At 33.9% G+C, this 72089-nt stretch overlaps 5 protein-coding genes and 4 long non-coding RNA genes across 9 annotated transcripts; 2 read left to right on the forward strand and 7 right to left on the reverse strand.

Moving 5' to 3' along the window:
- Nucleotides 1-6950: 6950 nt before the first annotated feature.
- Nucleotides 6951-8952, reverse strand: LOC125422283 (uncharacterized). Its single transcript, XR_007240733.2, has 2 exons — nt 8581-8952; nt 6951-8301 (listed from the first exon to the last, which is right to left on the reverse strand). It is a non-coding gene; the product is annotated as an uncharacterized LOC125422283 (long non-coding RNA).
- A 5168-nt stretch (nt 8953-14120) lies between these two features.
- Nucleotides 14121-15122, reverse strand: LOC107429162 (uncharacterized). The gene is made up of 3 exons (XR_009635559.1): nt 14820-15122; nt 14363-14733; nt 14121-14278 (listed from the first exon to the last, which is right to left on the reverse strand). It is a non-coding gene; the product is annotated as an uncharacterized LOC107429162 (long non-coding RNA).
- An 84-nt stretch (nt 15123-15206) lies between these two features.
- Nucleotides 15207-16372, reverse strand: LOC132800425 (uncharacterized). The gene is made up of 3 exons (XR_009635486.1): nt 16288-16372; nt 15745-16015; nt 15207-15533 (listed from the first exon to the last, which is right to left on the reverse strand). It is a non-coding gene; the product is annotated as an uncharacterized LOC132800425 (long non-coding RNA).
- Nucleotides 16373-17151: 779 nt separating this feature from the next.
- LOC132800461 (putative disease resistance protein RGA1) lies at nt 17152-18211 on the reverse strand. Its single transcript, XM_060814153.1, has 2 exons — nt 17420-18211; nt 17152-17282 (listed from the first exon to the last, which is right to left on the reverse strand). The coding sequence occupies exon 1, from the start codon at nt 18173-18175 to the stop codon at nt 17429-17431; it is 747 nt and encodes a 248-aa protein (XP_060670136.1). The 5' UTR covers nt 18176-18211; the 3' UTR covers nt 17152-17282; nt 17420-17428.
- On the reverse strand, nt 18156-21119 carry LOC107417430 (putative disease resistance RPP13-like protein 1). Its single transcript, XM_048473795.2, has 2 exons — nt 19284-21119; nt 18156-19178 (listed from the first exon to the last, which is right to left on the reverse strand). Exons 1-2 carry the CDS (start codon nt 21081-21083, stop codon nt 18234-18236), a joined length of 2745 nt encoding a protein of 914 aa, XP_048329752.2. The 5' UTR covers nt 21084-21119; the 3' UTR covers nt 18156-18233.
- A 4974-nt stretch (nt 21120-26093) lies between these two features.
- LOC107417744 (uncharacterized) lies at nt 26094-30098 on the reverse strand. The gene is made up of 6 exons (XR_001581429.4): nt 29868-30098; nt 29538-29745; nt 28092-28149; nt 27919-27972; nt 27585-27675; nt 26094-27022 (listed from the first exon to the last, which is right to left on the reverse strand). It is a non-coding gene; the product is annotated as an uncharacterized LOC107417744 (long non-coding RNA).
- Nucleotides 30099-46028: 15930 nt separating this feature from the next.
- On the forward strand, nt 46029-48224 carry LOC107429163 (uncharacterized). Its single transcript, XM_060814894.1, has 3 exons — nt 46029-46463; nt 46545-46612; nt 47975-48224. Exons 1-3 carry the CDS (start codon nt 46029-46031, stop codon nt 48222-48224), a joined length of 753 nt encoding a protein of 250 aa, XP_060670877.1.
- Nucleotides 48225-63949: 15725 nt separating this feature from the next.
- Nucleotides 63950-65782, reverse strand: LOC107429164 (putative disease resistance protein At3g14460). Its single transcript, XM_016039821.3, has 4 exons — nt 65348-65782; nt 65125-65245; nt 64748-64941; nt 63950-64582 (listed from the first exon to the last, which is right to left on the reverse strand). The coding sequence occupies exons 1-4, from the start codon at nt 65780-65782 to the stop codon at nt 63950-63952; spliced, it is 1383 nt and encodes a 460-aa protein (XP_015895307.3).
- Nucleotides 65783-66759: 977 nt separating this feature from the next.
- Nucleotides 66760-67467, forward strand: LOC107429166 (uncharacterized). The gene has a single exon (XM_048473797.2). The coding sequence runs from the start codon at nt 66760-66762 to the stop codon at nt 67465-67467; it is 708 nt and encodes a 235-aa protein (XP_048329754.2).
- The last annotated feature ends 4622 nt before the right edge of the window (nt 67468-72089 follow it).

Genomic DNA, 72089 nt, shown 5'->3' on the forward strand with positions numbered 1-72089 from the left:
CTCCATTTGCCTCACCGTTGGTCCCGTTGAGTTACCCATCACCAGATCTACCACTTCACCAAAAATCAGGACCAGTGGCCACCGGATGCACCGCTAGTGGTGGCGGATTCCGATAACCATGGCAGCTCATCGGAAAACCCAATTTCGGTGAGTTTCTGATCACCCCACCTATCCTTCCCCACTAATTCGACCTCCCTAAACCCAAATCCGAGGTCGTTTTCCTTCAATTTGTGATGGAGTGAGAGAATCGAGGACTTGAAATCCGAGAGCTTTCCGGCGAGATTCCGGCCACCTTGGGTTCGATCTCCAGGAAGTAAAACCAGATTCGTAATCCTCGTTTTACAAGCTTCGATTCGGTATATTACTCATAAATTTTGTTTAACGTTTGTGTTAAACCCCCCGGGTACCGGATATTATTTATCTGAATAAAATATTAATTTATTTGAGTTATGTAATATTGTTGTTCTAGGAGCATGTGTGCATCGTGGAATTGATCCCATGGAGGATCTTGGGTTAATTGCGTGCTTGAGGTGAGTGACCCACCTTCAAAATTATCTTGGGATGTTAAAATATATATATTTTGTGTTAATTGGTTATTTGAAAAATATGTTTAATGTGTTGAATATTTAGTAAATTTATATTTGGAATTTTAATTCCAAAATTGAATGGAATTAAATATTTGTACATTATAAAATATTTTGGTTTTAAGGAATTTGAGATTTTGGTAATTATTATCAAATTTCATTGTTGGAATATTTCATAATGGAATATTTCAAAAATATGTTTCTGTGTTCAATATTATGAGAATTTCTATCTAGAATTGTATTGTCAATTTATAATGTTTTTAATATATGTTTTGGTGCCAAAAGAATATATTTGGGAATTTAAAGAAATTGTGGTTTTGATTTATTTTAATCATTGCTATGGTTATTATTAAATTATTGTGCACAATTAGATGAATTAATTATATATGGAATTTATATGGTTTTCATATTACTGATTTAAATTGATTTTTGAGAATTTGAGAAAAATATGGATTTAAATTATTATGTTTTAAAAATATTAATGCATTGAAATATTAATGGCTTGACCTTATGCCATTGAAAAATTTGTATATTCAAATTGATGGATTTGAACTTGATGGATTTTAAAATGATGGATTTATGATGAGGATTAAAGAAAAATGTGGGAATGTGAGTTTGAGAAATGGTATAATTCCCACGGTGAATTTTGGAAAAAATTTGCGTATTTTAATAATAAATTTGGTTATCTGTTTTAGACTCACTCATACAGTACTGGTTTTCTGTACTGTATATGTGGATGAGCGCGGAAGTTATAATGTCTCCCGTGAGTTTCCATCGGACCGAAGGCAGGCAAGTTTTATATAGTGCACATAAGCCGCCCCTCTCCATGGCCGGGATGACGGTTTAAGCAGCGGCGCTGTCGGGGTGCCGAAGCGACCGTATGCAAGTTTCTCTCTTTAACCTCCCACCAGATGGTGCTCGAGACGCTGGGTATTATAGGGCATCACTGGTATATAATGTGGTGCGTTAAGTTATTTTCTTGATATGAATTTCAAACCAAGATGGTTTAAAATCGTATTTAAAATTAAATGTATTTAATTTTTGTTTTATTGCTTATTTGAAACTAATATTTTCTAAAATGTAATTATTCATATTTTATGTCACTTATTTTAAATTAATATTTTTAAAATGCATCTTGTCATAAAAATATTATATAGATTGGTTGAATATTTCAAAATGAATATTATAGTATTTTTCTACCACTTATTTTACATGATTGTTTGTAATTATTTAAATTATATTTTTGATACTGTTTATTTTGATTTATTAAATCAAATTTTATGAATTATATATTGAATTTTTCCTTTATGTTATATTTCTTTCATGCAAGTAATCGAAATTTATTTTATTATATTTCATTACATTTTATTCGTATTTGGATTATTTAATTATTCATTAAATTAATTATTCCTTGATTTTTGGGGCATAAAAGATTGGGTTTTGCGAAAATATTTTAAAAGGGGAACCTTTCCAATGGAGTGAATAGTGAGGGTTTTGAGAGAAAATATTTTTTTCAATTAATTATTATTTATTTACTTATTTATTCTTAATTAATCAAATGTGCTATAATTATCGTTACTATTATAATTGTACAGTAGATAGGATCACTCACTGAGATGATTAGCATCTCATATTTCTAAATTTCATTCTCCTAGGTATAAGGATTGGGAGACGTTGATCGTACGGGGCGAGTCCGACGTCTCAGTTCATTGCCGAAAGTCCAAGAAGCATTTCCTCCCTTTCTCCTCTTCATCTTGTATTGCTTCTTTATCTGACATTGTATTAATTTTATATTTATTTGTATAATATTATGTATACTGTATTGGATACATTTTATTAAATACTGCATTAATTCCCTGTTATTATTTTGGAGTGCTGTAAATTTGTGGAAACAAATTGTAGTAAGATGGGAGGAATAAGGTGGTGTTTATTGGAGTGTGTTTTCTGTGTAGGAAATTTTGTGGTAAGTCCAACCCTTAAGGGAGGTTATGCCGGATTTTTCATTGGAGGGTCTGGTAGGGTTTTCCTGGGAGGGCTTGTCTAGGGTTCCGGTGAAGAATTTTGGACGAATTCTGACATATAATATCTGATTAATAAAGGAAGAGCAAACAATAATAAAAATAAATATCATGTAATCAATGTACAGATCATCAATGACCGAATATATGCTATTCAATCCGATCATCATAGATACAACGAAGACGATTACAAAGAAATTTATTATGCATATTAACTATGCTCTGATACCAATTGTTAGATTTTATGGATCTAAATATACATAATAAATTCCATAAATCATAATCACTAACCTCCCATAGCAGTCATTGATGAATTAAATCTTTAATTCTGCAAAATAGAAAACAATGTAAAGTAGTACCTATGGACACACTACTCACAAACCACTCTCAGATCTCTGAAAACCCTAATATCAAAATACCATATGGCATGTGTTTGTTTGCTTGCCCTAGACCTTTTATAGTCTCTGCAAGTCACACTTACCCATTAATTTTAACACACACAAAATACTAATAATTTAATAATATAATAATATTAGAAAAAATATGGGTAAGTCAATGGGCTTATAAAGAGTGTTGGTCCTCCAATCCAATGGACCAACTGGAGTTTTATAGAGAGTGTGTGACCAAGAATCCTACTACAAAATATGAAAATAAGCCAGTCCCATTAATGGTATAAATAGGTCCTGTAAGTGAGTAATTGATTATGCTAAGTCGACAAATTATTCATTTATTTAACATAAGTTTCTTTTTAGCAGCTTCGAACTTGATCAGAAAGGTGGTGGTTTCCAAACTCGAGGATTTCTCTATTACTGGCTTAATGGTTTCGTCTTGGTAGAGTAGTTGAGGTCCATGCTTCTCGACTATATTCAGTGGTAGTTTGTTGACAATCACTTCTACAAGGTCCACTATTAGTTGCTTTGTGGTCTCGTCTTGGTAGAGTTGAGGTTCATGCTTCCCTACTACGTTCACGTTCAATGATTTTCTGTTGATATTCATTGCATGGCATTCAAATTAGAATTAAATCTAAATAAAAAACAATACTAAAGCTATTATAGGCACTAAAATATTTATCAAAAATATTGTTAATATATTATTGGTTGATATATCTATAGATGAGTGACTAAAAACTTTGTAATATTTAAATATTATCATATATCATTAGGTAAACAAATTTAATGAATATTTAGGTAAGACTAATACTACTATTATTTTTATTTGGGTTATAGAGAAACAAATGGAATGTATATATATTTAATTTAAAATTAAAAATATATGCTGGGTGTTACTTTGTTGGAGAAATTAAGTCCTGAAGAAAAAATGAAAAACATTGATAGAAAAAAAAAAAATCACTAACAGATGCGTAAGAACTCATTCATGTGGTGAGTTCGTCAATATGTATTACAAGGGAACTCTCTTTTCTTGTTTATTCATTTTTATTTTGAAGAAAGAGACATTTTAAATATATTAGTTATATAAATACAAAATTTCACCCAAAAAAAATTAACATCGAAAAAGAAAAGGCTATGGACATTGACATCCTTTTAATTTCTTTTTTACCAGACGACTATATACCTCCTCGATAAATTTTTTTTTCAGAAAGTCTTGATCAGATATTGATTAGGAAAGGTCAAAACCACAAAGATATTGAACTCAAAGAGAGGAGATGGAACAACGTGAGATTTTTGGACATGCACCTTTGGTGGAGGGTTGGCCGATGGTCTCGGGAATAGAGAGGAGATGGAACAACGTGAGATTTTTACCTTCAAAACTTTGTTAAGGCAGCTGAGGGATAACAAGCAAGAGGCCATGATAATTACTTTCTGATACTGTTTATTAAAATATCTCTCTAACTAATTAATCTCTCGTTCTTGGACATGCATACTCTATATATTATAGGTAGAGAGAGACTAAGTGACCTCATCACCCTATTGGGACACAGTTTTATTGTAATTATATAGTTTTCGAAGACATTTCAGGTTTAAAAAATTGGGAATTGAAAAAAACACGGTGTTTGTGGATTTTTCTTACCAAAGACAAGCAAGCAGTTCGGTGAAAATTATGCGAAACTCTTGAATCGTTGCGTGATTCTTGTTGTAAATGGAAGAATACAGCAGCCGGTTTTCCTTTTCCAACATTATAGGGCCTGTCTTAAATAAGTCATAATCATAATTAATGATTTGAATGATTTTAGGAAATAAGAGATATAGTTGAGAGTTTACATAATATTTTTTTATCTTTTTTCTTTAATGATATGGATTAATATGAGGAAAAAGAAATACAAAATGCAAAATTGAGTTTTAGCTTCCAATTTTGAGTGACTTGCAAGTAAAGCTAACATCTCTTAGAAACAACAAAAAAAATAAAATAAAATTTGCAATGTATGGAAATCAAGGGAAAATATGCTCAATGCATTTCATATCCATTTCACCATCAATCTCGAGATAAGCATGTGAAAATTTTTGCCAATGTAAGGAATTTTCACGCACCTTAATTTCTACCCCACCATAGTCTCTATACATTTTTTTTTTCCAACTTATTTCTTCCCTACCTTTCTATCATTCTATATTTTCCTTTTTTTTTTTTTTTTCATCCAAGCATTAAGGATATATATATATCCACAACAATTTATATATATATATATATATATATTCTGAACATTTAAAGTAATTTCCCCTCCTAACCATAGTGTCTCAAACCCATAACTTTTTAATCATAAGTGTGGATGACTTACCAACTAAACTAATATCACTTATTTCATAATAGAAAATGAAATATTGTTTGGGAGCCTTCATTAAGCTTAAATTATTATTTTGTTTTTCTTTCCATCCAAGCATTAAGGCTTATGCTACAAATTGCTGCTGCTGCTTCTGCTGCTCTCTCTCTCTCTGTGTGCAAGAATTTGATTTTATTGTCACAATTTTGTGACAAAAATTATTGTAAGAATTATGTGACCTAAAAAGAACTCTTTGTTCTAGTGATACCCTCTAGATGTGTAATAGCATAATGTACATATATATATATATATATATGCTTTGTAGCAAAGATCGAATGCATGATCATGCTTTATTACAGAGGAAAGACAAAAGCTTCCCCTGAACATTAACTGACTTTGAACAAGATCAATATCAAGCCAAAATGTGGATGAACCTGAACTGAAATTTAATTGGTCAAGTGCTGTATGATACAGTAGATTCGCTGCACATAACCACCACTGGCAAAAACAAAGAATAAAATGAAATAAAAAGAACATGTACAAATCTTTATAAAAGGGAAAAGAGGCCACAAATCCTCTATCACATGGCAAATTGGATCATTGCGTGATTTTTGTTGTAAAGGGAAGACACAGCAGCCCGCTTTCCTTTTCCATTATTATAGGTCTTGCTTTAAATAACTCATAATCATAGTTGATGATTTGAATGATTTTAGGAAATAAAGAGACATAGTTGAGAGTTTCTTATAACATTTAAGATTTGTCTTTTTTTTCTTTAATGATATGAATTAGTGTTAGGGAAAAAAAAAATACAAAAATACAAAATAGAGGTTAGCTTCCAATTTTGAGTGACTTGCAAGTTATGTCAAACAAAGATCTCTTAGGAAAAACAACAACCAAAAAAAAAAAATTAAAATAAATAAATAAATAAATAAAAAGAAAAAAAAAAAAAAAAAAAAAAAAGGGATTGCAATGTATGGAAATCAGGGGAAAATCTGCTCAATGCACTGCATATAAATTCACCATCAATATCAACAAAGAGGATGCCAAAATTCTTGGGCCAATAGTCCTCTTTTTTCTTCCTGCCACCATTGGTTTAGCAAAGGGCATCCATAGATTTTCAAATAAGAAAGAGAAGTAGACAGCCATTCTTCTGGCAAGCACTGCAACCCATCGCAGTAAGAAATGGACAACTCTTTAAGGGATGTAAGATGTCGAATTCCCTTGCTGCTTGACGATTTAAGGTTTGCAAGACAGTATAGGCAGAGTTTAACCAAAGAAGTTTGAAGCATACCTCCTCTGGTAATGAATCCAATACATCTTTCCATTTAATTGTGGACAATTTTACAGAACACTCTGTATTAGGCAATTATTCTTCAAGTTCACGAAAAGACAAATCCATCAGGTTCTTCAAATTTCCAATTGGATTAGGCAATCCAATAAGATAGTTTCAATGTGACAATACAAAAAACTCTATTAGCGGTTCATTGTGGATAAAGGTTAGCACTGCCATATGTGGTTTTACATTCTATATATGTCCTCTCCTGGCCCTGATGTTAACGGGATGAATTTGAGAAATTGTGGTTATTTTTCATGATTTTAGTTGCCAATTTTCTTTTCCAAACGATAGACACTTCAAACTCTTGGAACTGGAAATGTTTTAATATAACACTCCAAAGGTGAAAAATTTTGCTGTCAAGGTGCTGAAGAACTATCTTACATATTGTAAAGGAAACCACAAGCTTACAGCTAGAATTAAACTACATTATCTTCTGCCACAAGCAATGCATGAACATCAACATTGGGAAACAAAAGTAATAAAGAAAGGAAGTGAATTCAGTTTTTCTGAATACATGATTAAATTCCATTAGCTATGCTATACTATCGGAGATTGTATATGAATGTCTGCTACAACAGAAAGTTGAGATCTATCCCCAGCTAAAGCAGAAGCTTGGCACTGTTGAAATCAACTATGGTTATAAGACAAGCAGTCAGTTCAAACAATGAGGGAACTTTCGAACTGGAAGGGAAAACCCTGTGAAGATTTCATTCAAGCAGTGATAAACCATGAAGAAAGAATTTAAGTTGCATGCAATATATCAGTTTAAACAAGTTCTAAGATTTTCTATATAATTGTAAAGATTATAATTTGAAATTCTTGAGTTAGAAACAGGAAAACAACCAGAATTTATAAAAGGAAAAGAGGCCACAAAATTGCTATCACATGGCAAATTGAATCTCTAACAAAGATCATGTAACTTGCCAATTCTATGAGGATTTATGAAGCTAACTGAGAGGCATACCTTAAAAAAGCAAGAATTAAATTTCGATTTGTGGTACAATGTTGTGAAGTGCTTTAAACGTTCCTGTAAATTCCTGCAGAAAGGTAGTATAAAATATACATCTTTTCATTATTACTGTGTAATTTCTGGTTTTTATCACCTGAATGAATTGAGAAAAACCATCTTTTTGGAAACTTGATGCTGACTGCAATATACCATAGCTAAAAGTCAAATGGCAGTGGAAAGTAGGAAGGTAATCAAAACCCAGCTATCAATTCCCAAAAACAGTTGGTAAAAGTCATAGAGTCTGTGGTAGTAGGTAATAGATACCTGAGCACTAAAATGGCCAAGAAGAGCTAGAAATGAATCTCAAAACGAAAAAGATTTTCACTATTGAATCATCTATTGAGAATAACTATACTTTGCTTCCAACAATGGTACTGCAATTGTGAGAACTTGGAAATGAATCTTTATCACAAGGTAGTTAAATAGTGAGGAAAAAAGTTTATAATAGAACAACAGCATAATAACAAATCGCTTTTATATTTTTTTCTGATTTATCCACAACTGCAGGGCTGTGCCAGAGTGAGGACATGAGCTGCATTTAAATGGATATCGAATATTTACATCTAAGTATAGCTACTTTTACGAAGCAAAAACGAAGAGAATCTTACTGAGTTGTTTTTTCATTACTAAAATCGAACCACCTACAATGAAAAAGAAAGCATGTGTATATTAACACTTCCAAAAATAAATCTCAAATTGAAACTAATTTAAACCCCAAAAAATGTAAATTGAGCCATATGCATAATGCTAAAGGGAAACTTTTAGGTGGTTAGAAACACACATTTAAATGAGATTAGAGGTTAGCTGCATTTATGCTTTAAAAAACAACAAGTTGGGTCATAATGAGTGATGATGTTTGAATTCATCTGAAAATCAAAAGACACTGAAGGTATTATATCAAAGATTGTAGAAAATATTACCTGAACATTTTTACACAGGATAGACAGGTCTATCCCTGGCCAATTTGAATATGGATCACCTGGGTATACGTGAGGGATGTGAGCAATCTCGGACAAATCTTTCCCTAGGCAACTTGGGCTTACCAAAGGACAGGAACTGATGTCCAAAAGAGACAGCGAAGCCTCGAGACCTTCTTCTGGCGAGCAATCAAGTTCTGGGCAAAGTGAAATTTTCAAATGTTGAAGGCAGGAAAGATGTCAAAAAGCCTTGCCAATAAAGGATTTTAGTTTTGAAAAAAAAAAATAGCTCGAGAGAAATTAAAGTGGTAGGAAGTTGTCCTTCCTCAGGAAATGAAAGTGGTTTCGTCTATCTGCCACCTATTTTCCAAACGAAGCAATAAGCATCCCAAAAGTACCTTTCTATCTCTTTTTTCTGGTCTTAGTTGGACTCTTAAGACATTGCAAAAATGTCAACCACCGCACAGTACTAACCGTTTATTTTCCTCTTTTGCCCAAATGAACAACACTGAAAAAAAGTGAGGCAACCCATTTTTTTTTTTTTTTTTTTGTTTGTTATTTTTGGAGTTGAAAAAGTTAAAGAAATTAAACACAGTCAGGAATAATTGCAATGATCAAAGGGAGTAGAGTTGGTTACAGTTTATAAATAAGCAAATCCAATGCTCATCTGCTTAGATGGCAAATGACTTATGCTCTTGCACAAGACATGAGCACAAATGGGCGTCATTGTCCTATTGATTTTGTGTTGAAACCCTTGATGTAATAACTCTTCTTTTGAATTTTGAGACAGAAAATGAGAAGGTTTTTTACCCCCCCCCCCCCCCCCCCCACAAAAAAAAAAAAGAAGAAGCCAAATTAATGAATAAAATAAAATAACAAAAGACTTCAAAATAAAAATGCATACTTGGTCCGAAACCATGGTTGTTAAAATCCTAAATTTTGTTGCATACTGAGTCTGAAACCATGACAAAATACAGCAATCCTAAATTTTATTGCAGCTTCAGGGGGTTAGCTTCTGCATTAGCTGTTACCTAGGCGTTGATTCCTCATATAAATTCAACCTGAAAAATATCTATAGTAAAGAGGAAGAAACTTCTCTGCTGCAACAAACTACACAGGCCTTTGCAATGGCCAAGGTTATGTACATTCTTACATGCAAATAAAAAACAAATTTACAGATAGAACTGAATTGCACTGTCTTCTACTTACACTTAATCGTAGAACATTAACACTTAATTAAAAAAAAATAAAAAATGAAGAAAATGAAGAAAGGAAACAGTAAGTTTTGCAGTTTGTTAAATATATGCTTAGATTCTGTTAACTATTCAACGCAATCAGAGACTGGTAGAATGCAAAAAATTCTCCAATACTGAAGTATCAGCAATTAATAAAGTGCTACAACCTCAATTAAGATCACCCTCGGGTAAACAGAAGCTTGGCATTGTTGAAATCAAGTAGATGAGGGACAAGATTTCATTTCAAACAAGGAGTGAATTGGGAATTGAACCCTGCCAAAAGTTGGGGGGAAAAAAAAAAAAAAAAAAAAAACCTTTATGATATTAATATAAGATATATGAGTTCAAAGTATCAAACAAATTTAAAATTATCTATTTACCTCCAAATATTTCAAGTGAAAATTTAAGAGTTTATAACATAAAAGAGCAAGAGCAAAAACCAGAATTGTTAAAAGACAGGCCATGCTATGAGAGATTAAATAACGGCATATTGAAACTCCAATAAAGATCAAGTAAATAAAAAATTCCATGAGGATGCTTGTGGTAACCAACAGAGAAGTATATCTTACAAGTAGCTGCAGAAAATCACAGTTAGCAGTTCCATGCTAAAAGTATGTCTTCCACATCCTTCAAATACCTGCAGAAAAATCTGCAGTATTAGCAAGAGAATATAAAATCCACAATATTATCTCATTAATGTGTAATACATGGTTTTATTACGTGAATGAATTAAAAAAAAGTTAAGTCTTGGTATTAAACATCTTAAATACAATCGGTTATGTAGGGGATGTTGACTGCAATACACCAGAGCCACAGTCGAATAGCAGTGAAAAAGGGAGCTCAAACCCCAGCAATCATGAGCTGGGATTGCAATAAATGAAATTGCATATAGCTTCTTCAATGAGGATTCAAATCCCGAAATCACTTTGAAACAATTAGAGAGTCCGTGGTAGCATATAGTAGTTACCTGAAGCTGAAATGGTCAAGATGAGCTACAACTCTGTTTCAAAGTCAAAAAAATTGTTGTTGGATCAGCTACTGTGAGTGACACAACTTTGCTTCCAAAAATGTAACCGGACCAAGAAAACTTAGACATGAAATCTTATTCCAAAAATTAATTAAAACAGTGAGGAATTGAGTTGGTAATTTGAACTGTAAGGGTAATAACTGTGGATATATTACCACTGGGCGGTGCCAAAGGAATAAAATGGACTGCATTTAAATGGGTGTTGAACATTGCATCAAGTATAGCTATTTTTAAATTCTTAGCCAAAAAATTAAAAAGTTTAAATGCTTTTACTCAAGAAAAAGGGGAAGAAAATCTCACTCCATGGTTTATTGTGAGAAAACGTGAGCCACCTACATTGACAACGATAGCTTTATATAATTTAACACAATCAAAAATAAAACTCTCCAACTTCAAATATTTCAAACTAGAAAAATATAAAATTTGGACCTTTCTTACCACGTAATTAGATTCATTGGCAAGGAGGGACACATCTGCATGGTACTGTGACAAGCATTGCAGCTGATGGCAGGAAGAAGTATCATTTCTAACATGGAAATGGTATGCAGCATTTGGCCCTCTGTGACAAAGAAACATCATGAGTACTGCACGTACAAAATTTTGACTTCAACTCCTGCAACAAGAAATTTTTTGGATAGTTTATAGTGAGAACTAGGAACTTATATCTGACATTATTCCTGAAATTTAATTGTACAAATTGAGCATAGCAACAAATTAATACTTTTCAGAATAGGTGAGACATCAACCATGGATGAACAATATGAATAAAATTTTAACAAATAGTAACCAAAAAAAAAAAAAAATACTAAGAAGAAAAAAATTTCACAGTATTTAATACAAGAGAGAAAACATATTATCACATTAATGAGGATCGGTGTTAAATGGCCTTGCCGTTTAAGGATTTAAGGTTTGGAAGCATTGATAGATGAAGAGAAATGAGAGTGGTTCGCAGGCATTCTTCTACTTCTGGCAAGTTCTGTAATTGGTCGCATGATTCAATAGACAAGCTTTGAAGGGAGGTGAGGTGTCGAAAGGCACTGCCATTTAAGGATTTCGGGTTTGGAAGCTTATCTAGCCTGAGAGAAGTGTTGATCTCTTTATATATCCCTTCTATCTGTAAGTCTGTAAGGGAGGTGAGCCTTCTCAGATTCCACTCAGTCATGCTGTGCTCCCTGAATAGCTTTTCGCATCCACAATCTAGAGTGGTTTTAAATTGGAAGGCCATCCCTCTTCTGAAAAGGAGACCCGATGCTTGCAACACTATATTTTTATTGTTTTGACAGTTTTTGAATTTAAACAAGAGCTTCCCCTGCATATTAAATGACTTTGAAGAAGATCAATATTAAGCCAAATGTGTGGTTGAACCTGAACTGAATTTTAATTGGTCAAGTGCAGCATGATACAGTAGATCCACCTACATATAACCACCAATGGTAAAAAGAAAGAATAAAATCAAATAAAAAGAATATGTACAAATATGTATAAAAGGAAAAGAGGCCGCAAAACTCACAGGCTAAATCCATTTTTAGATAATTAGTTACCCACTAAAACAAAAGCCTCAATTTGAAAATATATATTTAGAACTGAAGCAGGGAAACATATTGTTATCACATGAGTGTAGTAAAAGACATTTTTAGCTGGATGCTGAACAAAGAATAGAGAAATGAGAAAAACCTTCTTCTGGCATGCATTGCAGCTGATAGCAGGAAGAAAGAGCTTTTGAAATTTGGAAATTGAAAGGCAATCCCTACTTAATCGAAATAGCTCCAGGTTTTGGTCCATTGCGGAAACGAGTACCATGACTACTGCTCAAACAAACATTTGAATTTGTTTATATATTCAAAAGAATATTTCTAACACTCATAGAAAAGGAAAAATAAATGCAAGCATTATATGACAAAGATTGAAGAAAGTAAATACCTAAATGGTATTTAGAGAATGCATGAATCATACGTCTTTTGTCTGGGTCTTAGTGGTGCTCTCAGACATTGGAAAGTATCAACCACTGTACAGTACTAACCGTTTATTTTCCTCTTTTGCCCACTTCATGGTTGGAAAATATTATTTATGCTAAGAACGAAATAAAATTAAAAACACTGAAAAAAGTGAGGGAACCATTCTTTTGTTTGTTATTTTTTGGCTGAAAATGTTAAAGAAATTAAAATAGTCAGGAATAATTGCAATGATCAAAGGGAGTAGAATTGGTCGCAGTTTATAAATAGCAAATCCACCACTCATTTTCTCAAATGGCAAATGACTAACGCTTTTGCACAAGACATGAACACAAATGGGTGTCATTTTCCTATTGATTTTGTGGTCAAAAGGCCATGTATATAAACCCCTAGATGTAAATGTAATAACTTTTCTGCAGAATTATGAAAAAGAAAATGAGAAGTTTTTTACGTCAAAAAAAAAAATGATAAATAAAATAAAAAACAGCACTTAATTGAAAATGCATACTAAATCTGAAACTATGGTTATTTATTTATGTATTTTTTGGTAATGCTGACACTGTGATTGTTAATATCATATATATATATATATATATTTATATATGACAAAATAGACAATCCTAGATTTTGCGGCAGCTTCATGGGGGTTAGCTTCTGCATCAACTGTTACCTAAGGCATTGAAACCTTATACAAATTCAACCTGAATAATAGCTTTAGAAAAGAGGAAGAAACTTCTCTGCTGCAACAACTACACAGGCCTTTGCAATGGCCAAGATTATGTGCTTTCTCACATATGAAGAAAACAAGTTTACAGATTAGAACTGAATTACATTATCTTCTACGTACACTTAATAGTAGAACATCAACATTAAAAAAAGAAACAGAGGAAGCTTTGCAATTTGTTGGATATATATTTTTAAATTCCATTAGCTATGCAATGCAGTTAGAGAGTGAGACTATGGTAGCGCAGAAGGTTCTCCAATACTGAGATATCAGTAACCAGTAAAGTGCTACAACTGCAATTGAGATCATCCCCAGTTAAGCAGAAGGCATTGTTGAAATCAAGTAGATGAGACAAGAGTTCAGTTTAACAAGGAAGGAATTGGGAAACGAAACCCTGCAAAGAGGTCATTAAAGTAATGAGAAAAAGTGAAAAAATGAACCTTTCTAATATTCAATATATGATATATAAGTTCAAAGAATCAAACAGATTAAAAATTATCTGTTTACTTTCAAATATTACAAGTGGAAATTCAGGAGTTTATAACATAAAGAGCAGGAACAGATACCAGAATTGTTAAAAGAACAGAGGCACTCCTACCAGGTTATCAGATGGCATATCGAAACTCCAACAAAGATCAAGTAAATAATGAATTCCAGAGGATGCTTGTTGTAACCAACAGAGAAGTCTATCTTATAAATAGCTGAAGCAATTTACAATTGGCAGTTCCATGCTAAAAGTATGCCTTTCATGTCCTTCAAATGCCTGCAGTAAAATCTGCAATCTTAGCAAGCAGATAAAAAATACAATATATCATTTCTTGAATGTATAAGGGATGGTTTTTATTACCTGAATGAATGAAGAAACTGCAGTCTTTGGAAACAGTGTAAGCCATTAGCCACTTTTAAATTCTTGGCCAAGACAAAATAAATTATCAATACATTTCCTTGAGGAAAAAAGGGAAAAGAATCTTAGTCCATGGTTTTTAACGAGAAAACGTGAGCCTACTACAATGAAAATGAGAGCTTGATAAATTATAACACAACCAAAAATAAAAATCTCCAACATCAAATATTTCAAACTAGAAAAATGTAAAACTTGAACCTTCTTTTTTTTTTTTTTTTTTGGGACTTAAAGAGTACGTTGAATGACAAGCAGGGATATCTACATGGTGGTGACCTCATATGAATTCTGAATTAAGCTGAGTATCCTGTAAATTCCTGCACAAAAATCCACTCTCTTAGATTGAAGCTGGTATAATACATAAATATCTTTTCATTAATGTTTAATATCTGGTTTTTGTTACCTGTATTAACTAAGAAAGTCCTTTTTTGGGAACTCAAACATCTGATACACAAGCGGTTTCAGGGGACTCTAACAGCAATAGACCAGTGTCACATGCTAAATAGCAATGAAAAGTAGAGAGCTCAAACGCCACCAATCATGCATGCTGGGATTGCCAGAAAAGAAGTTTCATAGTTTCTTAAATAAGGATTCAAATCCCAATTCCCAAAAGCACTTTGAAACAATCAATCAATATGTGGTAGCAGGCCTTAATCACCTGCAGATTGAAATGATGAATAAGAGCTAGAGCTGTATTTCAAAACAAAAGAGCACATCGTTATTTAATCAGTTACTAAACTTTATTGCAACTGATAGAAGTTTGAAATGAAACCTTATTACAGGTTAGTTTAGATTGGGAAGAAAAGAGTTTTCTGACATACCAACCGCAGAAAATGACATTCACTGCATTTTCTTTCTCTATCTTGGACTGTAGGGCCAATGAGCAAGAGCAACAATGAGATTTGATAAAAGAGAAGAGCAGGCATGGCAACAACAACCTCTAATGAAGATCAAGTGAATTATTAATTTGATGAGGAAATTCTAGTTACAATCCAAGTGTAGTATGAGAGAGGAAGATTGGTGCAACCTATAGAGAAGCAGTTATCGCAGGGGAAGCTGAGTTGTTACAATTGGCAGTACCCCATGTTGTCATATGCTTTATTCATTCTGTAAATTCCTGCAGAAAAATCAGCTGTCTTAGATTGAAACTGGTATAGAATACATGTAACATTTCAATAATTTTTAAAATGTTGTTTTTAATTCCTGAATGGATTTTAAAGGTCCATTTTTGGTTGGAAACTTATACATCTGAAATAAGTTACAGGACTGATCTGTATAAAAGAATATGTACAAATCTGTATAAAAGGAAAAGAGATCACAAAACTCACAGGCCCCAGGAGGAAATGACTCCATTTTTGGATAACTAGTTACCCACGATAACTCAAGTTATGGATATCGACAATCTGAAAGTAACATTTGCTCACTGGACTGTACGTTAAGAGTTGTCAAAGATGGAAGATAATCAGGTAAGCATTCTCAATAGTTTCAACAATGAAGAAAAGTGATTCAATTTAGTCCAGGTTCCCCAACTAATCAAAAGCTTGTCATTGTTGAAATCAGGCAGGTGACCAAACATGGAGTGAACTGGAAATTATAACCCTGTCAAGAATTTATTAAAGTAATAAGAAAACTATATATACTTCCGCAGATTGCTAATGAAAATTCTGAAATTTGCAACATAACAAGCATGAGCAACAATCATGATTTGATAAAAAGGAAAGAGGCACCGCAACAGGACCACCACATGGCTCGTTGAAACTCTTAACTAAGATCATTTAAATAATTAATTTCATGAGGAAACGATGCTAGCTGCAACCAAATGTAATATGGGAGAGGAAGATTGGTGCTACATAGAGAGAAGACTATCTTACAAATAGCTGGAAGATAAATACAATTGGCTCAGTAGTATGCTGCTGTCATATGCTTTAAACATTTTGTTAGTTCCTGCAGAAAAAATCCCGTCGAAGCTGGTGTCAAATACACAATTATCTTTCGTTAACGTGAAATATTTTGTTTGTATTATCTGTATGAACTAAGAAAGTCCATTTTTGAGAACTTTAACATCTGAAATACAATCATTTATGCAGAATAGGGAGCTTGAAACCCGGCAATTACGCACTCGGGGTACAAGAAATAAAGTTTCACAGTTTCTTGGATAAGGTTTCAATTCCTGATTCTCAAAAGCACTTTGAAACAGTCAACGAATGTGTGTTAGCAGGTATTCATCCATCTGAAGACTGAAAAAATAAAGAAGAGCAATAAATGTAATTTGCAAACAAAAATCCCACCATTAATGAATCAGCTACTGCGAATGAAAAGACATTGTTTCCAGAAATGAAACCTTATCACAAGTTAGTTTAAACAGGGAAGAAAACAGTCTTCTAACATACCAACAACAGCAGAATAAGACATGCACAGCATGTTCTTTCTGCCTATAACAGGGGATGTATTACAAGAAATGGACTGCATTTAAATGGGTATTCAACATTACACCAAGTATAACCACTTAAAAAAAAAAAAAAAAAAAAAAAAAAAAAGAGAACATTAATTAGTAGTCGTTAGATAAGAAAATGTGAGCAACCTATGATGACAAGGAAAAGCATGCATATAAAACAAAGCATTGAATTGAATACTTTTTGAAGTGAAGCAGAGAAACATGTTGTGATCTCATATAAATTGTAGTAAAGGACCCTTTTAGCTGGATATTGAACTAAGAAAAGAGAAAAAAGAGACGACCTTCTGCTGGGAAGCATTGCAGTGGATAGCAGGAAGAAAGAGCATTTAGAATGTGGTAAGGCAATCCCTCCCTCCTCCCTTGTGGAAATAGCTTCAGGTTTGGTCCATTGTGGGGAAACAAGTACCATGACTAGTGCACATATATTCAAACGCTAGAATTTGATTAGAAGTTGAAAAACAATAATTCTAATTAACTAGCATCCACAAAATTAAAAGAAAAATAAATAAAAGCATATTTATATGACTAAGATTGTGGAGAAGAAATACCTGAAAAGTTTACAGAGAAGGCATGGATCTTATGTCTTCGTCATCTATTTGTATGCTCAGGATGTGTTGGATCTTGGGCCAATCTTCCCCTGTTCCTCTCTGACACCGCGGCTTCATCGAAGGACACTGCCTGATATCCAAGTGAGAAAGAGATGCGGGCAGCCCTTCCTCTGGCAAGCACCGGAGCTGTTGGCACTTATGAATATCCAATTTTTGAAGGGAAACGAGGTGTTGAATGGCCTTGCCGTTTATGGATTCAAGGTTTGGAAGATTCCGTAGAGTAAGAGTAGTGAGAGTGGTGGGCAGCCCTTCCTCTGGCAAGCACTGGAACTGTTTGCAATCCGAAATGCACAATATTTGAAGGGAAGTGATGTGTCGAAAGGCCTTGCCATTTAAGGATTTCAATTTTGGAACATCACGTAGCCAAAGAGAAGTGAGAGAGGTGGGAAGCTGTCCTTCCTTCTCCGGAAATGTATCCACCACTTCACCTGTTGACCAGATTCGTAAGGTCATCAGAGAGGTAAGCATTCCCAGATTCCACTTCATGCTGTTGGTGTGGGCGAATAGCTTTTTACAAGATATAATATCAAGCGATTTTAAATTTGACGGCCATCCCTCTTCCGAAAGCGACACCAGTTTATTACATCGGGTTAAATGAATTTTCTGGATATTGGAGGGCAATCTTCCTTTCGGAAATGTCTTCGTTTTGGGAGATGCACGTATGATAAGCCAACCCAGCAACGGATATCGACACATTGAGAGTGCAATCAGGTGATCATTGTTGCATATGGTAAGATATGTCAACGATGGAAGATTATTCGGTAGGGCATGCTTTTTTTAGCTTCGGACAATCTTGCATAAAAAGCGACTTAACATTTGGGAAAACACCGCCTTCCACTTCCACCAATGACCACTCCCGCCACTCTGCCATATTTGAAAATCTTAATCGTTGTAAGGATTGGAATGGCTTAGTGATCACAGAAGAAGAAGAAGAAGAAGAGGAGGAACCACCACCATCACTATCACTGTAAAATTCACCGCCAATCCTCTCCACCATCTCAAATCCACGAATTACGAGGTCTTCCAAGGAAGTTAACTGTCCCAGCGGAGGCAACAAATAACAATTTTTACAATTAGACAACTCAACTCTTTTTATACAAGAAAATAATCGGTGTCCAACCCATGGTGAGAAACTTAAACCTCCATAATTTTCAATAGATAGGCACTCGAGATTTGAAGGAGGTTGGAGTCTGCCAAGAACCTCGCGTGCTTTAAGTGGATCATCAGTATAACCGCTCCATTTTAATCTCAGACTAGTGAGACATTTCTTATCCTTCACATTGGCCTGTGAAACATCTTCAACATTTATTACATTCTCTAGTCCTCTAATACTGAGATGACCGTGCAGATTTTGAAGCTTACCCAATTCTTTAATATTAGATCCACTGTCTTTGCCAATAACAAACTCATCTAATGTTTGCAGAGCTTTTAAGTTGGACATTTCCGGTGGCATCTCTCTTAAAGATGTCCCTAAAATGTTGAGACGACGCAAGTTGATGAGCTTTGTGATACTGCTTGGTAAATGAGTAAGCTTACGACAATAGGACAATTTTAGTGTATGCAACTCCTGCAAATTACATAATGATTCAGGTACCCTTTCAATAGAAGAAGAAGTCAAATCCAAGTACCTTAGATGTTTCAAATTGCCAATTGAATTTGGCAACCCAGTCAGAGCAGTGCAACCATTCAATAGTAGAGTCTGCAGATTGTACAGAGCACAAATTGTATCAGGTAATTCTTTAATTTGGGCCCCAGATATATTCAAATATCTTAAGAGCTTCAAATTTCCAATTAAATTGACTACCTTCATGATGAGATGACCTTCAGTCGAATAGTCATATGCATTTGCAGAAAGCACTCTTAGGCATTGCAATGATTGCAACTCTTGAGGATGCATCAAGTATTTTTCTCTAACTTCGTAACGTTCATCCAATAATAGAAGAGTGCGCAATACCTTATTTTTACCCAAATCCAAATTTTTCTTGATATTATGGGATTTACGTCCTTTATAGGAGAAATGACGAGTCTTACTTACAAGGAAACTTGAGCAATTGTCATCTAAACTTAAACAAGACTGTCCTGAGACAAATTTTGCTAAATCATTTACAAGATCATGCATAGTAAATCTGCCATATTGATTGGTAAGAATCAATGATCTTGAAATTAGATCCTTAAAATATTCCTCTCCAACTTCTTCTGGTGTTTTAGTTTCCTGTGGTTGTAGAAGATCTTGTGCCATCCACAATAAAATTAGCGTTTCCATTTCAAGTTCATAATCTTTAGGAAAAATGGAGCAGTAAGCAAAACATCTTTTTAGATGTGATGGCAAATAATAATAGCTCAACCACAGAGCTGGAAGAATATCACACTTGCCCAAATTCCATGTATCATTCTTTAGTATATTTTCCCAATATTTGGGATCTTGTTCTGTGCGCAAAAGCCCACCGAGTGATTTTATTGCTAAAGGAAGCCCTTTGCATTTTTGAACAATTTGTCTACCAATTTTTTCCAATTTTTGATAAACACTTGGCTGCACGTTACCGAGGGCATGTTTTTCAAATAGTCTCCAACAATCTTCATTTGGGATTTCTTTTAGTTGATATTGATTTGGAGCACCAGCCATCATTGAAGCAATATCTATAATGCGTGTTGTTGCAATAATTTTACTTCCAGATGCGGCTGATTCAAATGAACTCTTTAGATCATACCAACATTTATAATTCACATTCCAAACATCGTCGAGAACTAAGAGAAATTTTTTCCCTTCCAAAGAAAGCTTCAGTTCAAGTTGAAGTTGAAATGTTTCCTTGATGGTACAATTTTGGGAATCGGTGAACGTCTCATAAATTGCTTTTGTTAATGTGAAAACATCAGATTCTTCTGACACCGTAATCCAAGCTTTGATGTCAAAAGGTTTGGTCATGATCCTGTCATCAATAGTCCTGTAAACAGACTGAGCAAGCGTGGTCTTGCCGATCCCACCCATGCCGACAATGGAAATCACAGATATTCTGTCACTACCTCCACTTGCTTCATCAGATTCAGATAGCAACAACTTAATGATGTCTTCCTTATCAGCATCCCTCCCATAAATATCAGATTCTTCCACTAAAGTAGCTGCAGATAATCTTGTGAAAGGTCTGGTTTGAACACTACCTTCTTTCAAACCAAGATGTTTCTTTTGTTCCATAAGATCTTCTATCGTGTCAACGATCTCCACCATCCTGGCTTCCACATCCTTAACAGCGATTCTAGATGAGAAGAAGTTGCGTACCTTAACAAATGTGCTGCTTCCTGCACAGTGATCTTCAATCTCAGATCGCAAAGCTTCAGTGTTGATCTCGAACACCAAGTCCTCTGCGATATAGATTGCATCTTTGAGCTCCTCAAGCCAGTTACTCACATCTGAGTCCGTGAGTTGCTTCATCTCAGCATCATTCAGCACTCTGTTAGCAGACAATAGCACGATCTTCAACTTCTTGAGCAGCCCTTCATTGAGTTTGTTTCCACGAACGAAGTCAACCACCTTTTGAGACGCCATCCTATCAAACAGAACCTGAAGAGAAGCAGAGAGAAAAGCTCCACCCACCAGTTCGGCAGCCATGGTTAATTTGATTTTTCGAGCAGAGAAAGAAATATGGTGTGAAACAAATAGTTGATTTTGGTCTTTCAGAAAGGTGATAGAGAGCTTGAAAGAAATATGGTGGTTGGAGATCTCAGAATGCAAAACAGAGAGTTTTTTTTTGGTTGACTAAAAGCAGAGAGAGTTTTGGGTTACGTACTGCTGTAAAAACTTGTAATAAAATTGTCATATGTGAAAGCACATTGTTTTTATAAAAGCACTTTTGCTTTTTTAGTAATAGTCATCCAATTTTCTCAAGATGCATGGTTATTATTGTTTTTGTAAAATTGAATCAATTTTAAATTAATTAAAAAATTATGTTTTTAAAAAAAATACTGAAATGAGACCGAATGAAGTTGGTGAGTTTCAATAATATTTTTATTTTACATAATTAGTTTTTTTATTTATTTTTAGAAAAAAAAGAAATTAAAAATAATTTTTCAACAATTGAACTCTATTAGATTTTGCCAAGTCCATGACGTCCTGAGAACCCATCCTATCAAATATCACCTGAAAGCAGAGAGGAAAGCTCAACCAAACAGTTCGACAGCCATAGTTAGGTGTGGTAATAATCACACAGTAAAGGAAATTGAAAGATGAAATGGATTAGATTATTAAAATCTAACTGGATTTGCCTTCTCACTCATTGCCATCTTAAAGCTTTTATTTTATTTTATTAATTTTTTTAGTAAATCATCTTAAAAATTTTATTTTTATTTTATTTATAAACTTATCTGCAATAGTAGCAGGAGTTAATGAAGAACGCATGCTTGCTTTATGCCGTGGCCCCAATAAAGAATTATAAAATTTATTTGCAAAACCACTGGTCTGAAAGTAATATTGGTTTATGATGACTTACAAAATTAAAAAATGTGTTTTGTAAGTAAAAAAATTTAGTAAATACTTAATAAAGAGATGATTGATCAAGTAATTAGAAGTTAATTAGTAAAAAGATGGATGAGGTCGAAATGGTGAGCTTCAATAATGTTATGATTTTGTTTTTAAGTGATTCTAAAATTAAGAAATATAATATAATTAATTTTTAAAAAACAAGAAAATGAATAATAATTTTTTGAACAATTTTTGGCAATTTTTTTTTTCTTTTGCAAGTCTAATGAATAGTAATCCTTGTCATCCCTGTACAGTACTACTAGTATATTGTTGCTGTGTTGGTATAGTTTCAATTTTTACTACTCTCAAACGAAAAGATTAAGATGATATATTGAAAAGAGGGAGAAACGTCCTTTTATCTTTTATTTTTAGCTTAAATGGTGGTGAAATCTTGCTTAATCAATAATTGAAATAATCAAATATCCTTTTCCTTAATTTAACAAAGGATTCATGCATATGTGGTTATTGATGTAGCTGCAGTTTTTTAGTAGAATTGAAATATAGACTTGAAAAATTGATAAAGGAAACTCTAATAAGACTTGGACATCTACCAAGTAGATCTTTATTATATTCCTTTAATTATTTCTAGTATTGAAGTTCACATCTGCATTGTTACTGGGTTAATTAATTGGCCTCGTGGTCCATCTTTGTGTTATATTATATCTAATTAAGTATTTTATTTGTGTGGTAATATCTAGATTGGATCTAACTACTGCATCTTATCTTTAATGCCATCTGGAAAGTTTCTGTTTAATCTTTATATTTTGTTAAATTTTGGCCGGATTTAAGTATTTGAAAATTGAACTAGCCTGCACTACTGGAGCAGGAGTTGAAGAAGACGAATCAGGCCTGTAAAACCCTTGATAGTGGCACAAGGATGAAGACAAGAGGGCTCAACATGGGCTATGTAGTGCCCCAAGAAAGAAATACAAAATTTACAAACCACTTGTCTTTTTTTTTTTAATTAAAAAAAAAAATTCGTTACGATAATTTGTCAGATTAAAGATGTGTTACGTAATTATCAAAATTGGAAAAAAAAAAAATAGCATTTACATATTCAATGGAGAGCATCCGAATAATTGAAGGTTAGTGAAAAAAGATTGAAGGACGAGCACAAAAGATATGGTCAGTCTCAATATATACTTAAACGATTTTATTTTTCTAAAATTAAAAATAATATAATATAATTGATTTATTTTTAAAAAACAATTTATTCTTAGTGAATCTCCCAAGACAGTGGTTGTGTATTCTGTTTTTAAAGGTTAGCGAATGCCATATGCGCTTTTAGTGGCCAAGCATGTTCTCTTTCTTGTACCTGAAATTTCTGGTTCAATTTGCAGTCTGTGTTTGATGATTTTAATTTTCTTATTATATTGCTTAATCTCGTAACTACACTCAAAAACTTGAATAACTCCTGAAAATTGGAGATATTTTAATTTAAATATCAGAGGTGAACTTTTTTATTTCGAGGTCCTGAAGTACTTCCAGATTAACATGCAAGGGAACAGGGCCGGCTCAACCAATTTGGTGGCCTAAGGCAATAATAAAATGGTAAGTAATAAAAAAAAGAAAAAAAAAAGTAAGTATTCAAAATTTGTTTTGTTTGGTTTGTTTGTTTGTTTTTATTTTTTTTAAATTTTGACAGAAAAAAATTGCTAGTTAAAATGTTAGAATGACAGTTATTGTCACATTCCTAATTCATATAAAAAGGACAGTTATTGTCACATCCATTAATTCATATAAAAATTATAAAATAATAAAATATGGAAAAATAATTACAAGAATGAAAAATTTTATTGATAAAACGAAATTAGTATACATTTACAATAATTAAAATATAAAAGAAAATTAAAAAAATTAAAAGTTGACACTTTTTTTGAAAAATTAATTAGAGAAAATTATTTATTTAAATATTTGATTGATTCTAACTTAGAAGTTAAAGAATTATTAGTTTTCTGTATATTTCCAAAAAGATAACAACAAAACTACTATATTTAACATAACAAATAATTTTTAAATTTTTTTTAATGTAAAAAATACATATAATTAATAAGGAAAATTTTTTTAGGGTCCTCTTTTCATTGTGGGCGCTAGGCAGACGCCTCATTTGTCTCACCCTTAAGCCGGCACTGCAAGGGAAGAACATCAACATTGGAAAGAGAAAGAAATGAGAGAAAGGAAGTTTTGAAGTTATATATTATCTTACATTCATTAAATTAATTTTAAGGAATAACTTAATATAATTAATTCAATTACATGCATGTCATGTATATTATTCCCCATCAGCGCTAAGTTTTTCATCTGAGCCTCATTCACTTACGAACAATGTTCATTCACTTATGCTCTCTTTTACTTTTATTTATTTATTTTTGCTCTCTTTCACAATTCACAAAATGAAAATTAATGTAGCAGTTGGTACAAATATGCGGATATATTTTTATAATTCTTGGTCCCATATAATGTGACTTACTCTTGGTCCCACAGTTCCAATCAAATGGACATGGAAAAAAGAAAAATTTGGTTCCAAGTCTGACACTTTTGCTTCTGTCATAATTGAGGGAGCCTTTGCGTTCAAATGAACATGTACTCCCCCGGCCCTGAAGTTGGATGAATTTGAGAAATTGTGGTCGATTTTGATGATTTTATTTACTTGCTGATATGCTTTTTCATTCAATACACACTTCAAGCGCTTGAAATTGGAAATGTTTTAATAGAAAACTCAGAGGTGAAATTTTTGTTGTCAAGGTGCCGAAGAACTTTCTTACACATTGTAAAGGAAACCACAAGCTTACAACTATAATTAAACTACATTATCTTCTGCCACAAGCAATGCAAGAATACATTTTTAGCTTAATATGCAATATATCAGTTTAACACAAGTTCTAAGATTTTCTATATAGCTTCAAAGATCATAATTGAAAATTCTTGAGTTAGAAACATGAAGAACATGCGTAACAACCAAAATTGATAAAAGGAAAAGAGGCCACAAAACCGTTATCACATGGAAAATAATTAAATCTCTAACAAAGATCGAGAACCACACCTTACGAATAATAAAAGACAATATTTATCGCAATTGAATTTACAATGAATGTAAATTTTTAGCCTTCTAATTTTTAATTTAAAAAAAAAAAAAAGAACAAAAAAGAACAAAATTCCCCTCCCTTGCTTTAGGTTTCTAATTTTTCCCTCTTCTATCTTCATCTATCTACTTACTTTCTCTACCCATTGTTCTCTCTATTTTTCTCCACTTTACTTTTCTGCATTCTATATCTACTTTTCTCTACTCTACCTTCCTTTCTCCCTTGCACCATTTTCTCCATCTACATTTTATGTCCACTCTCTCCTTTAATTTCTATCTTATTTAGATTTCTCTCCACTTTATCTTATACCTTTTATCTTATACCTTCCACCCTTTTCTTCTCTAAACCTTCGCTATACTTCTACTTTAATTTCTATCTTATTTAAATTTCTCTCCACTTTATCTTATACCTTCCACCCTTTTCTTCTCTAAATCTTCGCTATACTTCTACCACTTCCTTCATAGACCTCTAATCTCTTATTATCTTTTAAACTTTCTATCTCCACTCTTTTCCTCTACATTTTTTCCACTATGTTCTTTTTCTAATTACTTTGCCTGTTTATTCTAGTTGCTTTCTCCATTTGGCTAATGCTTTCTTATGAAATACTACTTTATGTCCGTAATTACATCAATTAATTATCACTAAGTATTCTCATGTATTATTATTATTATGATTATCATTATTATTCTTATTATTATTATTTCATTCTATTACATCTCTATTTTTGACAATTATTAAGTGTAATCTAGCAAGTCATTTATCCAATAATTGTTTTTTAAAGGTAAATTTTCAGTTCCTATTCATATTTAAGTTTAAGAGTTAACATGAATAAAATATTTCTACTAGGTTTAAGTATTTCTAATGTTATTTTCTTAATACTTATTACGTGTAATAAAAGAATTTACCAGAAGTTTTAGTCATATTAAAATTAGAATATATTTTTAAATATATAAGTATTTTTCCTTCAAAAATAAAATAAATATATAACAGTTTCTTTTCTTAACTTTCTTAACATCTAGCTTACAGGCTTGCTAGTTTCTTCACTCTTCTTTACTTTTTCTTAACTTGTTTATTCATTAATTTTTGAAAAATTACTTAATGTTGTTTACTAGTTCCTTCTTTTTTAAATTCGTTATAAATTTTTATTACATGCATAGTTTTCTTAACTTGTCTTCATAATTTCCTATTTGTTTACTAGTTAGTTCCTTTAATGTTTTTATTTTTATTTTGTATATATTACAATAGTAGTTCCTTTTCTATATTTAATTTTTAAGAACATCAAAAATAAATTTCGATAGCATATGGAATAAATAATTTTTGAAAGCAAACTAGCAATAAAGTGCATAGAGAAATTAATAAGAGAAAAATAAACAAAAAGTGAGGGCGAAAAAAATGCAGCAAGAGAAAGTAAAAAAGAAACAGAATTGAAAACTATAAAGAAAGTAGGGGGTTCTTGACAAAGAAAATAGAGAGAAAAAAACTAGGGAAAATAAAAAAATAAAAAAAAAAGTATAAAGAAAAAGCACTGAGAACAAGTAAAGAGATAACAAAAAAGAGAAAGGAAGGAAAAAACCAAACAGAGAAATAAAGTCAAGCAAGAAAAGATGCAGACAAAGAGGAGAGGGAAAAGCAGAAACAAAATGCAGAGATACAAACAGAGTGAAATTGGAGGGAGAAGAAAATGGAATGGGAAAGAAAGCAAATGAGAGACAAGAAAAGAGACACACACAGCACACCACAACCCACACAATAGGGAAGAGAACCTTGGGCGATCCCCGAGCGTAATTTCGTACTTTCATACCTTTTTTTTTTTTTTTTTATTAAACAGAGTTATCAGTACAAACTTTCTTATTTACACAGCCCTGAACCATCTTTTCTACTTTGTATGCAGCCTTGAAGCATTCATAGACGTTTGCAATCTCATTAGGACATGGTTGTCAAAATGCGCTGTCAATAAATGATGTCAATCAAACGGACAAGTTAATTTCCTATAAAATAACAAATTTGCGGCATCTCAAGAATGCATATCGTTAAGGATAAGAAAAATGCATCTAACATGAAGATTTAAAAACTATATATGAAACTATGTAATATTTAAAATGAAGCTGACAAAATTCTTTCATTATTTTTCTACTTGTCAAAATGCGCTGTCAATAAATGATGTCAATCAAACGGACAAGTTAATTTCCTATAAAATAACAAATTTGCGGCATCTCAAGAATGCATATCGTTAAGGATAAGAAAAATGCATCTAACATGAAGATTTAAAAACTATATATGAAACTATGTAATATTTAAAATGAAGCTGACAAAATTCTTTCATTATTTTTCTACTTGTTTGCACAATGTTTCTTCACATTGAAACATAAATAAAATCCAAAAGAATATTTTCATAGGAAATTAAAACCCAATGTAATACGTGAAAATAATTTAAACTATAGGGGATGTTTAAGTAATGTACAGTAAATAAACTTTGGCACTTAAGCAAGGATTAAGAGTTAATATTCACCTTTGTAACAAGTTTCGAGAACAAATAGATACTCAGAAGCTGAATTTTTTAACATGACTTGATTATACAGCAACAAGGGATTTTGACCCCACTGAAATGAAAGTAATAGTAAGTTTAAGAGATCTGTCCCAAAAATTATACATCTGGGTATTGAAGCATCTCACTCAAAGGTCAGACAATGTGAACCTACTAAACATCTCAGCATATCAATAAAAAAGAAAAGGAGCCAAAAACCGAATAACATTTGAAGCAGAGAGAATACAAGAACTGCAAACTCTGCTATCATGATTTACATCCATGCGGTAAAGTTCAATTAGGAAGGAGATTTGCTTACCATATGATCAGCGCTTGCATGCATGCAGTCATCCTTAGTCTTCACCAATGAATCCTAAGGAACAACTTGAATAATGAAATAATGACAAAAGAGATAACAATGTACAAGGAAAAGCATAAAAAAAGAGAAAGGGAATGGTTTCGCTGATTATGATTTTCTGGTAAGAATGATACCTGAATATTAGTTAGGTTCTATAAGATCAGATGTACAGTAGCTGAAAGAGGGCATTCCCTGCAATACGCGTTCGCACTTATAAGCCATCATAAATTTATCACAGAAAAGAAAGCAAACTTCAAATGAGTAAGGTTTATGACTTTATAAGTACAAAAGACAGAATGCATCGAGCAACTTTTTCTTTTGTAACACAAAGATTACATAAATGATACTTGGATAACTTATATTAGATTTTTCTTTTAAACTTTTTCCCAAATTTGAATTGCAGCTAATATGGATGTAATTGGTTTGGGAATTGTTTTTCTACGGATCAGATTGCCATGGCAAGGTCCTGAGTCCAAAGATAACTGAAAGAAAGCTTTGTAAGTTCAAACTATCAAGGCTTATAAATGAAATTTAAAAAAATAAATTTGGAGATGCTAGTAATAAAATTTGTATACCATTATCCATAAGATACTTATAAAATATATGCACACATTTTAATTTTTCGAGATCATAAGACTTGAATTTGTTCCATCAAATCATCTATCCTATAAAAACAATTTATCCTTTTTGTGACTGTTATTTTTTTAGTCTAAAACTTTAACATTATTCTTGCAATTTTATAAAATTAGTTAGAAACCCAAGAAGTTCTAAAGAGATCAGAAACTTACAAAGGATATGCATCTCTCTAATTTCTAAGGTTTCTACCATGTCCATGGTTTGATCTTTAGCACAGGGAATCTCGTTCCTATCATCTCCGCAATCAGTTAAAGCAGGCTGAAAGTATCTTATTTCAACCAAAACCCATTTGATTTTGGATACCAATAATAAGCATAGGCAAGCTGTAAGCTTAATTCTAAAAGGTTTATGAATGAAAAAAAAAAAAAAAACATGTCTTTTTGGGCAGTCTAAAGAATGAATGCACAGATGACCAAGAGAACTACGGACAATCTTTAAAAAGAAGACAAAATGGAGCAAGAATGCAAGAATGCAAGATTGCATAAATGATACTTTGACAACTTACAATAGATTTTTCTTTTAACCCTTTTCCTAGCATTCAATTGTCGCTAATATGGATGTAACGGGTTTGGAATTTATTTTTTATTTTTTAGCATGCCAATGTTCTGAGTTCAAAGACAACTGAAAAGCAAGTTTCCCAAGTTCAAAACTTGCACAATTATTATAAAATCAAGCAACAGAAATTAAAATAACTAGGAAAGACACAAATAACCAAGAGCTAAGAGCTAATACGCCAAAGGGCTTAAGAGGAAAAAATAAAATAAAATACAAAAACATTAAAGATTTTTTTTTCCCCCTTGTTTAGTTGAACTACGTCGTTAAAAAAAATGAAAACAAAACCGTAGTTTGCTCTTGGCCCAAGAGATTCCAAACTCCAAACAAAACTTAATTCGGCAAGAAATTCTTTAAACAAAGAAAGCAGAGAAGTGGGGGGACAAACTTACGAGAGAAGGGGGCATCGGTTCCATTTCATCGTAGAATTCATGAATATTCAAAGATGTGGGTTCCCTTTGATCTTTCGCTGCCATTGACACAGGATTGCTCTGCTTCACACTGTACGGAAAGTCTCGAGGGTTTGGTTTCCCTTCGGTCTCTGAGTGGTGATTAGGGTCGGCTCTCTCTTTTTGGTTCTTTGATTAGCCTCATCTTTATCTGTTTGCCCATGAAATCAGAGTCAAAATTGCTCAGGTTAGGATGGAGAGGAGAGAAAAAAGAAAAAAAAAAAAAAAAAAAAGGTCAAAAATTACAAAACAAAGAAGTGGGGACGAACTTACAAGAAAGGGGCATAGGTGAGATCAGCTTCCAACCAAACCAGCTCCGGTGGTGGAGTCCAATTCCTATTTCCTCAGCCATCGCCATGTGAAAGGTTAGGGTCTACAACATTTTATGGTTACTTAGAAAATCGAACGAAGAGGAATCCATTTACAGAGTCGAACACAGCTCTCAACGGTCCAACTTTTCAAAATTTGAAAATATCGAATCGTCAGAATTTTTGCCCTTGCATTTAAATGTTAATACGTGCATTACTGCATTTAAAAATGTTTTATGAGATTATTTTTTTAAAAAATAATTATTATTTATAAAACAGAGAGAAAGAGTTTTTTTTTTTAAATATTTTAAAATGAGAAATGAATTTAAAAAAAGTTGGTGAGTCTCAACAATTTTGTCTTTTTTTTTTTTAATTTTTTTTATAACAGTGATTTTAGAATTAAGCAAATAAATATGGTACCCTAAACTTTATTTATTTTTAGAAACAAGAAACTTGAATTAAAAAAATATTATTTAAATAATTTAAACAATATTATTGTAATTCCCGACCAAACTAAAATTAAAAAAAAAAAAAAACCCAAGTTTTATATACATGAAATATTTTTTTTTTCTTTTTCTTTTTCATCCAATCATTTAAGACTATCTCCGCAACAATGCATAAATAATCGATAGTGCAATTGTTTGAAAACTTTCATTAAGCTTAGGCCTTGTTTTGATAATAGTGAAGTTAGCAATGATCTAATTTCCCCCCCAAAAAAAAAAAAATTGAATATTTATTTTAAAATTAAAAAAATATGAATTTATGATCATTTCCATCTATATGGAATGGAAAAATATATATATAAATTATTTTATCTATTAAGATATCATTTTCAGAATTAAAAAAAAAAATAGTTCTAGAATTTTTTTTAAAAATATAAATTTATTATTATTTTATTATACAATATTAAACTTAATAACTTATAAATCCTAACTTAATTACCTAATTACTTAGAAATCTTTTGTCTGTTCCTAGATGGACTCTCAGGGAAATGTCAACCAATGTACATTACTAACCGTTCATTTTCCACTTTTGCCCACTTCGTGGTTGAAATATATTATTTATAATAAAAATGTAAAATTGGGAAAACACTGAGAAAAGCGAGGAAAACCTTCTTTTGTTTGTTATTTTTTGGTTGAAAATCTTTTAACATTATCAGAAATAATGGCAATGATCAAAGGGAGTAGAGTTGGTTGCAGTTAATAAATAAGCAAATCCAATACTCTTTTTCTTAAATGGCAAATGACTTATGCTCTTACACAAGACATGAGCACACATGGGTGTCATTTTCCTGTTGATTTTGTGTTAAAAAGACCACATATACAACCCTAGATGTACCAACTCTTCCTTAGAATTTTGAGACACAAAATGAAAATTTTTTTTTAACCCCGAAAAAGAAAAAAAAGAAAAAAAAAAAAAAAAGAAAGGGGCCAAATTGATAAATAAAATAAAAAAAGACCTAAAAATGAGAACGCATACTAAGTATGAAACTATAGTTGTTAATATCATATATATACATATACATATATGACAAAATATAGACAATCCTAAATTTTGTTGCAACTTCATAGGATTAGCTTCTGCATTAGCTGTTACCTAAGGCATTGAAACCTTATACAAATTCAACCTGAATAATAGCTTTAGTAAAGTGGAAGAAACTACTTTGCTGCTAGAACTACACACGCCTTTGCAATGGCCAAGATTATGTACATTATTACATGTAAAGAAAAAACAAATTTACAGATAGAACTGAATTACACTTCGTCTAGTAACACTTAATGGTAGAACATCGACATTAAAAAAAGATAAAGAAAGGAAACTGAGGAAGCTTTGCAGTTTGTTGAATATACGCTTTAATTCCATTAGCTATTCAACGCGATTAGAGAATGAGACTGTGGTAGCAGCAGAAGATTCTCCAATACGGAAATATCAGCAAACACTACAACTGCAATTGAGATCAACCCCATTTAAACAGAAGTTTGGCGTTGCTGAAATCAAGTAGATGTGAGAAGAGATCAGATCAAACAAGGAGGCAACTCGAAATTGAAACCTTGCAAAAGTTCATTAAACTAATGAGAAAAAGTGAAAAAAAATGAGGAAGCTTGGTATAACCAACATAGAAGTATATCTTACAAGTAGTTGCAGAAAATCACAGTTAGCAGTTCCATGCTAAACGTATGCCTTCCACATCCTTCAGTGCCTGCAGAAAAATATGCAGCAATTAGCGAGTGAATATAAAATGAACAATATCGTTTTATTAATATGCAATACACGGTTTTATTACCTGAATAAATTAAAAAAGTCCAATCCTTGGTATTAAACATCTGAAATACAATCGGTTATACAGGGGATGCTGGCTGCAATACACCAAAGCCAGAGTGAATATCAGTGAAAAGTACGGAGCTCAAACCCCACCAATCATGAGCTAGGATTGCAGGAAATTAAATTACATAGCTTCTTGGATGAGGATTCGAATCCCAAAATCACTTTGAAACAATCATAGAGTTTGTGATAGCATGCTTTATATACCTGAACAGGGAAATGGTAAAGATGAGCAGCAACTGTGTTTCAAAACCAAGAAAACTTTTGTCATTATTGGTTCAGACTCTGACAAAACTTTTCTTCCAAAAATGTAACCGTACCAAGAGAACTTGGACATGAAACCTTATTCCAAATTAATTAAAATAGTGAGGAATTGATTTTTGTAATATACCTACAGCATAATAAGAAATTCACGGCATTTTGTTTTTCTATCTAGAACTATAAGGGCGATAACTGTGGACATATTACCACTGGGCTGTGCCAAATGGACCAGATGGACTGCATTTAAAAGGTTCTTGAATATTGAATCAATTTTAATTTCTTAGCCAAAAAATAATTAAAATAAAAGTAAAAATAATTAAAAAAAGTATAATGCTTTTAATTAAGAAAAAAGGGAAGAAAAATCTTACTCCATGTCTTTGAAGGGCAAACTATGAGCCACCCACCTACAATGACAATGAGAGCTTGTATATAATATATAACACAACCCATACTAAAACAGTCCAAATTCAAGTACTTTAAACTGGAAAAATTTAAATTTAAAAGAGTACATTGAATGACACAGGGACATCTTCATGTTGCTGATCTCATATGAATTCTGAATTGTATCATGACTGCTGCACATATATACGAACAAAATCTGAATAAGATTAGATGTTAGAAAAAAAATAAAAAGATCAGAATCTAATTTTTAGCGTCTGATCCCTGATAAAATTGAATACAAATTGAGGATACCAACAAATTGAAGGATATGGATAAAATTTTAAAACATGCTAAAAAAATAATAAAAAAAAAATTGCACAGTATTTGCTATGAATGAGAAAAACACTAACATGTATTTATAGAATGAGGTAGTGGTATTATATTCATTTGAAAAATGAAAAAAACAAAAAAACCGCACCTGAAAATATCCAAGAGAAAAGAGATATTTGTGTAGAACACGCATCATATGTCATAAACCATTATCATCGTCAAAACCCATAGCTATCAAAGCCGATACATATGCGAGGGATGTGAGCAATCTTAGGCCAATCTTCCATCCCTCTCCGGCATCGTTGTTGCAGCGAAGAACATAATTGGATTTCTAACTCCAAAAGAGATGCGGGCAGTGTTTCTTCTGGCAATCTCTGTAGCTGGGGGCACTCAAAAAGCGACAATTTTTTAAGGGAGGGTAGGCGTTGAATGGCCTTTCCGTTTAAGGATTTCAGGTTTCTAAGCACTAATAGATGAAGAGAAGTGAGAGTGGTTGGTGTAATTGTAACAGAGATGAACAAAGTAGATAAGAGAATGCAGTAATTAGAAAGCTTGCTTTGTTATTGATGCTACTATTAAATATATACACAATGGACGTAACTGTTGTGACTACTAGATGTGGTCAACCTATAACTACCAGATATATATATATATAACTACATGACATAATACACATCGTTACATGAGATAGCTATGTTATCCTATCATGCCCCCTCAAGATTTGGGGCCTGATGAGAACACAAATCTTGTCACATAAAGTATGAAAGTGCTTCCGGCCAAGTGGTTTAGTCAAGACATCCGCAAGTTAATCATGAGTTGAGACATGTAAGACCCGGATGGATCCATCAGCCACTTTTTCCCTTACGAAATGAAAGTCAATTCGAACATGTTTCATTTTAGAGTGGAGTTTACAAACATAAGTTGCACTTAGATTATCACAATAGATGACTGGAGAAGAAGCAGGCAGAACACGAAGCTCGTGAAGAAGAGTCTGTAACCAACAAACCTCAGAGGTGGTGTGAGCAATGGCTCGATACTCAGCTTCGGTAGATGATCTGGAAACTGATTACTGTTTCCTAGAAGACCATGATATGGGATTATGGCCAAGAAAAACAATGTAGCCAGTGGTAGAGGTACTGTCATCGTAGTTGCCAGCCTAATCGGCATCAGAAAAAGCATGCAAGATCAATGGAGTGTCAACCTATATGAGAGAGTGCCATTGAGGTATCAAAGCAGCCATTTCACCGCCATCCAGTGCAATTCAGTGGGACGTTGCATGAATTGTGAAAGCTTGTTGATAGTGAAGGCGATGTCCGTCCTGGTGAAGGTAAGATATTGAATGCTGCCAACAACTTGTCTATGTTAAAGTGTGGCAATTTTGCCACTTGATGGTGCATGTCATCGGCTAGCATGCACACCTTGGTATCAAATCCTTTCCTTTTATGAGTTTATATTTTTTTGTATGTTTTTAATTGATTCAAGGTATATTTTGATAATGTTTTGTGCCTAAGTTATGTATGCAAAATTATAGGCAAAATTATGCACAAAAGAGTATGAATGTTATGCTTGAAATGCCTATGGTGCTGGATTCATAATTTCCAGCAACATAGTTCCACTATTTATCTTATATCTCAAGTTGAAAATGGATTTTTGGGCTGAAATTTTGAGGGATGTCTACAGACATATATAGAAGACTATGGTTTAAATTTCAGGTCAAAATCACATGGAAAAGTCCATTTTCTATTCCAAACAGATTGCTGTATCTGATGGGCCCAGTATGCAGAGTATGGGCCAGTTTTGGAGCTGTTTGGCTCATGATCCGGTTCCAGAACTTTCCTAGCTCTTGGAACAATATTTATTGATGACCAAGGATGCTTCAAACCAAGTTTCATAAGCAGAGACAAAGGGGAACTAAGTAGGTGAAGCTAGTTTGGTTGTTTACCCAAACTAGTTAAACAATAGGAACTTAGTTCAAACCATGTGCCACTTTTTACTATATTTGGAATAGACATGTTGCAGCTGGTTTTTGACTTTTTTGTGTATGAAAAGTTAGGTGTTGACCATTTTACTTTTTAAATTTCAAATACTTTACTCATTTTGTAAGCTCACATGCTTGGCATGTGTGAACTAGTTGTAATTTCAAGCTTATATTGTAAAATGAATGAAATGGCTACTTATCCAAGCCTCATTTTCAAAACCCAACGTGTTCCTCTTCTTCTTATCTCTTCTTCAACACCTTAGAACACTTTAGGAACCCTAAAAACTAGAAAACACCATAACCAAAACCTAAAAACACAACTCACACACAACCATTCCCAAGAGCATCACCAAAAGCTTGCTTGTTGCTAACACTTCAAGCTAGCTTGCTCTTGGTCATAACCTTCTCACCCCAACAAAGTGGTATCAGAGCAAGGCATATTTTTTGTGAGATTTGTGAGGTTTTTGGGCTGGTTCATTCCTTGAGAGTGAAGAGATACTTGAAATCACAAATATATTTTCATATTCCTTCATACTAGAAAGCAACATTCACATGGCTTCTTCAAGTTTTTCAACTCCTTCTCCTCCTATCTTCAATGGGGAGAACTACAAAATTTGGAGTATCAAGATGCAAGCCTACTTGAAGGCTTATGATCTTTGGTCACCATAAATCCCCAAGAACCCGAGCCTTTGAGACAAGGGGCAACGGTAAACCAAATCAAGCACCATGAGGAAGAATTGGCTAAAGGTTTCAAGGCTCTCACCGCCATTCATTCTTGTATTAGTGATACCATTTTCTCAAGGATAATGGCATGTGAGAGTGCCAAAGAAGCTTGGGACAAACTTCAAGATGAGTTCCAAGGGAGTGCAAGGACAAGGCAAATGTAAATCCTTAACCTAAGGAGGGAGTTTGAGACTATCAAGATGAAAGACAAAGAAATGGTTAAGGAGTTCACCACAAGGCTTCTTAATGTGGTGAATCAAATTAGGGTGCTAGGTGAAAGATTAAGTGACCAAAGGATTGTGGAGAAGGTGTTGGTCTCCTTGTCCGAGAGGTTTGAAGCTAAGATATCTTCATTGGAGGAGTCAAGGAACCTAAATGAAATTTCCTTGACCGAGTTGGTGAATGCCTTGCAAGCTACGGAGCAAAGGAGGAGGATTAGACATGAAGAATCAATGGAGGCTGCATTTATGTCTAAACAACATCAAAAGACACAAAATCAAAAGAAGAACAAGCTTAAGGTCATAAAGGAGAAAGGTGAAACTAGCAAACCCGAGAGGAAGTCCTATGAACCTTGTCACCATTGTAAGAAGAAAGGTCATCATCCAAGAAGGTGTTGGTGGAGGCCGGATGCATTTTGCCATAAATGCCAACAAAAGGGTCATGTGGAGAGAGTATGCAAGGCAAACAAGAAAGATAAGCAACAAGTAAATGTTGCTAAAGATAATGCAAGTGATAGTGAATCCGAAAAGTTGTTTGTTGCTACTTGTTTTAGTAGCATCAAGAATGATGAAGGATGGATCATTGATAGTGGAGCAACACACCATATGTCTCACAAGCATGAGTGGTTCACAAACTTGGATAGGAGCAGCCACAACAAAGTTAAAATTGGAAATGGAGCCTTGATGGAAGTGAAAGGCAAAGGAGATGTGGTGATACACACCACCAAAGGTATCAAAACTATCCATGATGTTCTCTATGTACCTTCTTTATGTGAGAACTTACTTAGTGTAGGTCAAATGCTTGAGAACAAATATGCATTACACTTCTCAAACATGACATGCACTATAGTTGATCCACATGGAAATGAATTAATGTGTGTTGGAATGAAGAACAAGAATTTTAGGTTGAATATGGATGAAAATGGTGCATCGGTTGCATTGAACACCAAAGTTGAGAACACCTCTCAACTTTGGCATAAAAGACTAAGCCATGCTAGCTTTAAGTCATTGGTAGGCACACATGAACTTGTTAGAGACATGCCATTGGTGGAGAAGCAAGAACATGTGTGTGAAGTGTGTCAAAAAGGAAAGCATACTAGGCTAGCATTTCAATCTTGTTCTTGGAGATCAAAGGAGAAGTTAGGACTTATACATTCGGATATTTGTGGTCCTATGAGTGTTCCATCCTTAAATGGCAGCAAGTATTTCATAACTTTCATTGATGATTACTCAAGAATGTGTTGGGTGTATTTCCTTGAAAGAAAATCACAAGCTTTGGAGAAGTTTGTAGAATTTATGAAGTTAGTGCAAAATCAATCCGGTTGCACTATAAAGGTGTTAAGGACTGACAATGGTGGGGAATACACAAGTGAGGCTTTCAAACAACTTTGTAAGGATCATGGTATAGTTCATCAATTCACTACACCATACACACCACAACAAAATGATGTATGTGAAAGGAAGAATCGTACCATCATGGAGATGGCTAGATGTTTGTTGTTTGAAAGTGGCTTGCCAAAGAAGTTTTGGGCCGAAGGAGTTAATACATCCATCTACATCCAAAATAGGCTTTACTCAAAGTCTTTGAGGAGTAAAACCCCATTTGAGCTTTGGTTTGGATATAAGCCTTCTTTTGATCATCTAAGGGTATTTGGAAGCATTTGTTACATCCTAGTACCACAAGAGAAGAGAGGAAAGCTTGATGAAAGGTCACAAGTTGGTGTTTTGGTTGGCTATAGTGATGTGACCAAGGGATATAGAGTGTATAACTTGGAAACCAAGAAACTTGTGATAAGTAGAGATGTGAAAGTTGATGAAGAAGCTAAATGGGTTTGTAGTAAGGAGGAGTTGGCTAGTATGGATGAAGACAATCGGCTTGAAGCTCATGATAACGATGAGGAACAAGGAAATGATGAAGGTGCTGCCCATGATGATGAATATGATGAGAATGAGCTAGAAATCTCCATAGGGGCTGATTTGGAGATTGGTGATGGTGTGAGAGGCACAAGACCTCTTAATGAGATTTATGAAAGGTGTAATGTGGCATTGAGTGATCCAATCAATGTCCATGAGGCTATGGCAAGAAAAGAGTGGAGACAAGCCATGCAAGATGAAATCGATGTGATAAACAAGAATGACACTTGGAGCTTGGTAACAAAACCGAAGGGAAAGAATGCTATTGGGGTGAAGTGGATCTTTAGGACCAAGTACAATCCGGATGGGTCCATAAATAAGCATAAGGCAAGGCTTGTTGTCAAAGGATATGCACAACAAGCCGGTGTGGATTATGGAGAGACTTTTGCACCGGTTGCAAGGATGGAAACCATAAGACTTCTTCTTGCAATTTCGGCACAAAAGTCTTGGAAAGTATATCACCTTGATGTGAAGTCAGCCTTCTTGAATGGAATATTGAAGGAGGAGGTCTATGTTGTGCAACTCGAAGGTTTTGTGAAGAAAGAAAGTGAAGAAAAGGTATACAAGCTACACAAGGCCTTGTATGGCCTTAAACAAGCTCCTAGGGCATGGTATGCCAAGATAGATGGTTTTTTGACAAAGCATGGATTTAGGAGGAGTCCTAATGAGCCTACATTGTATATTATGACTCATAGTTGCATGGTGTTGGTGTCTCTTTATGTTGATGACCTTCTAGTGACCGGTGGTAATGAGAAAGAAGTGAGCAATTTCAAAAGTGAGCTAGAATTGAACTTTGAGATGTCTAGCCTTGGAGAGATGAAATACTTTCTTGGAATTGAAGTTGTCCAATCATCCAAGGGCATCTTCATATCTCAAGAAAGCTATGTGAAGGAGCTGCTCAAGAAGTTTGACATGGAAGATTGTAATAGCGTTGCCACACCTATGAATGAAGGCACCAAGTTGGTGAAGGATGATGATTCTCCAAAGGTAAATCCTTCCATCTATAGAAGTTTAATTGGTAGCCTTTTATATGTATGCTCTACTAGACCGGATATCATGTTTAGTGTGGCTGTTTTGTCAAGATTTATGCATAGTCCATCACAAAATCATCTTAGTTGTGCAAAAAGAATCCTAAGGTATTTGAAAGGTACTAGTGATTTTGGTATATGGTACAAGGATGGCATGAATGAAGCTTTGCTTGGTTATAGTGATAGTGATTGGGCTGGTTCTTTGGATGATAGCAAGAGCACATCGGGCTACATTTACACTCTTAGAAATGGTCCTTTCTCATGGAATTCCAAGAAGCAACAAACCGTTGCACAAAGCACCGCGGAAGCCGAGTATATTGCTTGCTCAAGTTGTGCTAATCAAGGTCTTTGGCTTAGGAAATTATTGGAGGACTTGAGCTTGAAGCAAGAGGAAGCCACGGTAATATTGTGTGACAATACTTCAGCAATAGAAATTGCACAAAATCCAGTCCAACATGGGAGGACCAAGCATATACCGGTCAAGTATCATTCCTTAAGGGAATTTGAAGCAAATGGTGAAGTGAAGTTGGAGTATGTGACTTCCGAGGAGAACTTGGCGGATATCTTCACCAAGCCATTGGGAAAGAAGAGATTTGAGATATTGAGAGGACTTCTCAATGTCTCATACAAAATTGCCAAGGAGGAGTGTTAAAGTGTGGCAATTTTGCCACTTGATGGTGCATGTCATCGGCTAGCATGCACACCTTGGTATCAAATCCTTTCCTTTTATGAGTTTATATTTTTTTGTATGTTTTTAATTGATTTAAGGTATATTTTGATAATGTTTTGTGCCTAAGTTATGTATGTAAAATTATAGGCAAAATTATGCACAAAAGAGTAGGAATGTTATGCTTGAAATGCCTATGGTGCTGGATTCATAATTTCCAGCAACATAGTTCCACTATTTATCTTATATCTCAAGTTGCAAATGGATTTTTGGGCTGAAATTTTGAGGGATGTCTACAGACATATATAGAAGACTATGGTTTAAATTTCAGGTCCAAATCACATGGGAAAGTCCATTTTCTATTCCAAACAGATTGCTGTATCTGATGGGCCCAGTATGCAGAGTATGGGCCAGTTTTGGAGCTGTTTGGCCCATGATCCGGTTCCAGAACTTTCCTAGCTCTTGGAACAATATTTATTGATGACCAAGGATGCTTCAAACCAAGTTTCATAAGCAGATACAAAGGGGAACTAAGTAGGTGAAGCTAGTTTGGTTGTTTACCCAAACTAGTTAAACAATAGGAACTTAGTTCAAACCATGTGCCACTTTTTACTATATTTGGAATAGACATGTTGCAGCTGGTTTTTGACTTTTTTGTGTATGAAAAGTTAGGTGTTGACCATTTTACTTTTTAAATTTCAAATACTTTACTCATTTTGTAAGCTCACATGCTTGGCATGTGTGAACTAGTTGTAATTCCAAGCTTATATTGTAAAATGAATGAAATGGCTACTTATCCAAGCCTCATTTTCAAAACCCAACGTGTTCCTCTTCTTCTTATCTCTTCTTCAACACCTTAGAACACTTTAGGAACCCTAAAAACCAGAAAACACCATAACCAAAACCTAAAAACACAACTCACACACAACCATTCCCAAGAGCATCACCAAAAGCTTGCTTGTTGCTAACACTTCAAGCTAGCTTGCTCTTGGTCATAACCTTCTCACCCCAACAGTCTATACACTGTAGCAGAAGAGAATGGGTTGCCATCTTGGGCACCTAGAAAGGGAAAGAGGGACATCAGAGTGGCTACCGCATGGGAGTTGTCCATGTGAGTTCGCTGTAACAACTTAGAGAGGTATTTCTGTTGAGTTAGAAATAGACCTTTGTCGGTGTGCAGAACTTCGATGCCCAGAAAATAGTGTAGGTGCCCCAAGTCTTTCATGGAAAACCGATTAGATAGAGAAGTCACAAACTGGTCGAGGATATTATTGTCATTACCCATGAAAACCAGATCATCCACATAAACCAAGAGATAAAGTATAGTCTTTCCTTTTGCCGGAATGAATAGAGAGGAGATTGAGTGAGAGTTGATGAAACCATATTGAAGAAGAAAATTACGTAATTCATGAAACCAAGCCCGTGGGGCTTGTTTCAGGCCATATAATGCTTTGTTCAATCGACATACATACGAAGGAGTTGTAGCACTGACAAATCCTGGAGGTTGAGACATAAATACTTGCTTAGTGAGAGTGCCATGCAGGAAGGCATTGTTGACATCCATTTGTTGGATCGGCCAATTTTGAGTTAATGCAAGGCAAAGCACCGTTTGTATGGTAGTCGGTTTGTTTTACAACTTGGCTAAAAGTGTTCGAATAATCGATGTCTGGTTGCTAGTGAAATCCTTTTGCAACCAAACAGGCTTTATATCGTTCCACAGTTCCATCAGAGCGACGTTTGATGCGAAATATCCATTTACATCCTACCATATTTTGGCCAACAGATGGAGGGATGAGGTCCCAGGTTCTATTAGCAAGTAAGGCGTTGTATTCGGCATTCATTTCTTCACGCCACTCTGGAGAATTGAGAGCTTGATTTACTGTCTGAGGTTTAGTGGAGGAAAGGGTGAGCTTGGCTGGATAAAAATCAGAGAGCTTTTTTGGTTTGAATATATTATTGAGAGTGTAGGTCCGCATGGCATGGGTACGACGTGGATAAGAAAGGATGGGTGATATAGAAGAATGAGGATTACGTGTAGGTGAAAAACTTACCCGTGGGTCCTTGTCGTGTGAACCATGTGAATGGGTCAGTGAGCTGACATTTGGTGAGGATGATCGTGGGGAGTGGAGATGAACTCGAGAGAGAGATGGAGTTTGTGTAGATGAGGAGGAAGAGTATGGTTAACGTGACTTGACTTGGATAGATAAGAGTGGGTAGAGTCCAAGTTGTATATGGAGTTATCAACAGCATCAGTAGATGACGAGGAAAGAGATGAAGTTATGGTTGTAAAAGGAAAAATGTTTTCTATAAAGGCAACATGCCATGAGGAATAAAAAGTGTGGGATATGGGCTCATAACATAGAAAGCCACTTTGAGACCGTAAAGGTCCAAGATTAACACATGGTTTAGATTGAGACTCCAGTTTGTGGGTTGTGTATGGCTTGAGCCATGGATAACATAGACACCCAAAGATTTTGAGGGATTTATAATTAGGAATTATTTTAAACAAAATTTCATATGGAGATTTATTTTCCAGTGTAGGTGTAATCAGTCGATTTATGAGATATGTGGCTGTAAAGAAGGCATACGTCCAAAATTGAGGTGGAAGACTAGCATGGGAAAGTAAAGAAAGACCTGTCTCACGAACCTGCCTGTGACGTCTCTCAGCAAAGCCATTATGCTGACGCGTTATGGGGTGGCGAAAAAATTAGAAATGCCATGGTTTTGGAAGAATGATTTTAAGGTAGTAAATTCACCACCATTATCCGAATAAAAAGAAATAATGGGAAGCTGAAAATATTTTTCAACAATATTTTTAAAATTAACAAATGTTGAAAAAGCATCAGATTTATTTTTAAGAGGATAAAACCAGATATATTTAGAATAGTGGTCCACAAAAATAACATAATAATTGATCCATCTAGAGATATAATTGAGGTAGGCCTCCAAACATCAGAGTAGATAAGCTAAATAGGTTAAGTTGTAGAGAAAGAAGAATTACCAAAAGGTAATTTGTGAGATTTATTACAATGACATGGATTACAATTGAAATTTAAATTGGATCAAATTGGAAGAGAAAAATGTGAGACAAGTTGATGGAGAACTCTATTGGAGGGATGACCAAGTCTGTGATGCCAATCATTTAAACTGGTTCTGACACTGGAATAGACAACAGGAGAAACAGATTGAGACTCCGGCCATTCATACGTTCCACCATTAAGGGGGCCTTTGAGAAGTACCACACTCATCTGTATATCCTTGACAAGAAAACAATGAGGTAAAAATTCAATGGAAGCATTATTTGTTTGGCAGAATTTTGAAACAGATAGGAGGTTTCTTTTCATGGCAGGAACACATAATACATTGTTTAAACGAAAAAAATTAGAGGAGGTAGTTAGAGTGGTAATACCAGTATGAGTGATGGGTATTTTACTACCATTTCCTATAGCAATCTTGTCAGGCCCATCATATGTTGTATGAAGAGAGAGATTTCGAATATCAAAGGTTACATGGTGGGAGGCGCCAGAGTCAATGAGCCAAGAAGAGTCGCTGGGTTCTGATAGGGCAGGTCCAAGAATGGAGTTGGTATGATAGGCTTAAGGCTGTGGGTTCTTAGGAAAAGATGCTTGATGTTGTCACTACAGAAAAAATGGGAATTAGCAACTATGCTGTCAGTGACGAAAAAGTAATGGTCACTGAATGAATAAAACAACGACCGATATTTAGTCGCAGAAACGATAGTAAGAGAAACGTGTAGAATTTTGGTTGACCTGTTATGGTGACCAGAAATTTGGTCACAAATATAAATTTTCACTGACCAAAAACTATTTGGTAGTTAAAAAGGCAGGGCGGGAAGCTTTCCCATCTTTTTTTTTTGCAGGAACATGAAGTTTCAATGACCAACCACTATTGATCACTAATAATATAAGTTAAATTTTTTTTTAAGGAAAAATAGCAAATAATGTTAGCATAAGGCATTCCACGACCAAATTATTTTGGGTGGTCAAATGTTATATTTGTGATGAAAATATTGGTCACTAAATAGAATTTAAAATAATAAAATATATAAAAAAAGTTTATAATAGATTTAGTTTAATGTCGTCAGTGACCAACTATGTTTGGTGAGTAAATGCAAGGGCGGGAAACCATTCACATGCTTTTCCATTTTGGCGGGGAAGTGAGAACCTTGACTAAATGTAAGAAAAAGAAACATGAAATTCGTAATTTAATGGTTTGAGCTACCATGTCAGTGGCTATTAAATAGATACAAACGGTGTTAATAATAATATTAATAAAATAATCCACAATGAAGCTGCATTTTGTAATGAAATATTTACTTAAAAAAAAATAGATTTTATAATTATTTTAGATTTTATTACATATATAGTCCCTAACCTATATGAAGCTGCAGTTGCTCCCTTCTAGTTTGTACTTACTTGACAATTTTTTCAATATTTTTGGATGAAATTCATTATGCACTAATGATAGTAGGCAATAGAGTTTAGGGTAAAATGATAAGAAAAAAAATTTTAAATCAAAGTATGAATCATGGTATACTCAACCACCTTGTTTAAATAGATGTTTCTTAATAATTGTATACTTGATTAAATTTGTGTGAAGTAGTTATATTAACCACTGTCCACACATATAATTTTAGTTAACAATTGATAATTTATATATAACTAATAACATTATTATATGAATATTTTATATTGAAGCATTTATCATACAAAATATCAAAATTGACATTTCTAAAAAAAAAAAAAATTAAATGTTTACAACCAAATTGCAAATATATCCTTTTTAGGTGAAAAGCTAAAACCAGTGGATGGTTTGATAACGCTCCATATAGACCCATAGATCAATTTATTTATTTTTTGTATTTTTGGTTACAATCCCCATAGAACCATTTTTGGATGGATGATCCCCATAAAACCCTTTAGATGATAAAATTGCACGGCCCTATTTCCTTTCTAAAACTCTCTCCAAGAGTTGTGCTGCCCCCTTTGGATTGCCTCACCTCTCTAGCCTTTCGTTGCTTCTGACTGCTTGGATTGGCATCTCTCTCAAGCTCCATCTCTGGTGTGTTTCCTCTCCCATTTTCTCTCTGTGCTTTTTCTTTTCTCTGTTTCTTCATTTTTCCCTAAGTTGCTCATTCCATGAAATGTAGGTGAAAGATGGGTTAGTTCTTTGTTACGTATGAAAAAGAGTCAACCGGATTTAATGAGCTGATAAAGAAAGGATTGAAGGATTTATTAGGGATGTGAGAGGAAGCAAATATGTTCTTGGTAAGAGACATCTATAACTTCTTCTTTTTTTCCCTCTATATTTGTTGTGGTGTTTTGTGAGAGATAGGTACATTGAGTGAGAGGAGTCTCTGGCCCTATATGTTATTGGTTTTTGGCAATGTGGTTGATATTTTCAAACAATAAAGTTCTAGAAATGTTTCCCACATGTTGATACATAATTGCATTTTTATCTTTTTTCCTATGTTCTTAACATAATGTAATGAGTTTTCATGGATTGGAATTTTCTTAAACTGCTCTGTTGCTTTTGAAAAAAACACAAGCATCGTAATTTGATTGCTTGAGATTTTTTTCTTTTGAGAGATCCTGAATCAAAATGTAAAAAAAGAAAAAGAAAAGAAAAAAGAAAGAAAAAAAAAAGGGTAACCGAAAATGGGTAAAAAACTTGAGGTAAAGAAGTAAATATGGTTTTCCAACCTATAAACAAATAAGACAGTTTCTAGATTTTTACTATATTTTGGTTTTTTTGGATTGGGACTTTTAAGAACTTATAAATTGTTTAATGTTGAATAATGGACTCTATAACTTGTCTAATAATAAACACCCATAACATAGCAAAATGTAATTGAATATCAATATATAATATTATTGCATATTGGGAATTGAATGGAGAAATCAAATTAGAATAACTTATGTTGAATATATATAACTAATTGTCTAATTATTATTTATGATCACCTTGTGTAGGCATGGTGCATAATTTGTGGAGATTGGAATACTGATGGCATTCTCCATCTATATAGATGTATATACATATATAAATATGTGGGTTTGAGAAATAGAATAAGAAGGGACTATAACATTTCCACAGGATCAGTGGTGATTGCTTCATTTATGCATATATACATGTATGTATATATATATATGCATAACAAAAGGATTGAATGATTAAGATTATTGACAATATCAATCCCTTAGATATAGTATTGATATTATTTTTTATGCTTGCAGGATGGTAATATAGGGGAAACAAATATTGCCAAAATATTCCTTTAAATATGCCACCTAAGAGATCAAGATATGTACCAGGAAAAGAGATTTTGGTTCCTAGGATGTCTCCTAGGACTACCCCAGCACAAAGAGAGACTTTGGTCTCTAGGAAGTCTCCTAGGACAACCCCAGCAGAAAGAGAGACTTTGATCCCTAGGAGGACACCATCACAAAGAGAGAATTTGGTTCCTAGGAGGTCTCCTAGGACGACAGCATCATCTAGAAGGACTACATCGCCTATGGAGACACCATCCCCTAGAGGTCGACAACCTATGCAAACACCAGATCGTTCCACAACACCAACGCCTAGTGAGACATCAATACCTAGTGGTCCAGAGTATGCGGAAACACCAATTCCAAACATTACATCGTCTAGAGGTCATTCTCCTATAGATCCTGTAGATGAGAGTACTGAAGATACACCTGTATCCACTGGTATGTTGGTAATCTATCATATATGTCATTAATATACCATATCAGTATTATAATAACTAACAAGGTTTTATTTTCCTTTTGTGTTTAAGGATCAGTTTGACATTGATCTGAATGATCCTCAATGGATAGATATTATTGAGAGGCATTGTCATGATAGGTACAAAAACAATAGGAGTTATTGCAACAATCATTTCAAGCTGTGTAAGATGCGAGGCAAAGATCCATTGCAATTTAGATCAAAAAGACTACGATGTCAAGAAGATTGGGAGTGGTTGTGTGCTCATTTTGAGAGTCCAGAATTTTTGGCGAGTTAGAACTATTTAAACTGTTTCAAACTTTTTTTAAATTCATGTGTATATCTTATCATATTCTAAACCATTTATTTTATATATACAGAAACGTTCTAAAGCATGGCAATGTAATAGGGTTAAAAGGCTATATAATCATCATGCTGGATCAAGATCGTTTATTGCAACAAGGGCATCACTGGTTTGACATTCTTCAACAATTACTTTAGTTATATTTGAGAATGGATTATTTTTTCTTTATTATTTTTCCATATTATGGTAAATAGTCGGTTCATAAAGTGCTTGGTAAGTGAAATTTCCAATTGCATTAATATCTTTGATATCTTAGTGTTTACTTAGCAATTTTAAGGATAAACCTCTTGCTCATGCATCTTATGTCTATTGAAATTTGGTTGTCATTAGATGCTAATGGATTTTTACTAGTTTTGGTCCTTTGACAGTTTAAAATATATGTCATGTATCTATAGCAGAATTGGGTTTGAGCTTAGAATTCCATGGCTTTAATGACTATTTAGTTTCATTGCCATGATAAAAAGGCAAAATTGTCAACAGTATCAGCTAAAAAGGACATTTACTATTACTACCTTTGTTATTCCGACAAACCTTTTATGCTTCAACTTTGTTGATATTGGATTTCTACTGCCTTGTAGCTATAGTTCTATGTGATTCTGTTGATTTCTTGTTACCTTTGTTTGTGAGCTATTTCTAAGCTATGAATCTTGGTGATTCATTGGGATGTTGAATTGAAGTTGGAGATTATGATTATAATGTTATATAAGTGTCTATATATACATATATATATATATATATATATATATATATACAGAAGGTTTAGTCCCAAATGTGAAGGTGACTTTCCCTTTGTTTAAGCATGCAAGTAAAATTATCTTTCTTTTTATTTTTTAGTCATTTCCAAATGAACCAATTGGTGAGATTGAGTTTTTCAAGAGAACACACTGGACACCAAAAAAAGGATGGAATAATGTTATAGCTGAATCAAGATATGTAAGTTTTATTTATCACTCCTTAACTGGTTTGACATACTTGTAATATCTTATAATGACATTTTTATACCTTTCATGTTGTTAGAATGAGATGGTTCGGGTACAAGAAGCACAAACGCAGCAGACATAAGATGATGCTTCTCCTAATGATACTGGTGCACCGGTTTTTTTGACAGAAGCTGACATTCGTGCATAAGTCCTACGTAGAAATGCTAGATTCATTTCTGGTGTTGGACCAGCTCCAAAAAAGAGCTACAGCAAGCTGCTTAACCAACCTACCCCTCAGTTGGCTACAGAGTTTGAAGATTACAAGGTTAAGGTAAAAAGACTTGCACAAGTTGTGGATCAACAGGCAGAACTCATTGCCAGACTTTCTGCATTCTTGGATGTGAGTCAGCATCCTTCAAGCCACAACCAGTCGCCGCCACCACCACCACCTACTGCAACAATGACTTGATGTTATGGTTTCTGCTTGTGATATGCATAGCATTAAAATTCACCTATACATAGTTTTTTGATAGTATACATAGTTAGAATGCAAAATATTTGCATTCACAGGTGAATTTTTGGCACTATGCATGGTTATAGACATTTGCAATCACAAGTCTTTTTGCAAAGCATGTACAGGCACAAGTGCTCAGCTTACAGTCTTTTTGATACACTACTTTATGTTTGTAGTGTAAGTATATAAATGTATGCAATGACAATTATGTGTAGGCAAGGACACTACTTTATAATCCTATAATTATGACATGGATTTTCACTGAATTCGATACTATGCCCTCTCCATGGTAGAACAACATTTAACTGCAATGTTTTAAAGGTTTAGGAGGTTAAACGAACTTGAGGACAAACATGCAAACTTAAATAATTAAATTAAGGATAAAAAATGCAAAATGAAAAATAGTTTGTGGGATTCCATCTCTCCCCTACATGATTTTAATTTTGTTTTTTTTTTTTTTAATAACAAGAATAAACATAATGAGACAAAAAAAAAAAGCTTGTTTATATTAATGTTGCTTAAACTCGAGAGGAGGCAAGCTGCATTTTCTTTATTTTGCACTAGTTCAAATTTTTTTTTGTTTTTTTCACTAACTTTAATGTTATACATATTTTTGAAGTAACTTATTTTTAATTTTTAATGTATTTTTAACTGTTCATAGGCAAAATTATATGTATACACACACACATATATATATATATATATGCACACATATATATATATATATATGTATATATATATTTTGTTCCTCAATGAATGCTTAACTTTTGACTATGAATTTATAATATACGTGTTGTGAATTAATAATTGGTTCTATGCCAGCAAAAACACTTTTAATGTAATTGATTATTATTTGTCAAATCTTTTTGTTTTACTTAATATTCTTATCATTTTTTTGTTTTCGCAAATTAGTGCCACGATTATTACCGACATAACGTAATAATTATTTATGATTATACATTATTTATTTTAATAATTAATTATAAAATTTACAAATTCTTACTCCCTTAATGATTAATTGTGAAATTTATATTTATAAGTTGTTGGAAGATATTTTGATTGTACAAATAGTTTGATGGAAAACGTCTAACATTCACGGTCTTAGTGTATTTTTCTAACATCAAATTATAACAAATCTTATTACAAATCTTAAGGGCTTAGATGTATTATAGCATAGTTTTTATAAGTAACTATATGTATATAGGGGAATGTACTGTGTACAAATTAGGGATTTGACACATATTAGCGATCCTTAACTATTATTAGCTAATGGTAAATAATCGCTTATTTTTATTAAAATAGATACTAAAAATAATTCTTTTTCAAAGTTATAATATATTTAAAATATATCAATTTTCAACTATTGAATGATCTTGCAATTGGTAGTGCGATTTGTCAAACATATTTGTCAAATATTTTTGATAAACACGACCCCATATATATATATAGTCCACAATTTATTTGAGATACTATATGTCGCCGTATAATTAATATAAAATATGTGTTTAATTATTATGATTTTGATTCTTCTTTGTTTTCTCAAGGAACATTTGTTATGTTATTATAGTTTTTATCATACAAAGAAAGATGTTATTTATATACTAATCTACAAAGATACTTGTACATTTATATATATATATATATATATATATTATCATTAGTGTTTATATTCAAACTCATGATCATGATATAAAATAATTGCAAATGCACATAAACTTTTCTGATACTTAACCACATTATAAATATGTTTCCTAATAATTTACACTTGATTAATTAAGATGGACAAAATACATTTTTCACTTTCCTTACATATAGCTTTCATTGTTATTTAACATATATATATATATATATATATATGGACATTGTTTTATAGAAAATGTATATTACAATATTTGTCATATGAATATTAAATTTTTATATGGTTAATTCTTAGGTTCATATGATTTGGACAGAAGAAAAAAAGAGAAAAAGAAAGAAAAGAAAGCAAAATAGAGAAAGTAAACGAAAATTTATATTGGAAAGTGAAACCTAAATATGAATTCCTACTTTGGTGGGAAGTTTTGCCGCCTTTTTCCATATTTCCCATTTATTTCATTTTGCTAAAATCCCAATCTCTCCCTTATGTTTACGTTTTAGCAAAAGCAAATCCCCATTTGAAACATTTTGTGCGATAGGAGTCCACCCCTCTGTGCGTCCATTTCGACCGGTAACACTCTCAACCTCTCTCTCAGTTTTGTTTTCTTCTTTTCAAAATACAGCTTATTACCTCTGCTACCACCTATCAAATTTCATCCAATTCCAGAATTTTGGCTGAATGAAGAAGTCATTCTTCATATGTATTTTTGCTCAGCTTGTAAGGTATTTTTGTACGTGAATGATTGGGTTTTATACATATCAAACAAAAGCAACTGAATTGAGGAGCTGGTTGGATTTTCAGCTGGATGTGATGAGCCGAGAGGGAAAAGGTTCTTCATAACCTAAGGAAGGCATTCTTGGTAAGAGACATTTTCTTTCTGAGTTTGTGGTGTCTTTATGTAAATGACAGAGTTCTAGTACTGTAAATATTGAAAAATATATCAGATTTTTATTTTTGGGTTCATACCAAACTACATGATGAGTCAATAGGAAAACAAATATATGTAACCTGCATTCTTTGTTGGAACAACTTACAGCTTATTGCAGCATATATAGGATTAGGTGAATACTTTTAGTTACTATGACTTATACAAATTACATTTCCATATCCTATTTGGTTTTCATAATTTCTAAGCGTAATTATATGTCATTTCCTGGAATTATGGTTTGGTTGTTCATGGATGAGGTGGTTTTTTCCATTTGACTTACCCTCCAATAAGATTGAAAAAACTAATTTATTATTTTGGCAAAAACAATAAAAGTAGTGCATCTACACGAACTTAAGCCCAAAAATCATATGGCAGAGCAATTGAAATAACCAAATGTAGGGATACTTGCCAAACTCCAAATCAGCTTGTAAACCAAGTCATCATAGAAACATAATAACATTGTCCACATTCTATTTAGAATATTATGTTACAAGATAACTCTATATCACACGGTTTAGCCATAACTTAATGCCTAGTAAGCTGGAAATTTCTATTCTTATTTTTTTCAAGAAAGTATATCTACATACATATAATTTTTATGTGATACATAAATATATATTAGCAGCTCCTGACATTGTGCTTCCACTACCTTGCTGTCACCTTTAAAAAGGATAATGCTATAAGAAAACACATTGGACACAAGGTCATTGAAGTTTTATCTTTATTATGATAAAGTGAAGTTGATTATCAATGTTAATTCTAGATGGCTATGAATATACTCCAAAAACAAATATTAGTGGAATGAATAATGCTTAGTATACCTATCATTGTTCTTTTTGTTGTTTTTTTTTTTAAATAGACCATTTCATGTCTTTGAGTATATGAATATTGCAATATCTGTTCTCCTTTTGCTCTTTAACTAGCTTAATATTCTTTTAATTTCCTATCCTTTAATGCTATCTTGCTATGTATTGAGACACTTAAACCCATTTTAGCTTCAATGTTGTACAAGTTAAGTTATTTTAAGTGCTTGATATATTATATCCTTATAACTATACTATTGGTTTCTTCTAGGAAGTTATGGAAAAAAAATGGATATGGTGTCATGATAAGCTGTCAGATGAATACACAAATGGTGTTAAATCATTTATTGAATTGGCTAAACATCATTTAGATGAAGATAATAGGACTAGATGTCCTTGTCGATATTGTCGGAATGTATATTTCCAATATATAAGTGTAGTTGAACGACATTTATGGGTGAAAGGATTTTCACCAGATTATCACAATTGGATTTATCATGGAGAGGCATTGAATTTTCAAGGTATTGAAATGGGTTTTGAGGAAGATGATGAAGCTGTTGAACATGATAGGGAAGAAGATGATATGATGGTAGCAATGCAAGATGCTGCAGGTGACATGGATCATAGAAATAAAGAATTTTCAGGATTATTTGCTGAAGTTGAAAGCGAGTTATATCCAGGGTGTACAAAGTTCTCTGCATTGACTTTTTTGGTCAGGTTAATGCATATAAAAGCTTTAAACCATTGGAGTAACAAGTCATTTAGTATGTTGCTTGAACTTCTCAAGGAAGCACTTCCAGAGGGTACTAAATTGCCAAAGTCTTACTACAAGGCAAAATATACACTTCATGCACTTGGATTAGGATATGAAACGATTCATGCTTGTAAATGGGATTGTGCATTGTTTTGGAAAGAATCAGCTGAATTGGATAAATGTCCAATATGTGCTGAACCGAGATACAAATTTCAAGGTACCGAGGGGAAAAGGATCCCTCAAAAGGTGCTTTGATATTTTCCTATCACTTCAAGACTGCAAAGATTATTCACATCTCGCCATACTGCTATTGATATGAGATGGCACAAAGAGAAGCATCCTAACACAAATGAAGTATTGAGGCATCTAGCAGATGGAGAAGCATGGAAGCACTTTGATGAACAATATCCGATATTTGCTATGGATCCTCATAATGTCCGGCTAGGTGCTGCCACTGATGGATTTAATCCTTTTAGTAACATGAGTACTTCGTATAGCATGTGGCCAGTGATGTTAGTGCCTTATAACCTACCACCTTGGAAGTGCATGAAAGAGACTTTTTCAATGATGTCACTATTAATACCAGGCCCAACAGCACCTGGAAAAGACATGTACTTACGGCCTATGATTGATGAATTGAAAGATCTATGGACAAATGGTGTCACCACTTATGACATCTCTAAAAAGGAGAGGTTTACAATGCATGCAGCAGTGTTGTGAACAATACATGACTTTCCAGCATATGGAACACTTTCTGGATGGAGTACCAAAGGATACAAAGCATGTCCGATGTAACATCCCACATCGGTTGGAGAGGGGCACGAAGCAGTCTCTATAAGGCTGTGGATACTTTTCCCTTCAAGACGCGTTTTGACAAAACCTTGAGGCCAGGGGGGAGAGAGGGAGCGAACCCTGGGCCAAAGAGGACAATATCTTGATACGGGTGGTACTGGGCTGTTACATCCGACTTGTAATGAAGATACTTCTTCCTAAGCTTTAAGAAGTAAGATTTGTTACATGGGACATCGTCGATATTTATCCATAAATCATGCATGGAGAAATAATCGACAATATGATGGAAAGCCTAAACGAAGGTTAGCTCCAAGGCAGTTTTCAGGAGCTGAAATATTACAACAGTTAGATAGGACAATTGAGAGCAGACCGTTCTGAGAGCAGACCGTTCTGGACAAGCATCATCAGTTAGATAGGACAATTATTACAACGGAATCGAACGTGTCATTGTTCTGAACTCATCTGTCTTAGTGGGCTTAAGCTTTTATATATTTAACCGGGAAATAATAAACATGTTCAAGTTTATTCCACCAAATCCATTAATCCCATATCCTGAAGGACCCGAGCAACATATAAAAGAAGTTGGGAGATAAACCATGTTTCAAGTAGGTTTCATCCAAACCAGAAACCTATCATCCAAACCACAAAGCCTATATCCAAAACAATATATGATAGAAATTGAGCAGGCTACTGCCACTTCTAAGAAACAAATCATGTTTTAAGTAAACACGGTTTTTTTATTCAAACAAATAGCAGAACTGATGAAATAAGTATGTTGTGTATATATAGCTCAGAGCATTCAGCTTTATTGTAGTTGATAGGTTTTAAAGTCTTGAACAATATCACTAACAATATGTCGGAAGCTTCCATGAATGTTAGGTGACAGACTCAGAAGGAAGACCAGTATAGTGAGTCTCACAGCGTTTGAAGGACTTTTTAACATAGCACTATTACATTTCCATAGGATGAAAAAATACTTAACTTTAATTCAGTTTAATTGGAAAGCTCCAAATTAGCCCTCGAAAAGTATGTTTAGGTGTGTTGTAAATGTGTATCTATGCTGTCTATATATATGCCATATTAAGTTTAAAGTGTTTTATTATGATTACGTATTTCTATCCAAATGAATACAGAGGCATTTTTCATTTTATTTTTTATAGCCCAGTTGTAGCTTCTGGGTACTCTTTCTGGTAGTGTAACATGATGATGCTTGTCTAAGTATTATGTTTGTAAACTATAATGACGTTGTGCTTTTTCATCTTTTTTTTTTTTTTTTGGTAGTTTATAATGACCTTCTGCATTTTTTTTTTTTTGGATCAATTTATAGACTTTTTAATGAATTAATTGTTTAACAAGTTAGCAGCAATGCAAGCATTTTGTTGTCGTTGAAAATTTTGTTACTTACCTAAGCCCCTAATTTGTCTTTGCCCTGTCTTACGTTTATTGCTCTGTTTTTGAAAGTTGAAGTAAAAACTTAACAACTAAATAATGGGAAATTGACCAGGCCAAAGCTTGTATGCGTACATAGAGCTGGTTGCAAAAATAAATCATGTTTTACACAGAGGAGATAGTACTGGTTTTAAATATAAAAAGGAATATCACCAGCATAATGCTTACCGGCTCTGAAGAAGGTTGAGAGAAAGCTAAAGGTGAAAAAAAATAAATAAAAAAAGGACTTCAAAATAAAAATGCATACTTGGTCTGAAACTATAGTTGTTAAAATCCTAAATTGCGTACTGAGTCTGAAACTATGACAAAATACAGTAATCCTAAATTTTATTGCAGCCTCAGGGGTTTAGCTTCTGCATTAGCTTTTACCTAAGGCACTGATCCCTCATACAAATTCAACCTGAAAAATATATTTAATAAAGAGGAAGAAACTTCTCTGCTGCAACAAACTACACGGGCCTTTGCAATGGCCAAGGTTATGTACATTCATGTAAAGAAAAAAAAAAAAAAAGATAGAACTGAATTACACTGTCTTCTACTTACACTTAATCGTAGAACATCAACATTTAATTAAAAAAAAAAATGGAAAATGAAGAAATGAAACAGCGGAAGTTTTGCAGTTTGTTAATATATATGCTTAGATTCTGTTAACTATTCAACGCAATTAGAGACCGGTAGCATGCAGAAAATTCTCCAATACTGAAGTATCAGCACTCAATAAAGTGCTACAACAGCAATTGAGATCACCCCCACGTAAACAGACGCTTGGCATTGTTGAAATCAAGTTGATGAGAGACAAGATTTCATTTCAAACAAGGAGTGAATTGGGAATTGAAACCCTGCCAAAAGTGGGGGGGGGGAAAAAAAAAACCCATATGATATTAATATAAGATATATCAGTTCAAAGTATCAAACAAATTTAAAATTACCAATTTACCTCCAAATATTACAAGTGAAAATTTAAGAATTTATAACATAAAAGAGCAAGAGCAAAAACCAGGATTGTTAAAAGACAGAGGCCATGCTATGAGATTAAATAATGGCATATTGAAACTCCAATAAACATCAAGTAAATAGAAAATTCCATGAGGATGCTTGTGGTAACAAACAGAGAAGTATATCTCTGCAGAAAATCACAGTTAGCAGTTCCATGCTAAAAGTATGTCTTCCACATTCTTCAAATACCCTGCAGAAAAATCCGCAGTATTAGCAAGGGAATATAAAATGCACAATATTATCTCATTAATGTGCAATACATGGTTTTATTACCTGAATGAATTAAAAAAAGTTAAATCTTTGGTATTAGACATCTGAAATACAATCGGTTATGTAGGGGATGCGGACTGCAATACACCAGAGCCACAGTCGAATAGCAGTGAAAAAAGGAAGCTCAAACCCCTGCAATCATGAGTTGGGATTGCAATTGTTGTAGAATTCTGGAACTATTTCTAGAATAAAGAAACCGAACAAAAAACACACAAATTTACCGAGGTTCGGTCAAAATCGACCTACGTCCTCGTTGCTCAGGTGTTGAGCTTTCTGCACTATGTAAATGTAGTGTTTACAAGGTTACTCACAAACCATCAATCAATGGTGGATTCACACAAGAATACCAAAACCAAGAATCCAAGATCCCAATACACCCATTCACTCTTCGATCTCCATAGAGATCTCTCTTAAACCCACGTTGAGAATACAAAGAAACAAGAAAGAATGGCTTTCAAAACTCAAAGGGACTCACCTCGCACAAAGCTTTCTCTCGGGTCTGCAACTTTTTCCACTCTCTGTTTTTCTATATCTGATATATGAAGAAGAAGACCAAAATATATATATTTATTTCCAGAAACAACAAAACGGTGCGTTCAATTAATCCCAGCAGCTCCAACGTGGCAAGCAACTTGTGAAATAACCTTCTGCCCTTTAATAAACTGATGTGGCAGCAAAGTGTTGTCTTTTTGGAACCTGGAAATCTCCTCTTCTTTTTTCTCTGACCAGCAGCTTGTAAACACATATATAGCTGACTAGATTTGAGGATTATTTTACTCACAGCAATAAATGAAATTACATATAGCTTCTTCAATGAGGATTCAAATCCCAAGATCACTTCGAACCAATCAGAGAGTCCGTGGTAGCATATATTAGTTACCTGAAGCTGGAATGGTCAAGATGAGCTACAACTGTGTTTCAAAGCCAAAAAACTTGTTATTGGATCAGCTACTGTGAATGACACATTGTTGCTTCCAAAAAGGTAACCCGACCAAGAAAACTTGGACATGAAATCTTATTCCAAAAATTAATTAAAACAGTGAGGAATTGAGTTCGTAATTTGAACTGTAAGGGTAATAACTGTGGATATATTACCACTGGTTGGTGCCAAAGGGATGAAATGGACTGCATTTAAAATGGTGTTGAACATTGCATCAAGTATAGCTATTTTTAAGTTCTTAGCCAAAAACTAAAAAAGTATCAGTACATTGACAAGGAGAGCTTGTCTATAATTTAACAAAATCAAAAATGAAACTCTCCAACTTCAAATATTTTAAACTAGAAAAATGTAAAATCTGGACCTTTCTTACCACGTAATTTGATTCGATGGCAAGCAGTGACACATCTGCATGGTACTGTGACAAGCATTGCAGCTGATAGCAGGAAGAAAGATCATTTCTAACATGGAAATGGTATGCAGCATTTGGTCCTCTGTGACAAAGAAACATCATGAGTACTGCACGTACAAAATTTTAACTTCAACTCCTGCTAAAAGAAAATTTCTTGGATAGTTTATAATGAGAACTAGGAACTTATATCTGACATTGTTCCTGAAATTTAATTGTACAAATTGAGCATAGCAACAAATTAAGACGCTTCAGAAATAGGTGAGTCACCAACCATGTATGAACAATATGAATAAAATTTGAACAAATAGTGTTAAGAAAAAAAAAAAACACAGAAAGACAAAAATTTCACAGTATTTGATAGAAGAGAGAAAACATATTATCACATTAATGAGGGTAGGTGCTAAATGGCCTTGCCGTTTAAGGATTTAAGGTTTGGAAGCAATGATAGATGAAGAGAAGTGAGAGTGGTTAGTAGGAATTCTTGTACTTCTGGCAAATTCTGTACTTGGTCGCATGATTTCAGGTTTGGAAGCTTATCTAGCCTGAGAGAAGTGTCTTTCTCTTTATATATCCCTTCTATCTGTAAGTCTGTAAGGGAGGTGAGGCATTCTCAGATTCCACTCAGTCATGCTGTGCTCCCTGAATAGCTTTTCGCATCTACAACATGGAGTGGTTTGTAATTGGATGACCATACCTCTTCTGAAAAGAAGATCAGTTGCTTGCAATACCATATTTTTATTGTTTTGACAGTTTTTGAATGTAAACAAGAGCTTCCCCTGCATATTAACTGACTCTGAAGAAGATCAATGTCAGGCCAAACATGTGGTTGAACCTGAACTGAATTTTAAGGTCAAGTGCAACACGATACAGTAGATCCACCTACACATAACCACGAATGGTAAAAACAAAGAATATGTGCAAATATGTATAAAAGGAAAAGAGGCCGCAAAACTCACAGGCTAAATCCATTTTTGGATAATTAGTTACCACTAAAACCAAAGCCTCAAATTGAAAATATATATTTAGATAACTGAAGCAGGGAAACATATTGTAATTTTATGAATGTAGTAAAAGACATTTTTAACTGGATGCTGAACAAAGAAAAGAGAAGTGAGAAAAACCTTCTTCTTGCATGCATTGCAGCTGATAGCAGGAAGAAAGAGCTTTTGAAATTTGGAAATTTAAAGGCAATCCCTACTTTGTGGAAATAGCCCCAGGTTTTGGTCCATTGCGGAAACGACTACCATGACTACCGCTCAAACAAACATTTGAATTTGTTTTTATATTCAAAAGAATAGTTCTAACACTCATAGAAAAGGATAAATAAATGCAAGCATTATTATATGACAAAGATTGAAGAAAGTAAATAGTATTTAGAGAATGCATTAATCGTATGTCGTTTGTCTGGGTCTTAGTGGTGCTCTCGGACGTTGGAAAGTATCAATCACTTACTAACCGTTTATTTTCCTCTTTTTCCCATTTCATGGTTGAAAAATATTATTTATGCTAAGAACGAAATAAAATTAAAAACACTGAAAAAAGTGAAGGAACCATTCTTTTGTTTGTTTTTTTTTGGCTGAAAAAGTTAAAGAAATTAAACATAGTCAGGAATAATTGCAATGATCAAAGGGAGTAGAGTTGGTCGCAGTTTATAAATAAGCAAATCCAATACTCATTTTCTCAAATGGCAAATGACTTATGCTGTTGCACAAGACATGAAAACAAATGGGTGTCATTTTCCTATTGATTTTGTGGTGAAAAGACTATATATATACAACGCTAGATGTAAATGTAATAACTTTTCTTTAGAATTAATTATGAGAGAGGAAATGAGAAGTTTTTACAGCAAAAATATATATATATATATATATATAAATTATTAAAAAATTGATCAATAAAATAAAAAACAGGACTTAATTGAAAATGCATACTCAATCTGAAACTATGGTTATAATTATTATTATTATTATTTTTTTTGATAATGCTGAAACTATGGCTGTTAATATCATATATATATATATATAAATATAAATATATGACAAAATAGAGACAATCCTAAATTTTGCTGCAGCTTCATGGGGGTTAGCTTCTGCATTAACTGTTACCTAAGACTGAAAAAACCTTATACAAATTGAACCTGAATAATAGCTTTAGAAAAGGGGAAGAAACTTCTCTGCTGCAGCAACTACACAGGCCTTTTGCAATGGCCAAGATTATGTGCTTTCTCACATGTGAAGAAAAAACAAGTTTACAGAATAGAGCTGAATTATCTTCTACTTACACTTAATATTAGAACGTCAACATTAAAAAATAGAAACAGAGGAAGCTTTGCAATTTGTTGAATATATATTTTTAAATTCCATTAGCTATTCAATGCAATTAGAGAGTAAGACGATGGTAGCACAGACGGTTCTCCAATACTGAAATATCAGGAGCCAGTAAAGTGCTACAACTGCAGTTGAGATCAACCCCAGTTACGCAGAAGGCATTGTTGAAATCAAGTAGATGAGATAAGAGTTCATTAAGGAGTTCATTACAGTAATGAGAAAAAGTGAAAGAATGGACGTTTTTAATATTCAATACATGGTATATCAGTTCAAGAATCAAACAAATAAAAAATGATCTATTTACTTTCAAATATTACAAGTGGAAATTCAGGAGTTTGTAACATAAAGAGCAGGAACAGCAACCAGAATTGTTAAAAGAACAGAGGCACTACTGTGAGATTATCAGATGGCATATCAAAACTCCAACAAAGATCAAGTAAATAATAAATTCCAGAGGATGCTTGTTGTAACCAACAGAGAAGTATATCTTAGAAATAGCTGAAGCAATTTACAATTGGCAGTTCCATTCTAAAAGTATGCCTTTCATGTCCTTCAAATGCCTGCAGAAAAATTTGCAATCTTAGCAAGCAGATATAAAAGACAAAATATCATTTCTTGATTGTATAATGCTAGGCTTTTATTACCTGAACGAATGAAGATACTGCAATCTTTGGAAACAGTGTAAGCCATTAGCTACTTCTAAATTCTTAGCCAAGAAAAATAAATTATCAATATACCTTTTCCTTGATGAAAAAGGGAAGAGAATCTTACTTCATGGTTTTAAAGAGAAAACGTGAGCCACATACAATGACAATGAGAGCTTGTATAAAATATAACACAGCCAAAAATAAAAATATCCAAAATCAAATACTTTAAACTAGAAAAATGTAAAATTTCAACCTTCTTTTTTTTTTTTTTTTTTACTTAAAGAGTACGTTGAATGACACGCAGGGATATCTACGTGGTGGTGATCTCATATGAATTCTGAATTAAGCCGTAGTATCTTTTTAATGAGAAAACATGAGCCACCTACAACGGCAATGAGAGCTTGTATGAAATATAACACAGCCAAAAATAAAAATATCCAAAATCAAATACTTTAAACTAGAAAAATGTAAAATTTGAACCTTTGTTTTTTTTTTTTTTTTTTTTTTTTGAACTTAGAGAGTATGTTGAATGACAAGCAGGGATATCTACATGGTGGTGATCTCATATGAATTCTGAACTGAGCCATAGTATGCCGTAAATTCCTGCATAAAAATCCACTGTCTTAGATTGAAGCTGGTATAATACATATATATCTTTTCATTAATGTTTAATATCTGGTTTTTGTTACCCGTATGAACTAAGAAAGTCCTTATTTGGGAACTCAAACATCTGATATAGAAGCGGTTTCAGGGGACTCTAACAGCAATAGACCAGTGTCACATGTTAAATAGCAATGAAAAGTAGGGAACTCAAATCCCAGCAATCAAGCATGCCGGCATTACAAGAAATGAAGTTTCATAGTTTGAAACAATCAGTGAATATGCGGTAGCAGCCATTAATCACCTGAAGATTGAAATGATGAATAAGGGCTAGAACTGTATTTTAAAACAAGAGAGCTCACCATTGTTTAATCAGCTACTAAACTTCGTTGCAACTGATAGAAGTTTGAAATGAAACCTTATCACAAGTTACTTTAGATTGGGAAGAAAAGAGTTTTCTGATACCAACTGCAGAAAATGACATTCACTGCATTTTCTTTCTCTATCTGGGACTGCAGGGCCAATAAGCAGGAGCAACAATGAGATTTAATAAAAGGGAATTGTAGGCACGGCAACAACAACCTCTAACGAAGATCAAGTAAATTATTAATTTGGAGGAAACTCTAGTTACAATCCAAGTGAAATATGAGAGAGAAAGATTGGTGCCACCTACATTTAGAAACAGTTCTTGCATAGCAGCTGAGTAGATAAAATTGGCAGTACCCCATGTTGTCATATGCTTTATTCATTCTGTAAATTCCTGCAGAAAAATCAGCTGTCTTAGATTGAAACTGGTATAGAATACATATATCATTTCAATAATGTTTAATATGCTGTTTTTAATCCCTGAATAAATTTTAAGAAAGTCCATCTTTAGTTGGAAACTTATACATGTGGAATAAGTTACAGGACTGATCTGTACAAAAGTATATGTACAATTCTGCATAAAAGGACAAGAGGTCACAAACTCACAGGCCCTGGAGGGAGTGACTCCATTTTTGGATAATTAGTTACCCACAATAACTCAAGTTATGGATATTGACAATCTGAGAGAGAGATTTGCTCACTGGACTGCACGTTAAGGATGGAAGATAATCAGATAAGCATTCTCAATAGTTTCAACAATCAAGAAAAGTGATGCAACTTTTAGTCAAGGTTCCCCAACCTATCAAAAGCTTGTCATTGTTGAAATCGGGCACGTGACACAGTTCAGTCCAAACATGCAGTGAACTGGAAATTATAACCCTGTCAAGAATTTATTAAAGTAATAAGAAAACTACACATACTTCCACAGATTGCAAATGAAAATTCTGAAGTTTAAAACATAATAAGCGTGAGCAACAATCATGATTTGATAAAAAGGAAAGAGGCACCGCAACAGGACCACAACATGGCATGTTGAAACTCTTAACTAGGATCATTCAAATAATTAATTTCATGAGGAAATGCTAGTTACAACCCAAATGTAATATGGGAAAGGAAGATTGTTGCTACATAAGAAATAATATCTTACAAATAGCTTGAAGATAAATACAATTGGCTCAGTAGTATGCTGCTGTCATATGTTATGCTGCTGTCATATGTTTTAAACATTTTGTTTGTTCCTGCAGAAAAAAATCCCATCTTCGATCAAAGCTGGTATCAAATAAACAATTATCTTTCGTTAACGTGAAATATTTTGTTTTTAATACCTGAATGAACTAAAAAAGTCCATCTTTGAGAACTTTAACATCTGAAATACAATCATTTATGCAGAATAGGGAGCTTGAAACCCAGCAATTATGTACTACGCGTTACAAGAAATAAATTTTCACAGTTTCTTGGATAAGGATTCAATTCCCGATTCTCAAAAGCACTTTGAAATGGACAACAAATGTCTGGTAGCAGGTATTAATCCATCTGAAGACTGAAAATAAAGACAAGCAATAAATGTAATTTGCAAACAAAAATCCCACCATTAATGAATCAGCTACTGTGAATGAAAAGAAATTGTTTCCAGAAAAGAAACCTTAGCACCAGTTAGTTTAAACAGGGAACAAAAGAGTTCTCTAACATACCAACAACAGCAGAATAAGACATGCACAGCATTTCTTTGTCTGTCCAGGAAAGCAAGGCCGATTACAGGGGATATTTTACAAGAAATGGACAACATTTAAGGTGGTACTAAACATTAGACCAAGTATTACCAGTTAAAGAAGAAAAGAACAGAATCTTTTAATTAGTAGTTGTTAGATAAGAATGTAAGCAATCTATAATGACAAGGAAAAGTATGCATATAAAACAAAGCATTGAATTGAAAATAATTTTGGAACTGAAACAGAGAAACATGTTGTGATCTCATATAAATTGTAGTTAAGGACCTTCTAGGTGGGTATTGAACTAAGAAAAGAGAAAATGAGACGACCGTCTACTGGTAAGCATTGCAGTGGATAGCAGGAACAAGGAGCATTTAGAATGTGGTAAGTTTAAAGGCAATCCCTCCCTCATCCCTCGTGGAAATAGCTTCACGTTTGGTCCATTGTGAGGAAACAAGTACCATGACTAGTGCACATATATTAGAACACTAGAATTTGATTAGAAGTTGAAAAAAAACAATTCTAATTAACTAGCATCAACAAAATTAAAAGAAAAATAAATAAAAGCATATCTATATGACTAAGATTGTGGAAAAGAAATACCTGAAAATTTTATAGAGAAGGCATGGATCATATGTCTTCATCATCTATTTGTATGCTTAGGATGTGTTGGATCTTGGGGGCAGTCTTCCCCTGTTCCTCTCTGACACCGTGGCTTTAGCAAAGGACACTACATGATATTCAAGTGAGAAAGAGATGCGGGCAGCCTTTCCTCTGGCAAGCACTGGAGCTGTTGGCATTTATAAATATCCAAGTTTTGAAGGGAAGGGAGGTGTTGAATGGCCTTGCCGTTTATGGACTCAAGGTTTGGAAGACACCATAGCTCAAGATTAGTGAGAGTGGTGGGCAGCCCTTCCTCTGGCAAGGACTGGAACCATTTGCAATCCCAAATGCGCAATGTTTGAAGGGAGGTGATGTGGTGAAAGGCCTTTCCATTTAAGGATTTCAAGTTTGGAACATCAAATAGCTCAAGAGATGTGAGAGAGGTGGGAAGCTATCCTTCCTCCACTGGAAATGTATCCACCACTTCACCTACCGACGAGAGTTGTAAGGTTGTCAGAGATGTAAGCATTCCTAGATTCCACTTCATGCTGTTGGTATGCACGAATAGCTTTTTACAGTATCTAATTTCAAGTGATTTTAAATTTAAAGGCCATCCCTCTTTTGATAGCGAAACCAATTCATTACATTGGTCAATTTGAATGGTATGAATATTGGAGGGCAATCTTTCTTTCGGAAATGTCTTCATCTTTAGACATGAATGTATTTTAAGCAAACCCAGTGACGGATATTGACACATTGAGAGTGAGGCAACCAAGTGATCACTTTCCCATATTTGAAGAGCTTCCAACGATGGAAGATTATTCGGTAAGCATACTTCTTTTAGCTTCGGACAATCCGACAAAAAAACCTCCTTAACATTTGAAAAAACAGCACTTTCCACTTCCACCAATGACCACTCCCTCCACTCTACCATATTTGAAAATCTTAACTTTTTTAAGGATTGGAATGGCTTAGTGATCACAAAAGAGGAAGAACCATCACCATCACTATCGCTGTAAAATTCATTGCCAATCTTCTCCACCATCTCAAATCTACGAATTATGAGGCCTTCCAAGGAAGTTAACTGTCCCAGCGGAGCCAACAAATAACAATTTTTACAATTAGACAACTCAATTCTTTTTATACAAGAAAATAATCGATGTCCAACCCATGGTGAGAAACTTAAACATCCATAATTTTCAAAAGATAGGTGCTTGAGATTTGAATGAGGTTGGAGCCTGCCAAGAACCTCGCGTGCTTTAAGTGGATCATCAGTATAACCGCTCCATTTTAATCTCAGACTAGTGAGACATTTCTTATCCTTCACATTGGCTTTTGAAACATCTTCAACATTTATTACATTCTCAAGTCCTCTAATACCAAGATGACCGTGCAGATTTTGAAGCTTACCTAATTCTTTAATATTAGATCCATTGTCTTTACCTATAACAAACTTTTCTAATCTTTACAGACCTTTTAAAGTGGACATTTATGGTGGCATCTCTATTAAACTTGTCCCAGAAATGTCGAGATGACACAAGTTGATGAGCTTTGTGATATTGCTTGGTAAATGAGTAGGCTTATGACAATTGGACAATTTTAGTGTATGCAACTCGTGCAAATTACATAATGATTCAGGTACCTTTTCAATAGAAGAAGAAGTCAAATTCATGTAGCTTAGATGTTTCAAATTTCCAATTGAATTAGGCAACCCAATAAACACAGTACAGCCATTCAATAGTAGAGTCTACAGATTGTACAGAGCACAAATTGTATCAGGTATTTCTTTAATTTGGGCCCCAGATATATTCAAATATCTTAATAGCATCAAATTTCCAATTAAATTGACTATCTTCATGATGAGATGACCTTCATTGAAGTAATATGCATCTGCAGAAAGCACTCTTAGGTATTGCAATGATTGCAACTCTTCAGGATGCATCAAGTATTTTTCTCTAACTTCGTAATATTTATCCAATACTAGAAGAGTGCGCAACACCTTATTTTTACCCCAATCCAAATTTTTTTTGCTATTATGGGATTTACGTCCTTTATAGGAGAAATGATGAGTCTTACTTACAATGACACTTGAGAAATGGTTATCTAATCTTAAATAGGATTGTCCTGAGACAAATTTTGCTAAATCATTTACAAGATCATGCATAGTAAATAAGCCATATTGATTGGTAAGAATGAATGATCTTGAAATTAGATCCTTAAAATGTTCCTCTCCAACTTCTTCTGGTGTTTTAGTTTCCTGTGGTTGTAGAAGATCTTGTGCCATCCACAATAAAATTAGCTTTTCCATTTCAAGTGGATAATCTTTAGGAAAAATCGAGCAGTAAGCAAAACATGTTTTTAGATGCGATGGCAAATAATAATAGCTTAACCACAGAGCTGAAAGAATATCACACTGTGCAAATTCAATATATTATTCTTTAGTATATTTTCCCAATATTTAGGATCTTGTTTTGAGCGCAAAAGACCACCGACTGATTTTATTGCTAAAGGAAGCCCTTCGCATTTTTGAACAATTTGTCTACCAATTTTTTCACATTTTTGATAAACACTTGGCTCTACGTTGCCGAGGGCATGTTTTTCAAATAGTCTCCAACAATCTTCATTTGGGATTTCTTTTAGTTGATATTGATTTGGAGCCCCAACCATTATTGAAGCAATTTCTATAATGCGTGTTGTTGCAATAATTTTACTTCCAGGTGTAGCTGATTCAAATGAACTCTTTAGATCATACCAACATTTATAATTTACATTTCAAACATCGTCAAGAACTAAGAGAAATTTTTTCCCTTCCAAAAAAACCTGTTGAAATATAAATTTGATTTTTGGGTTATTATTTTGTGGGCCTTGGTTACTTAGGGTCCAAGTTTTCTTAGACTCCATGTTTTAGAAACTTCTTTTATGATAATTTTATGATGTCTTATGTAGGTAGGGTTAATTATTAGTATAAATATTGTTATGTTTTTGCTTGTGGGTGCTGCAAGCCACAAAAGCTGAGAACCATCGAATAAACCAGTAGTTTTTTTTCCCTTCTTCGGTTGATTGCTTTCTGTTTTGCTGCTCTGTTTCTATTTTTTCTTCTGGTTTTTTGCTTTCATCCAACAAAGTGGTATCAGAGCTTGATATCTACATGAACAGTAGCATAAACAGTGTGTGCATGAATAGTAGCTTACCCGAAACAGTAGAATGAATAGTATTGCATGAACAGTACCCCGATGATAAAATTGTTTGTGTAGCCAAAAGATGGCCAATAATGGTATGGTTCCCTTCCAAATTCCAACACTCAACAAGAACAACTATGATAATTGGAGTATCAAGATCAAGGCTTTGCTTGGTGCCCAAAATGTGTGGGAGATAGTGGAGAAAGGCTACATCGAATCAGGGAATGAAGGTGGTCTAACTCAAAACCAAAGAGAAAATTTGAGAGACTCAAGAAAGAGAGACAAGAAAGCTCTCTATCTAATCTATCAAGGATTAGATGATGATGCATTTGAGAAGATCTCGAAAGCCAAATCAGCTAAAGAAGCATGGGAGAAGCTTCAAATCTCCTACAAGGGAGCTGATCCAGTCAAGAAGGTGCGGCTTCGGACCGTGAGAGTTGAGTTTGAAATGCTGAATATAAAGGAAGGAGAAGTCATATCTGATTATTTTTCTAGAGTTTTGATGGTGACCAATCAATTAAAAAGGAATGGTGAAAAATTGAATGATGTTAAGAACATGAAGAAAATTCTTAGATCATTAGATTCAAAGTTTGATCATATTGTTGCCATTATCCAAGAAACAAAAGACTTGGAAGCTATGTCATTGGAGCAGCTTTTGGGTTTATTGCAAGCTTATGAAGAAAAGAAGAAGAAGAAGGAAGGAATAGTGGAACAATTGTTTAAGACCCGAATTGATGCAACTAAAGAGGAAACTAGCAGCTATCACAATGATCGAAGCCAACAAGGATGAGGCCGTGCGAGAGGACGTGGCCACGGGCAAGGACCTGGACAGGGCTAGAAGTTTGTTGATGATCATAACAGCAACTTTCATAGAGGAAGAGGATCAACAAGAGGCCTTGGGAGAGACCTTTTAGCACCAAGGTATGATCATAAGTCCCTTGTAAAGTGTTACAAATGTGGAAAATTCGGTCATTATGCTTCCTAATGTAGAACCTTTGGCTACAATAAGATTGAAGAGAAGGCGAACTATGTCAAAGAAAGAAGTCAAGAAGATGGTACCTTACTATTGGCTTACAAAGATAATGAAAGAAATGAAGACAATACATAGTATTTGGATACCAGTGCAACCAATCACATGTGCGGAAAAAGAGGCATGTTTGTGGAGCTGGATGAATCTGTGAGAGGCAATGTGTCTTTTGGGGATGAGTCTAAGGTAACAGTAAAAGGAAAAGGTAGCATCCTCATTCGGTTAAGGAGTGGAAAACACCAATTGATATCAAATGTATATTATGTGCTGAGTATGAAGAGTAACATCTTAAGTCTTAGATAGCTTTTGGAGAAAGGTTATGATATTTATCTAAGAGACAACCATCTTTGTATAAGGGACATTGCAAGCAACTTAATAGCCAAGGTGCCGATGTCAAGAAATAGGATGTTCATGTTCAACATTCAAAATGATGCTACCAAGTGTCTCAAGGCGTGCTACAAAGATGGATATTGGCTTTGGCATCTTAGATTCGGACCTTTTTTGGAGGTTTAAAGTTGCTGTCCAAAAGGGAGACGGTGAGAAGACTACCTAGTATTCACAATCCAGATCAAGTATGCAAAGGGTGCTTACTTGGAAAACAATTCAAGAAAAGTTTTCCAAAGGAGACAAATTCAAGAGCCCGAAGGCCATTGGAGCTCATTCACACTGATGTGTGTGATCCTTTAAAGCCAAGCTCACTTGGTAAGAGTAACTATTTTTTTTTATTGATGATTTTTCAAGAAAGACATGGGTGTATTTTTTGAAGGAAAAATCAGAGGTGTTTGAAAACTATAAGAAGTTTAAAGCTCTTGTTGAGAACGAAAGTGGCCTTTTGATCAAATCCATGAGATCTGACCAAGTTTACATCAAATGAATTCCAAAAATATTGTGAAGAACATGGAATTTGGAGGTTTCTAATGGTGCCAAGATCCTCCCAATAGAACGGTGTGGTAAAAAGAAAGAATAGAATGATCCTAGATATGGCGAGAAGCATGTTTAAAAGTAAGAGATTGCTGTAGGAGTTTTAGGCAGAGGCAGTTGCATGTGCTGTCTACCTATCTAACCGATCTCCAATAAGAAGTGTGTAGGGAAAAACACCTCACGAAGCTTGGAGTGGAAGGAAGCCTGGTATTTTACACCTATGAGTGTTTGGAAGCATAGCTCATGCACATGTACAAGCTCTACAATCTTAAGAGTGGGAAAACAAAAATCTACCAAGATGTTATATTTAATGAAGAAGAAGAGTGGAATTGGGAATCACATAATGAAAGCTACAATTTTTTCCGATATCTTGAAGAGGAAGAAGCAGAATAGCTAGGAATGGAGCAAATGAGAGAGGAACTGATCACCCCACCAGCTTCACCAACCACAGGTCTTGAAGAAGAAGGAAGTTCAAGTGAAAGGGCCCCACGGCTTAAGATTTTACAAGAGATATATGAGGTAACCAAAAACCAAGATGATCTCACTTTGTTTTGTTTATTTGCTGATTGTGAACCCGTGAACTTCCAAGAGGCAATGGAAGACAAGAATTGGAAGAATGCCATGGATGAGGAGATAAAAGCAATCAAGAAGAACGAAACATGGAAACCAGCTTTACTTCCATAAGGATCCAAGGCTATTGGTGTGAAGTGAGTGTATAAAGCCAAGATGAATGCTAAAGGTGAGGTTGAAAGGTATAAGGCAAGGTTGGTAGCAAAAGGCTATAGTCAAAGGGCTGTATAGACTATGATGAAGCTTTTCCACCTGTTGTACAGCTAGAAACAGTAAGGTTAATCATTTCATTGGCGGCTCAACACAATTGGAAAATACATCAAATGGATGTGAAGTCTGCATTCTTAAATGGAGTTCTTGAAGAAGAAGTTTACATCAAACAAGCACAAGGATATGAAATCAAGGGACATGAAGACAAAGTCTTAAGGTTGAAGAAAGCACTTTATAGGTTGAAGCAAGCACCAAGGGCTTAGAATGATAGAATTGACAAGTAATCTCCAAGAAAGGAGTTTTATTAAGTGTCCATATGAGCATGCACTTTGCATTAAAATTAAAAGAGATGATATATTGATTGTGTGCTTGTATGTAGATGACTTAATTTTCATGGGCAACAATCCAAGTATGTTTGCCAAGTTTAAGGAGGAGATGATGAGAGAGTTTGAGATGACCGATATTGGGCTCGTGTCTTACTATCTTGGCATTGAAGTAAAGTAAGGAGGTGAAGGCATTCTAATTACTCAAGAAGGGTATGCTAAGGAGGTACTTAAGAAGTTTAAGATGGATGAGGCAAATCCGGTTGGCACACCAATGGAATGTGGAGTCAAGTTATCGAAGCATAAGAAAGGAGAAAAAGTGGATCCAACATTTTTTAAGAGCTTGGTTGGAAGCTTAATATATTTGACATGTACAAGGCCAGACATTCTCTATGCAATAGGATTTATAAGTCGTTACATGGAGAATACAACAATAACTCATTTGAAGGTTGCAAAAAGAATTCTTAGATATCTAAAAGGTATAACAAGTTTTGGTTTGTATTATTCAACTTCCAATGATTACAAGCTTGTTGGATATAGTGATAGTGATTGGGGTGGAGACATAGATGGTCGTAAAAGCATAAGTGGCTTTGCGTTTTATTTGGGAGATACAGCTTTTACATGGATGTCAATGAAGCAGCAAATTGTTACTCTTTCAACATGTGAAGCGAAGTATGTAGCTACCACCTCATGTGTTTGTCATGCAATTTGGCTTCAAAACTTGTTAAGGAAGTTGGGTTGTCCATAAGAAGAACCAACCAAGATATATGTGGATAATAAATTAGCAATTGCCTTGGCCAAGAATCCTATTTTTCATGATCGAAGTAAACATATTGATACACATTATCATTATATTAGAGAGTGCATTGTCAAAGGAGATGTACAGCTGGAGTATGTGAAGTCACACGATCAAATAGCTGATATTTTTACCAAGCCTTTCAAGCATGAAGTTTTTGTCAAATTGAGAAGTCTAATTGGCATAACAAATTAAGTTTAAAGGGGGGTGTTGAAATATAAACTTGATTTTTAGGTTATTATTTTGTGGGCCTTGGTTACTTAGGGTCCAAGTTTTAGAAACTTCTTTTATGGTAATTTTATAATGTTTTATGTAGGCAGGGTTAATTATTAGTATAAATATTGTTATGTTTTTGCTTGTGGGTGCTGCAAGCCACAAAAGCTGAGAACATTGAATAAACCAGCAGCAGTTTTTTTTCCCTTCTTCGGTTGATTGCTCTCTGTTTTGCTGCTCTGTTTCAGTTTTTGCTTCTGATTTTTTGATTTCATCCAACGAAACCTTCAATTTAAGTTGAAGTTGAAAATTTTCCTTGATGGTGCAATTTTCGGAATTAGTGAATGCCTCATAAATTGCTTTTGTTAATGTGAAAACATCAGATTCTTCTGACACCGTAATCCAAGCTTTGATGTCAAAGGGTTTGGTCATGATCCTATCATCAATAGTCCTGTAAACAGATTAAGCAAGCATGGTCTTACTGATCCCATCCATACCGACAATGGAAATCATAGATATTCTGTCGCTACCTCCACTTGCTTCATCAAATTCAGATAGCAACAACTTAGTGATGGCTTCCTTATTAGCATCCCTCCCATAAATATCAGATTCTTCAACCAAAGTAGCTACAGATAATCTTGGGAAAGGTCTGGTTTGAACACTACCTTCTACCAAACCAAGATGTTTCTTTTGTTCCATAAGAAATTCTAGGGTGTTTAGAATCTCCATAATCTTGGCTTCTATATTCTTAATAGTGATTCTAAACGAGAAGAAGTTGCATACCTGAAATAGTGTGTGGCTTCCAGATTGACTTTCAATCTCATATTGTAGAGCTTCAGTGTTGATCTCGTACACCAAGTCCTCTGCATTGTAGATTGCATCTTTGAGCTTGTTCAGCCATTTCCTCACATCTTTGTCAGTGAGTTGCTTCATCTCATCACCATTAAGCACTCTGTTAGCAGACAATAACATGATCTTCAACTTTTTGAACAGCCCTTGATCGAGCTTCTTTCCACGAATGAAGTCCATGACATCCTGAGAAGCCATCCTATCAAGCAACAGCTCAAGGGAAGCAGAAAGCAAACCTTCACCAACCAGTTCGAGAGCCATGGTTGGGTATGGTAGTAATCGCACAACAAAGATTGTTGCCAGATGGAAAAGGGAAAGCTTCAAGGGAAAAAACAGAGAGTTTGTGGTTTGTTGAATGCAATGTGTTAGAGCAATAGCTTTGGTGTTAGATCTTAACATATATTTTATTCCGGGTGGAAATTTTAGGCTGGGTTCAGATGCCTTCCTTTTTTTTTTTTTTTTTTTTGATAAAAGGTTTAGATGCCTTGCTTTTTTGATAAAGT

This window comes from Ziziphus jujuba, chromosome 2, assembly GCF_031755915.1.
Source record: "Ziziphus jujuba cultivar Dongzao chromosome 2, ASM3175591v1".
NCBI lineage: Eukaryota > Viridiplantae > Streptophyta > Magnoliopsida > Rosales > Rhamnaceae > Ziziphus > Ziziphus jujuba.

Excerpts from the sequence above, each read along its gene's own strand:
- LOC107429164 (XM_016039821.3), bottom strand. The coding sequence starts at position 65,782 with ATGGCACAAGATCTTCTACAACCACAGGAAACTAAAACACCAGAAGAA. Across the intron at positions 65,246-65,347 it reads GTCATCTCATCATGAAGATA|ACTCTACTATTGAATGGCTG; the intron begins GTCAATTTAATT and ends TACAATCTGTAG. Across the intron at positions 64,583-64,747 it reads ATCCACTTAAAGCACGCGAG|TTAACTTCCTTGGAAGGCCT; the intron begins GTTCTTGGCAGG and ends CCGCTGGGACAG.
- LOC132800461 (XM_060814153.1), bottom strand. The coding sequence starts at position 18,175 with ATGTGTCGATATCCGTTGCTGGGTTGGCTTATCATACGTGCATCTCCC.
- LOC107429163 (XM_060814894.1), top strand. The coding sequence starts at position 46,029 with ATGCCACCTAAGAGATCAAGATATGTACCAGGAAAAGAGATTTTGGTT. Across the intron at positions 46,464-46,544 it reads CTGTATCCACTGGTATGTTG|GATCAGTTTGACATTGATCT; the intron begins GTAATCTATCAT and ends TTTGTGTTTAAG. Across the intron at positions 46,613-47,974 it reads GAGAGGCATTGTCATGATAG|AAATGCTAGATTCATTTCTG; the intron begins GTACAAAAACAA and ends AGTCCTACGTAG.
- LOC107429166 (XM_048473797.2), top strand. The coding sequence starts at position 66,760 with ATGGCCAATAATGGTATGGTTCCCTTCCAAATTCCAACACTCAACAAG.
- LOC107417430 (XM_048473795.2), bottom strand. The coding sequence starts at position 21,083 with ATGGCTGCCGAACTGGTGGGTGGAGCTTTTCTCTCTGCTTCTCTTCAG. Across the intron at positions 19,179-19,283 it reads AAGGTCATCTCATCATGAAG|ACTCTACTATTGAATGGTTG; the intron begins GTAGTCAATTTA and ends TACAATCTGCAG.